This window comes from Lampetra fluviatilis, chromosome 25 (genome assembly GCF_964198595.1).
Source record: "Lampetra fluviatilis chromosome 25, kcLamFluv1.1, whole genome shotgun sequence".
Classification (NCBI taxonomy): Eukaryota; Metazoa; Chordata; class Hyperoartia; order Petromyzontiformes; family Petromyzontidae; genus Lampetra; species Lampetra fluviatilis.
Window position 1 is genome coordinate 9,696,948 of NC_136299.1, and position 71,189 is coordinate 9,768,136.

The window sequence follows — 71,189 nt, forward strand, 5'->3', positions numbered from 1 at the left end:
GCAGGGTGGGAGAAGAGTGGGAGCAGGGTGGGAGCAGGCTGGGAGTAGCGTTGGGGGAAGCGTGAAGACGGTGGGAGCAGGGTGGGAGCATGATTGGAGGAGGAACGAAGGATGGTGGGAGAAGAGGTGGGAGTAGGGTGATGGAGGAGTGGGAGCAGGGTGGGAGCAGGGTGTGAGCAGTGTGGGATCGGGGTGGGTAAGAGGTGGGAGCAGGGTGGGAGAAGGAGGAGGGAGGTGATATGTGTAGCCTCGGCCGCTCAATGCGCGCATCCTGACTGTAAATTAACAGGGTTCTGATGCTGCCGACGTGACGAGGGAGGGAGGGGAGGGGGAGCGGGGGGTAGAGGGGTGGGGGGGAGGGTGCGGGGGGTGAGCCCCGCCCCCCCCCCCCGAATCCCTCCTCGCCTCGCGCGCTTTGTTAATAGGGATCGAATCTGCCCTGGCGCTCACCACTGCGAGTGTCAGCTGATCATCATCATCATCATCATCCTCGATTGTCATCACCACGATTACCGCTGCTACGAATCATCATGAACATCATTATTATTAGTATTACTCGAATGCATTATCACGATCATCATCATCGCTGTCCGAGCATTATCATAATCATAACAAGAACGCGTTGCTATTGACATGCATTAATCATCACCGCCACCATCAACTCGCCTGCACCGCTAGTCGGCATCGACATCATCATTATCCCTGTAATGCATTATTATCATCACGGATTTGCATTAATGAGCCTCATCAGGAACATGCGTCACCCCCCCCCCCCCCCCAATCATCACGATCAGTATCATCATCATCATGACCTCCTCGCATTTTCACCACCACCACCGCCACCACCGCCACGTCTACCACCCCCGTCACTGCAACATCACGACAGAGGCTCCTCATTAGGGGCAAATCTGTCTCGAACACGGCTCCTCTCATAGTCCTCCCAGCATCATTCACGTGTGCACGTTGCATTACAATGATGCTTAGACACGGGGCTTAATTTATCACGGAATATTTTCACCCCCCCCCCCCACCACCACCCCCGCTCCACCTCCTCCAACAGCGAGAGGGGAGTAAGGAGGGCGGGGGTGGGACGTTATTTTCCGGAGTTCAGCCCCGGGGCAGCTCCGGCTGAAATGAATCCCTGCTTAGGCATGGGATCATCATTACAACGATGCTCAGGCATGACTGGTCGTTATTCGATTGCACACGTGATGTGATGTGTGTGTGCGTGCGTATGGCATATTGGCATGCGCGGTTTGACCGCATCGTTATATTCTAGCCCTTGTTCCGTTATTAATATCTGGCTCTCGCAAAGCAGATGAGCACATGGCAATAGATTTTTTTTATCGTCACGCTCGGTGTTGCTAAATCCACTGCTGGATGGATAGCCCTCCCCAGTCTCCTCCTCCACGTCTCCTCCTCCGCGGGCGAAAATCTCGGACGCGCTCCACTCCTTCGCCGCCGTTACGCGATGGACATCTGCGAGAAAAGAGCTTTGCGGCTCATCGGATTTATCCAGTAACAAATGTAAACAACGACAACAACAACAACAAGAAGAAGAATCTGATTCTGTGATGACTCCTCGCCGTCGTCAGTCACCCCCCGCGTTGGCGACGTGGCCCTGCCCAAGTCGAGTTTACCCTTCTCGTCCCTTATCGAATGACGTGGCGTACATTTGTCTTTGTTACAAACAAACAACAAACTCAGGAACAGAATCCGGTCGTTGGTCTGCGACGGGCAACTAAGAAGAGGGGGCTATCAATTGTCACGCTCGACTCACTGTGCTCCAGTACTCGGAGCACTAAAAGTAATCTGCCTTAAAAAATATATAATGGTATCATAATACAATGCGAAGATGATGTGTATTGCGAGGATTTCACGAATGTAAAATGTTCTCTAGGATTTATGGAATGTTCTCGCGAAGAAATTGCTTTGATAGGAGCACAAGTTGAAAAGTTTGGGCAATTGTATTCGTCACTCCCACCATTACTTCTTCTCCAGCACGTTTTAATTCAATTCCACATCTATTTGTTAGACGGAAAAATCCCGCTACAGCCAGCTACCCAGCTAGTTTCGGTGGCAACCTGCTGCAGCCCATTGACAACAACGGAGTCGCTGTTGGTGGTTGGTGGTGAGGAACCCAGCCAGAAGCCAGCCAGAAAGCTTGATGCAAAGATTTTCATAATAGTCGTATGTTGGTTTGATATGAGCATTGGCGCACTGGCTAACGCGCTAAGTAATAAACTAAAAGTATAAACTAAACTATTTTTTAGATGTAAAGCTTTCGTGACTGCAGGGATTCATATTCTTGGTTCTTTCGGTAAAGTGACGTAGAAGGGAAATAATAAAATAAAAATATAAAACAATATTATTTCCCTTCTACGTGACTTTACCGAAAGAACCAAGAATATAAACTATTTTTTTATTATACCGGGTAAGGCCCCACTGAACTATATCGCTCTTTTTCAGAATCGACCTGGCTATCACAAACGATCGCTCAATGAAGTGGCTTATCACGTGGAAATTCATAGCAGCCAAATACTCTAAACGAGTGATGTTGATTTTAAATGTGGAGCGGAAAAAAAACCGGAGGACCCTGGGAGAAAAATCCACGCGACCACGGAGAGAGAAAGATGTGACATCTCCAAATATACAGCAGCAGGCGTCAGGGACGGCATCGAACCCACGATCTCCTGTATACCAAGCGAGGTAGTTAACATCTCGCCACCGTGGCGCCCTCACCTGGTTACGAACCAGGTGACCTGAGTTCGATTCCTGAATAATCGCTGAACCCCTCCTTGCATCCCCCCCCCGCTTTGCACCAACTCGTACGAGCCGCCCTCGACCTTTGGCCCCCGTTTCCTAGTCAAGTGACGTCAGCTCTCCTCTGGCCACGTGCGCGACCTTGAGATCCGAGTGTGCAGGCGGTGCAACTGCACCGACACCCACGTGGCCAAACTGTCAAAGAGGGTGGGGGCGAGAGGGGCCACTATTGCATCCCTTGCACCACGGTCCATGCCAACCACGTGGCCCTATTGGCCTTACAGAGAGCTCCATTGCCGATGGGATCTTTTTTTTGCCGGTACAGGTGTCAAATTGATGACAAAAGAAGAAATTCCCATAGATACAACTGCTCAAGCCCAGCTAATAATGCTTTAATCTAGATTTGAAGATCTGCCGTGCTTGCGTCTTACTTGTTGCCTCCATTCCATACTTTTTGTTTTTTTCGGTAAAGTCACGTAGGTAAAAGCAAAAATTTGAAATGAAAACAACTAAATTAAATCACGATGTTTCGGAAGCAACACAAGCCTCCGTCTTCAGGTGGAACCGCCACAGCAAAATTGCTGTGGTGAATAAAGAGAGCTGTTTAGAGAATCGTGATTATACTCTCCCTACCCCACACCCCCACCCTCCCTGTCTCCTCCCCCCCCCCCTTCTCTTACCTATATAGCCTCTTGTTGCAGCAGCCCCTTTTGCCCACTTCAGCAATTGTTTCTTGCTGTGGTTGTCCCACCTGATGACGGACGCTTGTGTTGCGCTCGAAACGTCGTGATTTAATTTATTTTATTTAATACCTACGTGACTTTACCGAAATAACCACAGAGTAATAATGCTTTGCTCTGATATACGTGCGTTGACTTTGTGCTGTTCGCCGCTTAGGGGTTGTTCTCTGGTCTTAACACCGGTGGCGAGGCAAGGTCATATCAAAGCATGTCTGTTTGCACATGTTGACACAAGTACGTGTGGTTAATGCAAACTTGATGCCTTGCAATATGTATCTATTTGGTGTTTGAACATCTTAACACCTCCTGTTTTATTGCCGGAAAGGGCTAAAGCCGATTATTTTTTTCTTCACCAATTTATTTGCAGAAAAACACGTCGACCTACGCACACACCCATGAAGCTGCGCAAAGACTCGCCGACTTACAAGGTGAATCCATCGACATGCACAGACACCCATAGACCTACACAGAGCCTCATGCGCTTGCAGAGAAACACGTGTGCGCAGACACCCATTGACTTACACAGTGGCGTAACTTACTCTTAGGTTTTTTCGGTAAAGTCACGTAGGTAAAAATTAAAATTAATAAAAGTAAAATAAAAAAAATTCGATTTAAAGCTTTTGTGACTGCAGGGATTCATCTTCTTGGTTCTTTCGGTAAAGTCACGTAGAAGGGAAGTAATAAAATAATAAAATCCTTGCAGTCACGAAAGCTTCAAATCTAGAAGTAGCGTAACTGTCGAGTGTACAGGCGGTGCAACTGCGCCGGGTCTCATGCCACCGCGATACGCCACGAAGCCTCGAGTAGAGTTTGGTCTTCACGGGAATTTGAGGGAATCAGCGGCACCAAGGCCATTCGCCTGCCTTACATGCAGGGTGGCCTCTGTGACCACAGTTGGGGCATTTGGTTTGCGTTAGGCGCGTGAGTGCGTGAGTAGATGCCGGCTTGGTATGCGGAGTCGATCTCTGCGTGTGTGTCCACGTGGGGAGCGGTGGTGCAACGGTTAGCGCAACTGCGCTGCAGAACCCCGGCAACCCGAGTTCGATTCCCCGCTCGCGGCCAACACCAGCGACGATAATTATCTGAACCGGTCCTGGGCCTCGCCTAGGTCGACTCGGCCTTAAATGAGTACCCGGTGCTGTGTGGGAGACAACGGCGGTCGGGAGTGATGCTGCCCACCCACCCCCTCTTCATAGGTGCTCGCGAACAGCACCTGCCCCTACAGTCTGCTGAAGGTTATGCACGGGAGGTCTGTCTTTGTGTGAGCGTGGATATGCGGTGGTGCGGTGTTGGTGTGCTGGGGTTGGTGGGTGCGAGTGTAAGGGGAGGCGTGTAAATGTGTCTGTGCCTGATGTGAGTTGGTGTGTGTGGTGGGGGGGGGGGCGTGAGTGGGTACGGGTGCGTGCCTGTGTGTGTGTTGACGTGCACGTTTCTTCAGCGAAGAAAAAACATCACTCCGGAAAATCATGGAATTCAGACTCCAAATAGGGGTTCGTCTCAGTTGAGTTCGATGCCATGCGGGGGCATTCATTCGGGGGTCCGTGCCCCCCTCTCCATGTACCCCCCCCCCCCCCCACATCGCTCCCTATGCAGAGGCTGTTATATATCTCACGCCAGGTGTTATGAACACATTGTGGTTTATTGACCATACCTCACCACAATAGTCAGGGATGTTTAGTCATTTAACAGCCGTACGAAAGAAGGAGAATAAGTCATTTGACGCTTTCCAACACGAGGTATAAGATTGTGGTGCAATAATATGTTTCGATAAAACAACTTTGCACCACTATCGTGTTTTTGTACTGCTTGCTGTTGCAACGTTCTTGCCCCGTGCCCCCTACTGGACATCTGTGGGAAAAAAAAAGCTTTATAGCTCATCGGATTCCTTCTGCAGTATAAATAAAATAATCAGATTCTGATAAGCCTCGTCGGCCAAGGTGATGACGTCACAAGGCGATGACGTCACACGCCACACGATACACGGGGAATGGCTTTCAAAGTTGTATACTCCTGCAGATGTAGATGCCACTGGTTCTTTACGTTCTGCAGATGTAGATGCCACAGGTTCTTCGCGTTCTGCAGATGTAGATGCCACTGGTTCTTCATGTTCTGCAGATGTAGATGCCACTGGTTCTTTACGTTCTGCAGATGTAGATGCCACAGGTTCTTCGCGTTCTGCAGATGTAGATGCCACTGGTTCTTCACGTTCTGCAGATGTAGATGCCACTGGTTCTTCACGTTCTGCAGATGTAAATGCCACTGGTTCTTCACGTTCTGCAGATGTAGATGCCACTGGTTCTTCACGTTCTGCAAATGTAGATGCCACTGGTTCTTCACGTTCTGTAGATGTAGATGCCACTGGTTCTTCACGTTCTGTAGATGCCACAATCTCCATCTATTGCGCGGCGGTTGAACTTACGACTCTCGGTCCGAACAGGCAACTGGACATACGGACAAGGTTTGTTCGTATTTCTGAAAGTTCGTAAGTCGAATTGTCGTAAGTCGAGGAGTCCCTGTACAGCACCTCCGAGGACAACACGCACGTTGGGACACATTATTATGAAAGTCGTGCGCACGCAATGATATTTCTTCCTTGCTCATCGAAAATCGCCACCAACCACCACCAGAGGCGCAGTGTAGGGCAGAACCATTAATCGATTTCAAATCTAAATTTGAAACAATGCGATTATCAAATCGCAAAGGCTGCGATTTGAAAATTCATCTTACTTTCTTATTGGAGTTGTTTTATTTTTAATTATTATAACTTTATTTATGTAACTTAACCATTGTGCTATGTTTGATTGTTCTATTTAAATTAAAACTTTTTCATAAGTACATCCTTGCATTAGAATAGATAGAGCAGTTCATATTTTGAATGGTATCACGTGGTAATGCTCCATCACATGTTTAAAATCTATTACACAGTGAATATTGAACTGAAGCTTGACTTACATTTTTTTATCGCAAATCAAATCGCAATCGCAATATCTGTCAGAAACATCGCAATTAGATATTTCCCTAAATCGTTCAGCCCTAGCATAGTAGCCGCAGTGCACTTTATTGTGCTGAACCGCGTTCGATTCCCGGGCACGGCAGATAACCGTCATCAGTGTCGATGATCTGAGAGCGCTTCGCTTCGAACTCGCACTTGAACCGGCGTGGTGAAGTATGGTCAAATCTTCCCCCCCCCCCACCCCCTCCTGTGTCAACCCTTCGAGTGAGGTGGATAATTGCCTCGAGGAGGCCGTGGACAATAATAGCTACCGCTTGGGGAGGCATTCATCCAGCAGTGGTCTTGACAAAGGAGCTGTAGATTAATAATATTCATTGTTAAAATGCACGAAAAGACGACTGAAGGCCGTTGGCTTGGGGTTATGTATTTTAATTCGAACCGAAAGTGGTCGATAACGTTATTCCGTTACAGGGTTGGACGCGACTAGCAGTGCAACTGGGATGGTCCCGCAGACAAATGTCTTGGCTCGGTAATGTCCACGTTGTTTAGTTCGCTCTGTGACCGCAGAAGGCTGCCTCACCACCGATACAGTGCGGTTGGTCATGCGTGCAAGTCACATACGGAACCACGCCACCCACGCCGCCTCTGCGCCACCAGTGCTGATTCCCACCACCAGTTCCAGCACCAAAGACAAAGATAGCCCGTATAGCCTCAACAGGGCAAGTGCTGTTAGCGAGTAGCACCGATTAGGGCCGGAACGACACACGATGGGGTGGGTGGTCAGGACCACGCCCGGCCGCCTTTGTCTCCCCAGTGGCGATGTTCACACACCGCACCAGGTATTAATTTGCGGCTGAGTCGACCTAAGGGGGGACCGGGACCGGTTCAGATGTTCGTTCTAACCGCTACACTACCGCTCCCCAATCACCACCACTACCAGCACCACCACCACTGCCGCCCATATCGTTGTTATCACGTCCACACCACCATAATCATCATCATATCCTTCCATCTTCATCACCACCACCACAACCACCACCACCACCACGACTGCCCGTATAATCAAATATCACCACCACCATCATCATCATATATCACCAATAACTCTACCACCATCACCATAACCAGGACCTCCCATACATGTGCTCCACTCCATCAGCACCTCCAACATCACCACCAACACAAGCAACGCCAGGATTCCTCCGCACAACAAAGATGCCCCGTATAGCCGTTAACAGACTTGGGGCAACCACCACCACCACCACCATCAGAACGTCTACATGCACCACCACCCCTCCACCCTAACTCCACCACTAACCACACTTACTCCACCACCACCCTTACTCCACCACCACTATCACCACCCTTACTCTACCACCACCACCCTTACTCCACCACCACCCTTACTCCACCACCACCCTTACTCCACCACCACCACCACCCTTACTCCACCACCACCCTTACTCCACCACCACCACCACCACCACCCTTACTCCACCACCACCACCCTTACTCCACCACCACCCTTACTCCACCACCACCACCACCACCACCCTTACTCCACCACCACCCTTACTCTACCCTTACTCCACCACCACCACCACCACCACCCTTACTCCACCACCACCACCCTTACTCTACCACCACCCTTACTCCACCACCACCACCACCCTTACTCCACCACCACCCTTACTCCACCACCACCACCACCACCCTTACTCCACCACCACCCTTACTCTACCCTTACTCCACCACCACCACCACCACCCTTACTCCACCACCACCACCCTTACTCTACCACCACCCTTACTCCACCACCACCACCACCCTTACTCCACCACCACCACCACCCTTACTCCACCACCACCATCATCGCGCCGTCCACGCCTCCTCCTCCTCCCACGCGCCGCGTGGAATGCGCGCCCCGCACCCCCCCCCACACACACGCGCGCGCGCACCACTGACACACGGCACGCAGGACACGCTGCTGCTGCTGCCGCCGCCACCACCACCACCACTCGTGTGCTCATGTGCACGGGGCATCAACCCAGAGCTCGTGGCTGTGCTACAGCGCTGCGTGCCCGTTCGCGGGGGTCGGGGGGGGGGAAACAATTACGACCAATTACCGGGCAGAAACGAACGCGATAGCGCGAGCATCATCAACACTCCAGTGTCGAGGTTCATCTTCGCGTGATAGTGCACCCCCGTTAGTTTTGCGTTGCGCTCATCGCGCTCGCGCACTGATACAGGCGGACAGAATGAGGCGCGGATGAGGGTAGAGCGAGCGGTCGGCGGCGAGTTTTAAGGTTGGGCTGCTGCGATTCATGAGCGAGCGTGCGTGGCTGGCGGTGGTGGTGGGGAGGAGGAGGAGGATCTCCGCTGTCGCCGGGAGAGAGATCGCATCGCCCGTTCGGGGAGAGAGCTGGGACCAGGGCTCAGCCGAGCAAAGGTCTCCGTCGATTCGCCGGTGAGTTCTGAGAGCCGCAGGTGAGACGTGAAGAGAGAGAGAGAGTGGGAGAGGCGTGCCGGGGATGGAGAGAATGGTGGGATGGGGATTGAGCCGGGTGGGTTACGAGTCGCGGTGTTGAGTCCCGGTTGGAGTAAAAAAAAGTGAGCGGCTCCATTGCAGCGTGCAACACGGTTTTGTGTTTGCGTGTAAGTGTGTGTTTGGTAGGTGTGTGTGTAGGTGTGTGAGTGTAAGTGTGTCTAGGTGTGTGACGTGTGTGATGGGTGTAGGTGTGTGTGTGTGGTGTGTGTGTAGGTGTGGGTGTGTGTGTGGTGTGTTTAGGTGTGGGTGTGAGTGTAAGTGTGTGTGTGTAGGTGTGTGGTGTGTGTGTGGTGTGTGTAGGTGTGTGGTGTGTGTGTGGTGTGTGTAAGTGTGTGTGTAGGTGTGTGAGTGTAAGTGTGTGTGTAGGTGTGTGAGTGTAAGTGTGTGTGTAGGTGTGGGTGTGTGTGTTGTGTGTGTCGTGTGTGTGTGGTGTGTGTAGGTGTGGGTGTGTGAATGTTGTGTGTGTGTAGGTGTGTGTGTAGGTGTGTGTCGTGTGTGGTGTGTGTGGTGTATGTGTGGTGTGTGTGAGTGTTGTGTGTGAGTGTTGTGTGTGTGGTGTGTGTAGGTGTGGATGTGTGGTGTGTGTAGGAGTGTGTGTGTGGTGTGTATGAGTGGTGTGTGTGTGTGGTGTGTGAGTGTAGGTGTGTGTCGTGTGTGTGTGTGTGGTGTGTGTGAGTGTTGTTTGTGAGTGTTGCGTGTGTGTTGTGTGTGTCGTGTGTGTGTAGGTGTGTGTGTGGTGTGTGTGAGTGTTGTGTGTGTCGTGTGTGGTGTGTGTAGGTGTGTGTGTAGAGTGTGTGTAGGTAGTGGGTGTGTGTATGTGGTGTGTGTGAGTAGTGTGTGTGGTGTCAGCATTCATAGGAGCTCGCTAACAGCACTTTCCCTACAGTCTGTCAATATGCACGGGGGACCTTTGCCTTTATTTACATGGGTGTATGTCGAGGCGTTCGTGGACGTGAATATGAGGAACGCAGACACCCAATTTCGATTCCCGGCCACGGCTTTACAGCGCCGCGTGAAATCTGCCTGGCCCTGTGCATCCCCTAGCTCGACTCAACCTTAAATGAGTCGTACCTGGTTCGGTGTGTTAACACCAGCGCTGGGGAGACAAAGGTGTCAGGGCGTGGTGCTGACCACACGACCGACTGATGCACCGTCCCGGCGTGCATTGTACACAGGGCTGTGTACACAGGGCTGTGTACACGTGTGAGTCGTGTACCCCGTGTACCTCTTGTGTCCATTGTTCTCTACGCGACTGCTACGTTGCCAACACGATGGCCAAACACTCAATTCGGCGTACACACGCACAAGCGTGCGTTTGTCTATCGTCTAGATGCGTGTATGTACTTACCCCCCCTTACACGTGCTAGCCTACGCGTAAACACTCATTACCACGGGTCCGCTCGCACGTGTCACCCTTTGTACGCAACTGACGTGTGAAGCCAACGTTGTGGTGGCGTGTGCCTGCAATCATTGGGTCCGACGTAGTGGCACTGCATCTCGCTTTTGGCTGCCACTCCGCCGTTAGTCGCGGCCGCTGGCAATCGTCCCTTCCGAGTTTGCGTGACGTGCCCGAGCACGAGCTCCTACTCTTCTCGAACACGCGGTCGATGTGACGATGTCTGTGACTCGCGTGCACGCGCTCTTCCAATCCACGTCGCTCATCTCCCTCCTGTCTGTCTGTCTGTCGAAGTAAATCCCAAGTTACGCCTTCGAGAGATGCGCGGCCCTTCTCACATTTGCATTTCGTGGTGGAAATGTTTCTGCTGAGACATGTCATCATTTAAAATTGAATGCGTTACAGGCCACTTTCGGACCCCGCTGCTGGATGAATGAGGGCCCTCCCACGCAGGGCGAGTTGTGTTGGGGTGGTGGGGTGGGGTTTGACCATATTTCACCACGCTGATCAGTGCGGGTTGGTGAAAGCGGGGAGCATAGAGAGTAGAGCACAACAACGACTGATTGGCTTCCGAGATCTGTTTGCATTCTGGTTGATTCGGTCACGGGCGTGTATAGTACAGTACTATGTTGTGCAATATTGAAAAATGCAGGTACTAGTATTTTTTTTCAAATGAAGGTCCCAACTTTTAAGTGTGACAGAGTGCTTAATTTGATTGCACGGCCTCCAAACACACCGGATGCAACATTTTGGCAGCTGATGAACACCTTCACACGGTGTGTAACGTGAAGTGCATATACTAGATGCTGTGGTGGGTATCATCTGAGTGAGAGCGATGTGGGTCGTGGCAGCGCAGTGCAATGCTAACCTAAGCGAGCCGAGTTTGATTCCCGGCCGCGGCTAGCATCAGTACCGAGTGGCATCTGTACCGGTCCTGACACTCAGTCCACCTTCCCTTCACCTACCTACATTGACCGTTGCGGTGAAGTATGGTCAAACAACTCCCCATCAGTGACAAGGCACAGGGAAGCCGTCTCCAGCAGGGGATTGAGAGAGGGCTGTAACTTCCCTATCAGTAAATTATAACTCTCCAATAATATTCTAAAGTGCAATCGTATAACACGGTGTATAGCCAATTATTGTTTTTGCATATTTGGTGTAGCGTTTCTGGCATTAGATAATTGATTTGGGATTACATTCGCTGGACAGCATAGTTATGGGATGGCTCAAAGTATTATTCCAGTATAGAAAATAGGTTGGTGACAGGCTGACTCTGCCGAGTGTGAGTCTTGCTGTCCTCGTATTTGTGGGGCTACTCTCTAGGCACTCCGCTCTCGAGATAAATAAAATACATCTGAAAAGCAAAAAAAAAGAGTCTAATTTTCCGTTGATCAGCTATGGAAGTTCCATATCGCTATGGCAGGTGGTGTAATTTTACTGATTACAGAGCCAATGACATCAACAACCGTTGGAGGTACTTTCGTTGCACGATCAATAATTATGATTTATAAGCGGTTTGTTTGGGAGAGACCGCGAAGGGTACAATGTCAATGTTTTTTTTTTAACTCTCACCCTTCACTTATCCGACAACTTGATTTGATTGGCCGTGTTGGGTGCTGGAGGATTATAATTAAAGCGCATAAATATTATACTTACACAATCTAACGCCAAAAAAACTGATGGAAATTATAGTAATCACTAATAGTATCCCTAATAGAGGTTTTTTTGGGTTAGATCGCGTAAACATAAATGTGTCGTTAAACACGCCACCACCCAACGCAACCAATTGGTAACAGAACGTGGCAATTCGTCACTAGTACAGCACTAACCGGTGTGTTGGAGAGCAAATCCACAACATTTACAATCTGAGTACGACGTTTCGCCAGTAATTACAACCGGCATCATCAGGCGGCAGCCATATTTTCTGGAGAAATCCTCCTGTTCAGTTCCTTAAATAGAGGGATACATGTGACTACGTCACGTGTGATGATGACGTCATTAAACCTGCCAATAGTATCGTCGTCATCATCATCATCGTGATAAATGTATCACGTGTAATTCACACACTCACGTGCCAATGCGAATCATCCAGCAACACGTCCACAGTTGTGTTCTAGGAGTGGTGGCGCAACAGTTTGCGGGTTTGCACACGGATGCCGTGAGCCTAACCAATTCGAAGCCTGGCAACCCGGGTTCGATTACCGGCCGTGGCTGAACGTGAGTGGCGTGGTATCTAAACCGGTTCTCGCCTCCACTGCGTGGTGAAGTTTGCTCGTACAACCTTCCTTCAATGGCATGGGGAGGCCATCATCCAGCAGTTGATTTTTAGTATCCTGATACGTTATCGCACTCGATAGGAGCCAATCTAAAGCGGTGAGGGTGACTAAAACTAAACTGCTCAAACGAAACAACTTGTTTTATTTTACCGGGTAAGGCCCCACTGAGCTATGTAGCTCTTTTTAAGAAGCGACCTGGCTCTCAATAATGACAGCTCAACGAAAGTGGCTGACCACGTGGCAATTTATAGCAGACAATTAACTGAGCACACGTTGGCTCTCAATTTGGAGGGATAAACCGGAGGGCACGGAGAAAAATCCAGGCGTCAGGGTCGGGATCGAATCGACGACCTCCTGTATACCAGACGAGGTAGTTAACATCTCCTAGCCACCGTGGCGCGTCTGATGATCCAGCACTCCCTAATTCGCTCCAATCACCCACTCATCGGTGGTTAGTTGCCCTCCTTATCACTCATCTATTGCTACGGCCATGTGAAGTTCGCTCATTAATTAATCCACTCACTGTGTGCAACCACCATCGCCACCACCACACTGCAGGTCACAACAACGCACTTCCTCATGCACTCACTCGCCCACTCACTCATCCACTCACCCAGTCACTCGCCCACTAACCCACTCATTCACTCACCCACCTACTCACTCACTCACTCACCCATCCACTCATTCGCTCACCCACTCACTCACTACACCGCAGGTCACAACGCCTCTCTTTCTGTTGCTTCACTCGCACAGCTCCACTTTGCAATTTCCCTGCAATCATTGTCTCTTTTCCTAATGTCTTAAAGCCTTGCGCAATTAAAAGAAGCGAGTGACACTGCTATCTATTGCGACTTCTTTAACAGTGCTGTTTGTGGCTAACCGATGGGCGTTTTGGGCCTGTGCTCAATCATCGCCCTGTTTTTTTTTAAGGGCTGTGAATTTTCATTATTAGAATTTTTACGAACAAATGGAACGACGTTATTTTTTACTGTAAACCCGCTGCAAGCTATTTCTTTAAAATGTATCGAATATAACTCGTTTAAAGTGAAGCCACGTTAAACATAATGCGTTAGACCACGACTAATACAATTGATAGACCCATGATGATAATAACTTTTAACGTATAGAAACAGCTACAAAAATACTTAAAGCACAGGAAATTCATCTTAAATAATGATTAACAAATATTTTTCCAGCCTGGTTTTTAAGGCAGGCACTGAGTTCGTTTCACTGTCTCCCTTCCAACAGAACATTGTTCCACAGAAGACACGACAAGCGCTAACATACACATATATATAACAACATCATTTACCTCCAGCCCTTTGCAAATCTACTGCTAGTGAAATGGCTCCACACGCCATCATCACGATCTTTTGACCATACTTCACCACACTGGTGAGCGCCGTTAGTGGTCAGCAGTCGCTCGCCGTTGATGCGAACCATGGCCAGGTCGCTGGGGTCATAGTGCAGGCCGCCGGGGTCATAGTGCAGGTCGTTGGGGTTATAGTTCAGGTCGCCGGGGTCATAGTGCAGATCGTTGGGGTCATAGTTCAGATCACTGGGGTCATAGTGCAGGTCGTTGGGGTCATAGTTCAGATCGCCGGGGTCATAGTGCAGATCGCCGGGGTCATAGTGCAGATCGCCGGGGTCATAGTGCAGGTCGCCAGGGTCATAGTGCAGGTCGTTGGGGTCATAGTTCAGATCGCCGGGGTCATAGTGCAGATCGCCGGGGTCATAGTGCAGGTCGCCAGGGTCATATTGCAGTGCCATAATCATTGGCCCCCGCCTCTTTGCGCAATTCTCAATTTAAAAAAATGGCCATACATAGCTTTGCCGCACTTTTGTGAAGAGTCTTGAGGTTTTGTGAGGTTTTCCTGTATAAGTCGGGGATGGGGTGGAGGAGGTGGGGTGCATGCATGCAGGATCCGTTCAGCAGTTACTCGGCCACTGATGTTATCCGTGGCTGGATATTGCACTCAGGTCGCCGTGTCAAGAATGTATTGCGCTCACCGCTGTGCTCGTCTAACAACAACAATACGAATTTGATTAGCATTCACAATGCCGATGCTAAGTACTAATTCTTAAGGCTCATCATTGCCGCCGCTGCTGCTGTTGTTGTTTGTTTTTTGTCGTCCTTCGCAGCTCAAAGCGGGACAAAGGAATCTCGACTTCTTGCTGCCCCGGGCAAGAGACACCAACCCAACCGGCCGCTTGAACCACCACCACCACTCCAACCTCGTGGTCTCCCTACCCCCACACCCTTCCACGCCGTGCCCTCGGGGGTGCGCCCCTAAACCGATGAGGAATGACCCTCGTGCTGCCTGTGAGCGGGGTCGGGGGACTGCCCGCAGAGCCGGCCCCCGCCTGGGAGGCCCCCTCGGAGTTCGGACAGCAGCCGTGCGAGCGAACGTACCCCGACGGCCACACTCCCGGTATGGCCACGTACGGCGCGAATGAAGTTCACCACGCGTACACACATACACACGTGAGTCACCTTCTCATCACCTCCCCCTCCCCAACCCCCGACCCTGTAACCCGTGAGTCACACAGGATGTGCGATTTGCGTGCGCGATGATGAGTGCGGTCATTGGGGGGGGTGGTGGTGAGGAATGTGTGGGGGAGCTCGCGTAAGCCGTTGGTGCGCCTACGTATGGTGCGAAAGAAGTTCGACACATATACACACAACATACATACACTGTACTACAATGAACTATGGCAAACCGGGTGACCTCCTTGGTTTGATTGCCAAAGACAAGGCGACACGAATTATTTAACACACCGCATTGGGTATTATTAAATGACTGAGTCGAGCTAGGGGAGGCCTAGGACGGGGTCAGATATCACTCGCCACTAAGGTCAACTGTGCTGGATTTGTAGAGCAGGGCACCAACCATGATGCACACGTGGACACACACACCAAATAATTATATTGTTAAACCAGGGTTTGAAATCCCATTGAGATTAAATAAATATTAGGGTTGAGTTTCATATCTAAATATTTCAGGTGTAAAACATTTTTAGCAAAATTGGATATATTCTCCGAATTGTGGATGGTTTACATCGCATAACAATTTAACGTGGCAACAAAAGTGACGTCATCCGATGCCACGTGGCACCACTTTTGGAGGGAAAAGTGTGGACGCGACACACCATGTTAGTGATGTCATTTCCTGCGACGTTCCGTTATCGGATCATTCCGAGAAAAAAAGAAAATAAATTCCAGATAATCCAAAATGTTGGATCTAGGTCTGATTTTCAAATTATTGTTTTTATAAATCCAAAACTTTAAATATTATCACGAATGCAAGGCTTGCACTATAGTAATTTCTTCTTTGATAATGCATCACATCTACCACTAAATCTCTTAGATTCGTTCAGGATGTTTCTTCTTTTCAAAGTAAAGCAGAGTGCCAGGGGAAAGCCCCACACGTCTAAGGGGACAACATTCTCTATATATTAATAAATGTAACCTGCACACATACACATACATATATAGACCACTGATACTTGTAGGAACATCTGGTTACACCAGCCCACAGTGGATTATTGTGTCTGTCCGTCCGTCGTGCAGGGAGGGGCTGGGTGGGGAGGGAAGGGCTGGGTGGGGAGGGGCTGGGTGGGGAGGGGCTGGGTGGGGAGGGTGGGGCTGGGTGGGGAGGGGCTGGTAACCCCGTGGTGCCCTTATAAAACTCAACGTTTAACCTACTCACGCCGGCTTGTGCCCGCCCTCACAGTCGGGCATATTTGCGGAATACACCACGCCGCCGTTGACCCTGGCCACTGACCGAGCAACCCAACGTTCCTACCAGCTCCCTCCGCAGGAATGTGTTTTAACGTTGCAGTGCGAACTCACTGCACTATGAACCCGGCTACCTGCATTTGATCGTTAACCATGGCTAGCATCAGTGGAGAATGATATCTGAACCAGTCCTGGGCCTCCCCTTGGCCGACTCAGCCTTAAAATAGTACCTCTTGCGGTGTCAAAATATCAGCACTGGGGAGAGAAAGGCGGTTGGGCGTGATGCTAACCACACCACTCCCTCATGTGCTGATGTTGACCTCAATAGATTAACAGCACTTGCCCCAACGGTCTAAAGGTAATAGGGGATTTGTTTGGATGTGTGCCTGTGTGTGTATGTAATCTGCTTGAATTGTGGGCAGCGGTGGTGTGAACCCGGTGTCCCGCTCACGGCCAACACCAAAATGAGTAGCTGGTGCGGTGTGTAAACATCGCTACTGGGGAGACAAAGGCGGCCGGGCGTGGTGCTGGCCACCCACCCACCTCGTGTGCCGTGCTGGCCTTCATAGGTGCTCGCTCACCGCACTTGTCCCAATAGTGTGTTCAGGCTATATGGGGATTTTTTGCCTTTTTTATGTACGCATATCTATGTGCATGTACGAATTGTGTGATGACCCTGTGTATGTGTGTATGTGTGTATCCACGTCTATGCATGCGTACGTATTGTATGATGACCGTGTGTGTGTGTGTGCACGCATCATTATCCATGCGCGTGTCCACGTCTATGCGTGTGTACGTGTTGTATGATGACCGTGTATGTGTGTATCCATGTGTACATGTGTGTACATGCGTGTGTACGTATTGTATTATGACCGTGTGTGTGTGTGTACGCATAATTATCCACACGCGTGTCCACGTCTCTGCGTGCGTACGTGTTGTATGATGACCGTGTATGTGTGTATCCATGTCTACGTGTGTGTACATGCGTGTGTACGTATTGTATGATGACCGCGTGCGTGTGTGTACGCACAATTATCCACGCGCGTGTCCACGTCCATGCGTGTGTGTACGTATTTGTACGATGACCCCCCGTCGTGTGCGGTGTTGGCTGCCCTCTCCGCAGAGTCGGCGTGCGGTGAGCGCGTGGCCGTGCCGCTTCAGGGCGCCACCGAGATCACGACACTCAAGCGGAAGCACCGAGACTGTGCCCACCACGAGGGACACATGCCGAGCTGGTTGCACGGGGTGCGTGCGCTACACAAAAAATAACACTGGTCAACAAGAAAAAAAAACTTTTTTTCTGGCCTGGACTTTTTCAGGGTGCTGATTCCAGATCTGATCTCAGATTTGCTGGATCACATCTCATTTTTATGCTATCGGCATACCCCATTTTCATTGATTTTACCCGAAATTAACTCTGTCACTTATGATTGCAAGTTGTTGCGAGTCAGTGACTGCTTTAGTGTTAAAATATGGTGCTGTATTTTTAGGATAGTGTGTTTATAATAACATTTTATGTAGATATCCACATTTATTTAATATTTTTCTTCTGCAGTTTTTATTGAAAATGCAATATTTTATATCTCAAAAACCTGATGTGATAGACAAAAACTGATGCCAGATTTGGAATCAGCACCCCAAAATTACCTTAAAACCGTTGGAATACCTTATGCCAGAAAAAGTGTGTTGACCAGTGTAATTTATATGATTTTTTTTCTATATATGCATATACGAATATGCATGAATGTATGCACGGTACGCCATAGGGCGCTATGATGGCGAGATGTTGACTACCTCGCCTGGTACGCAGGAGGTCGTGGGGTCGATCCCAACCCTGACGCCTGCAGCAGCAAGAAAAACAACTTTTTTCTAATTTTCTTGCTGTGGATTTCACACCTGATGATGATTGCTTGTGTTGCAGTCGAAACGTCGTGAGAATTTTTATTGTTTTATATTTTCATTATTTTATTATTTCCCTTCTACGTGACTTTACCGAAAAAACCAAGAATATACATAACATACATTTTTACACGTAGGCTTTCACGACCAATATTATTTATAATGAAGGTTTTTGGGTTACATCGCGTAAGAATAAATGTTTTTGGCTTGATGCTGGATGTAATTACCAGCGAAACGTCAAACTCAAATTGTAAATGTTGTGTATTTACTCGGCAACACACCGGTGGGCTGAAGTAGTAACTAATTGTCTGTGTCGGGTGGTGGAGGGTTACGACACATATTATACTTACGCGATCTAACCCAAAAACATTTATTATGCATAACATACATGCTCACATACCTGGACCCAAGCTGTGACGCTGATCCCACGTGCATGGGAGAATCTACTGCCCCCACAAATTAATATCCAATCACAGGCCAATATTTTCATCCAATCACAGCTCTTTACTTGGTTGCACGTCCCCGTCTCATCCAATCACAGGCGCTCCGTTGGGTCCTTTACAATTCTCACTTCCCCAACCGACCAGTTGATGAAATGTGAAATGAACGCCACTACATTTAGATGTCGTGTAAGCTCAAGAGGTTATAAAGGCTTAAGCGTTACGGTTTAAAGGGTTACGCCAAGGGTTAAGGGTTTGGAGGTTTAAGGTTAGGGTTAAGGTTGGGATTTAGGGTTAGAGGATAGGCTTAGGGTTAAGTGTTAGGATGAGAAGTTTGGGGTTTAGGGGTTATGATGATGGCATGGTATTAGTGTTTAGGGGTCAGGATGATGGGTTAGCGGTTTAGGAGTTAGATGTATGGTTGTGGACATTGTACCTAAGACTGACTGACTTACCATACATCTGTGGGGACGCAAGTCTCCGTCGAAGTAAATAGTGGTACACACACACACACACCATGTACATAGTGCAGACATGTACGTACATGCACGTACACACAATTACACCACAATACATACCTGCACAAAGACACATTCCCCGCGTAGCCTACATAGACAATTGGCGTAAGTGCTATTAGCGTCCAACCTATAAAAGCTGGCACGGCACACACGAGGGGTAGTGTGGCCATAACTACGGGCATCCGCGTTTGTCTCCCCCGTGCTGCTGTATTACACACTGCACCAGTCACTCCGTTAAAGGGGAGGCCCAGCACAGTTCAGACAATCACCACTGATGTTGTTCGCCTTGGCCGGGATTTGAAGCCGGGTCTGGTGAGTTTGTCACGCAGTGCGACGAACTCACCAGCTAAACACGCGCATACTTACAGACATCCATGCACATGCATATACACATATATGTAGCGTACAAGCTCCCCTGTATAGCCAGACAGACCGTCGGTGTCAGGGCTGTTAGCCGGCACCTATTAATGCTGCCAAGTCGCACGAGGTGGAGAGGGGGGTGATCAGACCCACGCCCCTCCATCTTTGTCTCCCCAGTGTTCATTTTTCCGTACTGCACCGGGCACTCATTTTCAACCGAGTCGACCTATACATACATTAAAGACACACACACACACGCGGTGCAGTGCCTACAAAGACAGACACGCGCACATAGGGGTAACCAAAATAACCCACTTCCTCGTATTCAAGCGAATATTTTTCACCAGTTAACGGCGGGCAGGGGAGAATTGAGGGTGGGGTGGGGGGCTTCATTTATTTAAATCTGTCCGCCTGTCTACGGTCCCACCGCCGTCGTGTCTCGTACACGAGGTATCCACAATGCACCGCGACACCGAGGGACGAAATTACGCGCACACAGAAGTTAACCGTGCGGAGCATCGCACCGTGGGGGGTTCGCAATTTTCTCGGGGGTGGGCTAGAACACCCCCCCCCCCGTCCGCTGAATGGCCAGGGATAGGATTGCGTGCGTTATCGGGGTAGTGGTGGAGGCACCCATCTCTCTCCGACGCGTCCGTCTCCCAAACCCACCCCCCCTCCTCCCCGCCTGTCTGTCCTCCGCCGGCTCTTAAGAAAATAAATGCGCGTTGCATGGTAATGCCTCCGTGGTGCCACGCGTGTCGCGTTAAGCAGATGCCTATGCAGAATTCCGTTTTTGGGGCCTTCCTTCCTTCCATTCACCCTCCTCCTCCCTCCTCCTCTTACCGCACCACTTTTAATTTTAAACTCCTAGTGAGATGACAGAAGGGATGTCGACGATGTCGTGCGGATGAGAGAGAGTGAGAGAGGGAGAGAGACGTCGATGAGAGGTGTGCGGTGAGATGAGAGAAGGGATGTGCGGACGAGATAGAGATGACAGAGACTAATTGGCTTTTTATGTTAATTAGCGCGCGTTAATTTATTTATTGAGGATTTGCATTTGAGCCGATGTTTGGGTCACCCGTATTTTCTTCACCAATTCCCGGGGCCCCTTGAGCTGCTAGGGGCCCTGAGCTCTCGCGTGCCTGGTTGGTTTATACCGAAGACAAAGATTCCCCCCACTCCCGTATAGCCTGTGTACACTGTTGGGTCAAGTGCTGTTTCCCTGCGTGGTGTGACCCGCACCTCTCTCCACCTTTGTCTCCCCGGTGCCGGCGTTCGCAACCGATAACAGCTCTTTAATTTATCTGATTTAACAACCGTGTTTAATTCATGCAGTGTTTTCTATTTCGCACGTAACGTGGCCCGCTCAGCTCTCAATTTAGATTGTCTTTTTTTTCCTTGCCGTGTTTAGTCTTGAATCCTTTCTTTTCAATTTGGTGACCCAGGAGGTCACACAGCTGAGACTGTCCTGGTCTCAGCATGACATCGACGATGGTGTTGATGATAATAATAACGAGCATCCTTATTTGCGATCACGATTGATGATGATGATCACACCGCTAAGATGAAGATGATGATGATGACAGCTCTCATTGTTGATACTCGAGATGATAATGACGGGGGTGATTGTAATATTAATAATAAAGATAACGTCAACAAGTAGGGTGTTGGTGTTGCTGATGATTTCCGTTCCGCTTGGTCACCCAGTAAATCTCCACCAAGTCCACGACTCGAGTTTTCAGGAGATTCCTGCCAAGTGTTCGGGGCACGAAGCTTTGCCGTGTCGAGATTCCAACCCAGAAAATTTGCCGGCAATTAATGAGACGACTACGCAAACAGTTGCCTGCAATGCAGAGGTCGCAAACGGGTTTTGTTTCCTTACCCGTACCTGTACCCGGCCGCACCAGGGTCGCAAACGGCTACCCGTACCCGGCCGGGTACGGGTAGCCGGGTATCGGGTAGGGTACAGGTATCGGGTACCCGGTTGCGACCTCTGCTGCAATGACGACCGCCAAACTAACAACGATGCCTTCGACTCTACCCCCCCCCCCCCATCCAGGGCCTGTGCGTGCCTGAGGAGCGCCTGCGCCTGCACAACCTCTCCATGCGCAAGCTGCAGCTGCTCGATGACCCCGAGGCGCTGCTCCGCCGCTCCGTTCTCATCAACAACCTCGTGAGACGTCTCCGCCTGGGCGCCGCCGCCGCCGCCGCCGCCGCCACCGCCGCCGCCTCCTGCTTCCCGCCTCCCTCGCCGGCCCAGGGCTGGCCGGCGCCCGCCGCTGGGCCCTTTGCCGGCGGCTGGGAGTCGGCCTGCCTGGGGCCCTGGGGGCCCGGTCCCTGGACGTCGCAGGTGCCCGAGGCCCACTACCACTACCCCGAGGCCCCGGGGGGTCTCGCCGTGTCGAGCAAGAGGCCCCGCGTGGAGGACGGGCCGGACGTGGCGGTCGGCGGCGGCGACGGGGAGGAAGACGCAGAAGAGGACGAGGAAGAGGAGGAGGTAGAAGAGGAAGAGGATGAGGAGGAGGATGAGGAGGAGGAGGAGGATGAGGAGGAGGAGGATGAGGAGGAGGAGGGCGGGGAAGGCGGTAGCATTTCGACATCCCGAGCGCAGCACCACCAACAACACCCACAGCATCAGCATCATCAACCTCATCAGCATCACCATCCTCCGCACATGCGCTTTTATCCGGTGCTCAATGCGTGCGGAGGCGGAGGAGGTGGAGGCGGACACTGCCCGGCTGCCAATCAGAACCACTACCATTACCATCACCACCATCACCACCACCATCACCACCACCATTACCAGCAGCAGCAGCAGCAAGGGCGAGGCAGCCTCGCGGACACGGCGCTGGAGGACGGAGCGGGAGATTACAGCGGCGCGAGCGTCGTTCCCGTGACGAATCACGGCTACGGGACGTGCGCTCCCTACACGGGGTGCGGATTCCCACTCATGTCCACACAACAGCAGCAGCAGCATCATCATCAGCAACATCATCACCAGCAGCAGCAACATCATCATCAGCAGCATCACCAGCAGCAACAGCATCATCATCATCAGCAGCAGCTGCCGCAACAGCAGGATGAACTTCGACTACAGGGTTTAGAGCATCAGTCCCGAGATAACCATCCGCATCATCATCACCACCATCCGGATCATCATCATCATCATCAGCAGCAGCAGCAGCAGAATAACAACAATCATCATCAGCACCACCATCATCAAGATGTCCGCAGGCACCTCCGTGCTTACGCACAGCCGTCGACGCGGTGCGCTCAGGAACAGCACAGCGATGTGTGGCGCCGCGATTGCGTCCTTGACTGCTCCCGTGACGGGCAGGCGGCGGCGGCGGCGGTGGCGGCGGTGGCGGAGGAGGAGGAGGAGCCGCGCCGCTCGTTGGCGCAAGCTCCCGACCCGCGCCAGTGACGTGCAGGGCGACGGTCACGGAACGACGTCCGCGTCCGTTGCCCCTTGCACGCCGCGCGGCGCTGCGAGCCGAGGTAGAGGATCGCGAGTTTGATTCCCGGCCACGTGGCCACGTGTCATCGTCACATGACGTCGTCGAGGAATGAGCGGCGCCGGCGGCGGCGCAGCGGGGTTTTTTGCACACTGCTCCGCTGCTGCTGCTGCGAACACGGCGACCGGAGACTGATTGCGGGTCACAGGGTGACGTCGGTGGCGGCGATGCCTGCACTGGTTCCTGCGCAGCGCCACCCCTGCACTGACCAGCGTGGGGAAGTATGGTCAAGTAACCCCCACGACCGACGCGGTGTGAGGAGGCCTTCGTCCAGCAGTGGATTGAGAAAAGGGCTCTTAATCAGTCCGTGTTTTCTATCGTTCACAGGGGACACATCACCAGCAATGGTTAAGGGATCATGTTAGTTGGCGGTCCTGAGCATAGCGGGCGGGTAATTCCACGTTCCCATGGCGGGCCTCGGTCTCTCCGTGAGACGACCACCGTTTACATCCTGCAAAGTGGTACTCGTTTTATCAACCCCTACGGAATGATAGGCTGAGTCGACCCCTCGACTGGTCAATTGAAGTGGCAGCTTTCTGAACGCTGTGTCCAAACTGCATTTCTATGCTAATTCCATTTACATATTGCATACGTGTACATACTGTACAGACACATCAGTATAGACACATCAGTATAGACACATCAGAATAAATATCCGTTGATGGTGTCACGGCCGAATATCGCACCGGACTTGCAATCCAGAGGCCACCGTTTGAACTCGATCTCCAGGCGCGGCAGCTGCAACGATGTTGCAAGTTTCTTACATCCCCTTTCCCCGCCTCTGTCCACCCATCAGTATGGGGCGGGTCGGACCGCACCGAGTCGACCGATGGGTCGCTTGTGGTGGGGTGAAGTGTGGGTTCTCGTGCCAATGTCGAGACGGTCTGGCCAGCGTGGAAGAGAAGACCAAGTGACCCTCTTGATTGGAGCACCGGCTCTTCTTGCCAGCGGTGTGACGCGAGCAGGCAGTTGCGGGGCTGCGCCTTCATCTGTAGACACCCGGTGTCACGTGCGCGGTTTAGCACCACGCGAATGGCACTGCGGCAGAGGCAGGGGGTGGACTACCCCCAGACCGCAGAGGGTACCTTGAACAGGGTTGGGTTGGGGGGGGGTGCGGGGGGTGGGGGAGTATCCTGCCCCCGTACGTATCCAAGGCACGTGGCACTCGAAGTGGCGAGCGGTGACCGTCCACTGCACGTGCTCGCCGTCGTCCTCTGCCTACGGGGGTGGGGGGGGGACGTGGGTCACGTGGCGGCCGAGGCTGTTCCCTGTGGACGTCACCGTCCGTGGCAGAGGTCGCAAACGGGTTTTGATTCCTTACCCGTACCCGTACCCGGCCGCACCAGGGTCGCAAACGGGTACCCGTACCCGGCCGTACCCGTACTCTACCGGTACCTGGTAAGCAAGTCACTCGGGTACAGGTAGGGTACGGGTATCGGGTACCTGATTGCGACCTCTGGGATGAAGCCATGTTGCAGGCACGGGTGGGTTGATTCTAGGAACTTGAATTGTGAGAAGAGACAAGACGTTGAGAAATGAGTGACAAACGGTGACTCAGCAGTGACTCACGGTCTACCCGTACCCGGCCGCACCAGGGTCGCAAACGGGTACCCGTACCCGCTCCGGGTACGGGTAGCCGGGTATCGGGTAGGGTACGAGTATCGGGTACCCGGTTGCGACCTCTGGTCCGTGGGCAGAATCGCCGTCGGTCACGGCGGGCTCCACGGTGCAGAGTCACGTGCCCTTGACGCGCGCACATTCTAACGGCTGCTTTGATTGAGTTCGACGTCAATGCAGAATGGGGGAAATCTTTGTTTTTGGACCGGAGGAAAAATCCGATGAGCTAAGAAGCTATTTTCTTTTGTTTGTTCCAAGCCCACGCGTCCAGTATGGGGCAGGTCAGCGGGTTATAGAACGGTTAAACAATGGTAAGCAAGTCACTCAATATAAATAAGTGATACATAATTTCATTGCGGTAGTGGTATCGATGGAATTGTGACTTCGATTCATTAAAAAAAAAACTTTTTTTTTCTTTGTTAAATATATCAAAAAATAATTCAGGTGCATTGTAGCGCCTCTAGTGGCTGCAGGGTTCACGCAAACGTGCAAGGGATATGCATGGTGGCCCAAAAGTTAGGTTACGTAGGGCTATTATATTTAATGAAACAAATCACGTAGGGTTATTGAATGTATTGTAATACATGTTCAAACTGACTTCCATTAACATGAATACACCATGCATGAATTCACGTTTGAAATTCATTTAGGATTTTTTTTTTTAAGATTACAAGTTGTAATCTTTAACTTGTAATCTTTGAGCATTCGTCAATTCTGTTTCGTCTCAATTAATTCAGGGTTCTTGGTTCAGTTTTGTAAATGTCATCTGAAAAGTAGGAACAAAAATGGATATTAATGGTGCGAAAAAATAAAATATTAGCTTACAGAAGAGACAATTGAAATGTTTTAATGCTCGCGTTAAAATAAATGAGATAACCCTATGTGTCCTGACTTTTGGGCCATCCCGTATTAAAACGCGCCTCGAGAATGATCGATTCATGTGGTGGATCGATTAATCTTAAATGCGTTAGATGCTCGGTCCGTGGGGTCTATGTGCACAACTTATTCAGCCGAAATGTTTACGATTTTTTTTATTTCATTATCATCAGCAGAATTTCTGTCAATAGCTTTTCATATTTTGATGAGAATCTCGAGACACGAAAAATAACAACAATATTGTTATTATTGTTTTAATATTGGAAAATTTTAAATTGTTATATAAATGGGGAATTAAAAACAAAAACAAGTAGGTCGTTTTTGACCTCAAAAGTTTCGAGAATTTTTTTTAAATATTCCGCGTGTGTCTGTACTGGGGGAGACAAAAACGGCCGGGCGTGGTACTGGCTACACCACCCCTCCATCTGCCGTGCTGGACCTTAATAGGTGCTCGCTAACAGGCACTTGCCTCAACAGGCTGTTAAAGGCTATGTTGGAGGAGAGGGGGGGGAATCTGTGTCTTTGAAGCACTGCGCTATGAATCGGGCCGCCTGAGTTCGATTCTCGCCCATGACGAGATGTCGCATCTCGTTTGGCAACGCTGTGTCGTACGTACATTCTTGCGGTGTGCTAACATATCCACTGGGGAGACAAAGGCGGCCGGGCGTGTTGCTGGCTACACCACCCTCGGCCCACACAAGTCCCCGTCTCCTCGTGTGCCGTAGCCGTGTCACGTGGTAGATCTTCCCCGTCCCGGCCTTAATGGGTGCTCGCTAACGGCACTTGCCCCAACAGTCTAAAAGGCTACCCGGGGTATCTTTGTTTAGTGTGTGTGTGTAGCGGTATTGTGGTGGTTCCCTTGCTGCACTGCAAACTCGAAAACCAGGGTTCGATTCCTGGCCACGCATATACCCCAGACGTAGCCCGTGCCTCAACTAGGTCTACTCAGCCTAAAAATGAGCGGTGGCCAATATCAGCACAGGGAAGACAAAGGCGGCCGGGCATGCATGGTCCTGGCCACACCATCCCCTTCAGAAACGTGACCGTGGCCGGCCTTAATGGGTGCTCGCAAACAGCACTTGCCCCGATAGTCTAAAAGACTACCTTGGGTGTCTTTGTAATACGCAGGCTACAGTGCATACTATACAATGCAGATAAGCCGAATGCTTCATGTAGCTGCATATAAATTGTATTAATAAGGTGACGTTTCGTGGCGATGACCCTTCTCCACGTTTTTTTTCCTTTTCAGCCTGAGCTTCAACAGCACTGCCCCACGCAGTGCCTGCAATTGTATACTGTATTTATCACAGTAATGTGTACAAAACGTGTATATACTGTACATAAAACAATACAAAGGGGGGAGAGGGGGGGTCGCATTTTGTAAAGACTCTACCTTGTAAGAAAGGTCATGGAACCCGAGGAGCTCTCGCGTCTTGAAATAAAAGGACGTGTATTGATACACACTCGGGTGTGCGTGCTTACTCACTCGCGGCAGATGCGGGCAGTGGATCGCTGCGCAGAGACAAACCGTGGAACGTCAAAAAACGTGTGTACGCCGTCTTTCCCCCAGCATCACCTCCTCCTCCGATGAGCACGACTGGGCAGTGTCGGGTGAAGCTAGTGCGAGGCCTGGAGCATTTGTTATAAAGGGGCCCTAAAACAAATATTAAAACACACATTTTTTTACTTGCATGGTAAAGTAATTGTATTTTTTCACTTTTTTATCCAGCCAGATAATGACAAATCGCTAAACTTAAACACCCAGCCGTTCTATAAAAGTCGAAAGCAGTATAGTACTATAGTAATAGAGCAAGTGCAGAATCACTGAACCGGAATTGATAGCTTGAAAGCATTTAGCGCGGGGCCCTTGAAAGTACAGGGCCCGTAGCTACTACACGTGTAGCTACTACACGTGTAGCTACTACACGTGTAGCTACTACACGTGTAGCTACTACACGTGTAGCTACTACACGTGTAGCTACTACACGTGTAGCTACTACACGTGTAGCTACTACACGTGTAGCTACTACACGTGTAGCTACTACACGTGTAGCTACTACACGTGTAGCTACTTGTGCTACGAGGAACTTGTGCTACGAGGATCATCCGGCACTGCGGTTGCGAAAGAAGTGAAACATGGGCACTCAACAGGCTCAATGAGCCATTCACAGATACGACGTGAATGGCGACGATTCATCGGTGCCCGCTACTCCTGGCACCATCATCTGGCTCATCAACCACCTCCGATGTAAAATCACGGCTGTGATTCTGACATCTATACAAACTCACACTGAGACCCGTAGACTCACACTGAGACCCGTAGACTCACACAGAGATCATACAGATTTACACTGAGACCCATAGACTCACACAAAGATCCATAGACTCACACTGAGACCCGTAGACTCACACAGAGATCATACAGATTTACACTGAGACCCATAGACTCACACAAAGATCCATAGACTCACACAGAGATCCATAGACTCACACAGAGACCCATAGACTCACACAGAGATCATATAGATTCACACAGAGACCCATAGACTCACAGATCTATACAATTTCACACCGAGATTCATAGACTCACACAGAGATCATACAGATTCAGACTGAGACCCATAGGCTCACACAAAGATCTATAGAGATTCAAACTGAGACTCAAAGACTCACACAAAGATCATACAGATTCACATTGAGACCCATAGACTCACAGAGAGATCTATAAAGACTCACACATAGGCCCCTAGACTCGCACAGAGGCTTATACGAAGGAGGAGGCATCATCACCGGAGCGACGGTCCACTATTCCCGCTCCTCACGACGCAATCATCTGGCTCATCACCCACCTCGATATAAAATGACAGCTGTTGCTCTCCGTCGATATCGCCCACACGATGAAGCGTGCGTGTGTTTTACAAAATCAGTGTCGGAGAAGTTGGGGGTGGGGGGAGAGAGGGGTTTAGGGGGTGACATTACTGGAACAAAGAAACAGAAACATAGGGCGCGCAGAGTACGCACATCCACACGTGTACCCGGGGCAATTATTCGCGAAGGTGGATACGGGATGGACGTGAATTATTATCAAATAAAGCAGGCGACAGCAGGACAGGAAGGCTTGACTTGCGTGCTCCTGTCCAACCGACTTGAATCGATCACATCAAAAAAGCACGTTTTCAATCGGTACACAGTCTCTCCCGGCCGTGGCAAATACAGAAGGCGAGGCGACTGGCAAAAGTAAACACGGAGGGGGGCAATCGAAAGAGGCGCGCGGGGAGAGAGGCGACGGGGAGGAGTGCGGCACGCGTGGGATGCCACTGGGCGACACGGACGGCGAACTCACGGATCGGGGGACAAAGACAAAGACCCCCCGTGTAGCCTTAGCAGGCTGTTGGGGCAAGTGCAGTTCGCGAGCACCTACGAAGGCCGGCACTGTGGCACGCGAGGGGGTGGGTGGCCAGCACCACGCCCGGCCGCCTTTGTCTCCCTCGCGGCAATGTTTCCACACCGCACCAAGTAGCCGACTCGTTGAAGGATGAGGCGACTGTCCCCCGCCCACACCTCCGATTAGCACGGTTGGCTACGTACGGTGTGAAAGAAGTTCAACATACACACACAACATACGTACACACACACAACATACGTACGCACCAAACGAACAATCACACAACATACATGCGCCCCGATCGGACGACCAACCGGATGAGATGGAGCGACTGAGATGGAGCGGCTGAGATTGGTTCTTTCGGTAAAGTCACGTAGGTAAAAAATGCATTTTAAATTAATAAAACAATTAAATGATTTTCAAATTAATAAAAATATAATAATAATAAAATATAACTTTTTTATTATTTTACTTTTATTAATTTAAAATTTATTTTTTACCTACGTGACTTTACCGAAAAAACGACGAGTATGAATCCTTGCAGTCACGAAAGCTTCAAATCTAGAATTGGTTCTTGTGTGTGTGATAGGTCGTGGCACGGCAAGTCTGTTTAAAAGACGCCTTCATCCAGCAGGGGATAGATCACGGCTGCTGCGGCTGCTGATGATGATTCTGATGGTTTGAGTTTATTTAATTTCACGGAAAATCACGCCGCTCCATTCACACCCCCCCCCCCCCGCTTATTTTACAAGGGGGGATAAGTGCTGCCGCGTAAACGCAGCAGCAGCAGTAGCAACAACAAAAAAACAACAACAACAACAACAAAACAAGCGACAAAACAAGAATCAGTTGTGCAGAGAACTGCAGCGTGGTCCTTAATGAGTATTGCACAACTAGCAAGCAAGGTGCAGGTAGTTAACGGTCGTGAACTAAACACGCGCCAATTAACAAACGAAACACTGAGTGCGAGTTTAATGAGAGCTAGAGGCGTCAGATTGACAACAAAAATCGAGGTTACAGGTCTAAGTAAGCGCTTTGTTTTAGTGGAACAGTCACGGAAACACGTGTGATTACAAACATCATATAACACACACACACACAGTGTGATTACAAACATCATATAACACACACACACACAGTGTGACTACATACATCATATAACACACACACACACGTGTGGCAACAAGAGGCGTGCCAGAATGTCTTTAGAAGTTCTTATTTACGTAGGTTGCGCATGTACACGTGTGTGTGTGTATACACGTGTGTGTGTGTATATACACGTGTGTGTGTGTTTGTGTATAAACATGTGTATACACGTGTGTGTGTATACACGTGTGTATACGCGTGTGTGTGTGTGTGTATACACACGTGTGTGTGTGTATACACGCGTGTGTGTGTATACACGTGTATACACACACTGTGTGTGTGTGTATACGCGTGTGTGTGTGTGTGTATACACGTGTGTGTGTACAAACGTGTGTGTGTATACACGCGTGTGTGTATACACGTGTGTGTGTATACACGCGTGTGTGTATGTGTGTATATATGCGCGCGTGTGTGTGTATATAAATACGTGCGTGCGCGCGTGCCCACACTGAGTGAGTGAAACTGGAGATATTTTGGCCCGTAATGGGTTTCCGTTAATCTGTTCGCTCCGAGGAGGAACCCCTCGCCCCCAGTGCGCGCGTGATAAGGGCCGGTCACGATTTACAGCCAAACCGAAACGCGTAGAGAATGACGTGTTGCGTGCACGATGTGTGTGTGTGTGCGCGCGTCTGTGTGTGCGTGTCTGCGTGTATGTATTCATAGATACGGGTAATTGTGTGTAGGTGTCTGTGTGTCTCTTTGTGGATGTGTGTGTATTTGCATAAATGTTATTATGGGTGTGTATATTTGCATCTGTGTGTGTGTATTTGTGCTGTGCATAGTTCATTGTGTGTAGGTGTGTGTGTGTGTGCTCGCTGGTGTAGCACTACGAACCTGGCGACCCGGGTTCGATTCCCGCTCACGATTATCTGAACCGGTCCTGGGCCTCCGCTAGGTCGACTCAGCCTCAAATTAGTACCTGGCGCGGTGTGCAAACATCGCCACTATGGGGAGAGAGGCGGCCGTGCGTGGTTCTGGCCACCCACCCCCTCGTGTGCCGTGCCGGCCTTCCAAAGTGCTCGCTGACAGCACTTGCTCCGACAGTCTGTTAAGGCTTTTTTGCATTCAGGTGAGGCGGTAATGTAGTGGTTAGCGCACTGCACAACAAACCCGGCAACCCGAGTTCGAAAAAAAAAATTAGTATTCGTCAATGACACAATCCCTGAACCAATACTGGGCCTCCCCTAGGTCGACTCGGCCTGAAATGAATACCTGGCGTGTATTGGGGACAGAAAGGCGTCCAGAAAACGAGGAACAAATAGCAGGCTTCACTCCTCGCTCTGATCACACTGGTCAACACACTTTTTTGGCATAAGGTATTCCAACGGTGTTAATGTAATTTTGGGGTGCTGATTCCAAATCTGGCATCAGTTTTTGTCTATCACATCAGGTTTTTGAGATATCAAATATTGCATTTTCAATAAAAACTGCAGAAGAAAAATATTCAATAAATGTGGATATCTACATAAAATGATATTATAAACACACTATCCTCAAAATACAGCACCATATTTGAACACTAAAGCAGTCACTGACTCGCAACAACTTGCAATCATAAGTGACAGAGTTAATTTCGGGTAAAATCAATGAAAATGGGGTATGCCGTTAGCATAAAAATTAGATGTGATCGAGCAAATCTGAGATCAGATTTGGAATCAGGACCCTGAAATTAGTCTAAAACAGCTGCAAAAGTCCAGGCTGACCAGTGTCATCCTTAGACCAAGCTTAATGATCATCATCATCAGCCAAGGTCAATCCACTGCTGGATGAAGGCCTCCCCAAGTCGTCGCCGCCTCACGCGATCCTGCGATGTGAACCACCTCTCTCAAGTGGCGGGTACTCATTCGAGGCTGAGTCGACCTAGGGGAAGCCCAGGCCCGTTATTAGCCGTGAGACGATGCTCGCCCAATGGTGATAGATGCTCCAAGCACGTAGCGTCTGCATCACGGTTTGGCCATGTTTGTTTGTTGTAGTACGGAGTTAAGACTGATTGCCGTAATCTAAGTTGTCTTGTGGTTGTTGTTGTTGTTTGACTTGCATCCCACTGGGATTTTTGCACACAGCGTTGGTGTACGGTGCTTTTTCTGCAACATTTCGCTGTCTTTTCTTGGATTTTCTGTTTACACATATTCACTTTAAGATGTTTTCTTGTTCATGTTTTTGTTTTTTGTTTGTTGCGGTTGCACCCGATTCAAGAGCCGAATGGCTCACAGGGCTATACCTAATAAATGAAACTGAAACTGAGTGAGAGATGGCAGGGGGAGGCCTTCATCCAGCAGTGGATTGCTAATTGCTTATTGCTGTCTGCTTGGTTCTTTCGGTAAAGTCACGTAGAATGGAAATAATAAAATAATAAAAATAAAACATAATACAATTATTCTCTCGACGTTTCGGCCACAACGCAAGCAGCCGTCCTCAGGTGAAGAACAGGTCTGTCGGGAAGACAGCGTCTGAATGACGTCTGAATGACGCTGTCTTCCCGACAGACCTGTTCTTCACCTGAGGACGGCTGCTTGCGTTGTGGCCGAAACGTCGTGAGAATTATTTTATTATGTTTTATTTTTATTATTTTATTATTTCCATTCTACGTGACTTTACCGAAAGAACCAAGAAGATGAATCCCTGCAGTCACGAAAGCTTTAAATCGAAAAATGCTTATTGCTGATGATGATGGTGGTGGTGGTGATTTCTCGCACGAATGAATGGACTCGATAGGCGGAGTACGAATGCCACGCGCCAACACGTGCCAGACTCATCACCCCGCGACAACATGCGCGCACCATTATGGGAGACGTGACATAACGGGTTTCTATCATAACAAATATCCACACCACCCTCTTACATACTGTGTAAAGCTTGATTATGATGCGCCGTATAACTCAACTATACTTTTAGCCAAATTTCAGATTTCTAAGCCCTTCCAGAACAATATCAAAATTCACACAAATTGACGTAAGCCACAGCATGTGACGGTCACGTGACGCTTCTTGCAGAGGTTCGCGGTTCAAACCCCGCAGGCCGCCCTGGATAACACCGCAGGTGTATTAATCGTACCAAATGCATCGCCTACTTCACAATGAACGTTAAAATATCCCCGGCGTCATGGCCCAAAGTTGACAGGAAACAATTGGGTTGGATAATAATCGCACCTCCGATTCGCACGGTTGGCTACGTACGGTGCAAAAGAAGTCCGACATACACACATACAATCGTCGTCCCCCCGTCGACTGAAACAACTTAGCAGGACCCTCTTGAATAAGAGGCTTAAGATTCAGACTTTCTAAGGTAAGCAAGCGTAATTACAGTCTAATGATGATTTTAAAAATAACGTATTAAACAGCAATATCCCGATCCCGATATCACCCTCCACTGATATTTTCCGTGGCCAGGAATCGAACTCAAGTCACCGGTTTGATGATTACATTTTTCAATCCCCCCCCCCATGGAAAGAGAAGGGGGTGCGGGAGCGAGTGTGTGGGAGGGAACGGGCCGGGCTTGTGAGCTCAGATTATAAGCACGTGTTCCAGGATGATTGATTACAGATGCATGGCGCCGATCCGGGGGGGGAGGGGGCGGTTAAGGGAGTCGGGGGGGGGGGTAAGAGAGTTGGTGGGGGGGGGTGAAAGGGGCGGGTAGGGGGAGCGGGGGCAGAACATGTGGCGGAGGCCCAGCGGAAGGGATATTGCAGGAGCAGCACGTGGCTAGCAGTCGATAGAACCTGGAAGCCCTCGGTGGGTGGGTGGGCGGTAGGCAGTGGGGCGAAAAAATTTACTAAAAAAGTTCTCCGATGTTTGTGCCTCGCGTTGTTCCCCGCGATGTCCGACGTTTTGCAGCACGTGCCGGGAACTACTTCGGGAACTGAAGTGAAACAAGAAGCCACTCGTTCACGACCGCGACAACCGACATCGTCGCGAACAAAAGTTGGTTCGGAGGTTTTTTTTTCTGCGGCCCCCCCCTAAAAGTCGACCAGGAGACTCGGCGAGATTTTACTTGAACATTTTGCACGGGACACGGACGAGCGTTTCATCACAATTCACGATGTGTCAATTAGTGAGCCCCGCTCATTCATCAATTAGTCGGCCGCTTTATCGGCAAAGTGGAATAAAACAAAACTCATCGCTGAAAGAAAACCCCGTAAATGACTCGACAGCGAGGACAAATGTCAACATTTTGCACCCCTCCGTCACATTTGGCAGGACGCTCCTGCAAAGGAGTCTTGAGACTCAGAGAGCCTTTCCTGGGTTGGCACAGTTGGCTACGTACGGCGCGAAAGAAGTTCAACATACACGCATACAAAAACATAATCGATCCTTCCATGCTCGAATCGCGAGCTAAATGACGGAAAATTAATCGATAAATCATGCCTTTCTGGCAAGTTATCTATAATAGAGGCTGTGTCGGGTGGTGGCGGGTTTAACGACACATTTATATTTACGCGATCTCACTAAATCTGGCCTGGCAATCGACGAGGATGACCCGGTATGCATTGTACCTGGTGTTGCCTTGTGCCAGAGTGCAAACTCTTCCTTCAGGGTGACTCTCATTTCACGCGTCCAGCCCGAAGACAGTGGTGGAAACTCCACATTCCTATGCCGGTGGCTGTGTGTAATCGTAAGACAACCGCGACCGACTTGACTCGGAAGTGATACTCAATTTCTCGACCCCGGAGGGATGATGGTCCCAGTCGATATCCGTAGCAGGGAACTGAACTGGTAACCTAAACAATCAGATGTTGTGTGAACATTATTTGCCTGTAAGTGACCTTGTGTCTCTATGCCTTTATTCACTAAGCTTCGTCATGTATAAATGCTGCATTATTTTACTCGGTGCAATATTGTGATTGTTGCAATTATCATCGTAAATTTAAATGTGATGTTTCTCAGGGAAACTATTTTTTTGTCATTTGCGTTTTTGTGCCTTATTTGCAACATCTTGTTGCATCGTAATCCTCAATTTAGTTAAATGTTTAAACCATACGTTTTTAATATACTCTACATTATGTGTTTTGTTGCCATTTTTTCTTCATTATGCATTTATTTTTTTACGTATTTATATTGTTCCTGCGACCTGTTATGTATGTTATGTTTGCCAGGGAATCGATGCTTTGTGTTGATGCAACCCAGATTCAAGAGCTTCTTCTTAGCTCTGAGGGTTCTTCAAAATAAAATGAAACTACATCTAATGGTGCAGAGGATGTTCCAACCGCAAACTGGGATTTTGCGTAAAATGTTCCAGTTTCAGATGCGAAGATTCAATCGTCACTTCCCAACAACATTTTGTTTCAGTAGCAGACTCCAGACGAGTTTCAACTTCTCTGGGTCTCATCAGCCGCGTGTGTTGGCGACTCGACAATGATTTAAAGCTTTCGTTACTGCAGGGATTCATCTTCTTGGTTCTTTCGGTAAAGTCACGTAGAAGGGAAATAATGAAATAATAAAAATAAAACATAATCAAATACAATTCTCACGACGTTTCGGCCACAACGCAGGACGGCTGCTTGCGTTGTGGCCGAAACATCGTGAGAATTGTATTTTATTATATTTGTATTTTTATTATTTTATTATTTCCCTTCTACGTGACTTTACCGAAAGAACTAAGAAGATGAGTCGACTGATTGTTTTGCACCGTGTTGTAGCTGCTGCTGCTGCTTGCTGTACTGCACAGAACGGGGACCCCACGGTGATCATGTTAGGCGCTTACATGCATCACGATTGTCAGCCATTGTCTATCCACTGCTGGATGAAAGTTCCGCTGGCCGGACTGTCGGTTCGTGTCCCCCCCCCCCCCCCCCCCTTTGGCTGCGATTGAACTCCAGATGTTAACATTTTAAAACGCGATCGCAGCGTTGGCAATGACGACGCAAATCACTCACAACACAATCTGCGCACGTTCCTCAATAGCGGCTGCCTTTAAATACCGAACAAGATACAAGAGACGACTTTCTGCACAACGGTAGGAAGCAGAGACAGGAAGGGCCCTTACTCGAAACGTCGCCTATTGAATTGTTTTTTATATGGTAAGGTTATTGACGAATGTGTCGAGTTTTTAATTAATTTGCGCACAAATAGTTGTCCTTAAGGATGCATTCATATGAGATGATTATTAGGCCCATGTGTGCTGCACAAGAACACAAAGATCCCCCGTATAGCCTGAACAGACTGTAGGGGCAAGTCCTGTTAGCGAGCACCTATGAAGGCCGGCACGGCACACGAGGGGGTGGGGTGGCCAACACCACGCCCGGCCGCCTTTGTCTCCCCAGTGGCGATGTTTACACACTGCACCAGGGACTGAGTCGAACTCGGGGAGGCCCAGGACCGGTTCAGATAATCGTCACTGCTGTTGGACCGTGAGCGGGAATCGAACTCGGGTCGCCGGGTTCGTAGCGCAGCGCGCTAACCTCTCCATCACCACATACAAAGATAAAGATCCCCCGTATAACCTGAACAGACTGTTGGGGCAAGTGCTGTTAGCGAGCATCTGTGAAGGCCGGCACGGCACGCGAGCGAGTGGCCAGCACCACGCCCGACCGCCTTTGTCTCCCCAGTGGCGATGTTTACACACCGCAACATGTACCCATTTGGGGCTGAGTCGACGTAGGGCAGGCCCAAGACCGGTTAAAATAATCGTCCGCGGATTGTTGGACCGTAAGCGGGAATCGAACCCGGGTCGCCGGGTTCGTAGCGCAAACCGCTGCACCACCGCTCCCCACACACGCGTTCGCTCGCTCCTCCAAGTCCAGAGCTGACGCAGGTGGGCGCCCGCATTCCAGACGGCGGCCCGGTTATTTTAATCGTTCCCGGCGGGGGGGGGGGCCTCGTGTCGGCCGGTGGAGATGGGGGGGGGTAGCGACCGACAGCTCGGGCCAAAGGAAACCAAGCATCGGTTTACACCAATTACTGTTGAGCCGAGATGCTGCTGCTGCTTGCTGTTGCTGCTGCTTGCTGCTGCCCGGGTTATTAATGGATAGCACAAAAGGGATATTTTTTTGTTTGCATTCCACATCCGCAAGATCCGCCGATTCGACTCGATCTCTCGGAGCGGCAGTTTCAACCAGGACAGGGTTTCATAAGAATGAATTTAAGTGAATAAATAAAACGTATATTCGTTTGATATCCAAATGAATGTAAATGACGTGAAATCGTCCACTTGGGTTTTTTTTTCCTCTTCTCCCAATGCAACCCGGCTCAGGGTTTATCACTCGATATATTTACTCTTTGGTTCTTTCGGTAAAGTCACGTGGAAGAAGAAAACAAATAATAGATCACGACTTTACCGAAAGAGCCAAAGAGTATGGATTCCTGCAGTCACGAAAGCTTCAAATCAAGATTGAACTCCACATATAATTGCTGATGTTTTTATTGAACGCACGAGTTTTTCGCAAAGGACAAGTTTAAGGCACACACATACCAAAGACACGCTCACACACACGCAAAATGTAAAGTTCCCCTGTTTGGCCTTACAGAATCAGAAAATGAATACTGCAGGAACCCGGTGAACTTTCCATCTCTTTTTTCACAGATGTCATTGAGCACCGATGCAAATCGGAAGCGGTGTAACACACCCGGCCGTTTTTGTCTTTTCACAGTGCCGATGCGGTTTTCGCAACGCACCAGGTACCAGGACAGACCCAGAACGTGTGACGCAAACACGAACTCACAAAGCAAAGCTTTATTCTCCTAATATTGCGTAGACTGTTGGCGCAAGTGCTGATAGCGAGCACCCCTTAAGGCCGGAACGGCGTACGCAACACGCCCGGCCGCCTTTGTCTTTCCACTGTGCTGATGTGATTTTTATTTTCAGTCAACGGTGTTTGTTTTGTTTTGTTTCAGTCAACCTCGTGGATGCCCATAACCAGTTACTCGCAAATACTGACTAGAGGGGGGGTGGAAGTTATGTCGGAATGTTTTGACGGCATAACTTTTATGAGCCGACAAAAAGCCCCTTCGAGCAAGGGCTTGGCGTTCAGATTCCTCTGTTGACATTTAGGAAGTGACATTTCTGCGAGGTCACAACGTACACGTGACCTTGAAGTCACAGACAGAATAAAAATAAAAATAATCACGCGTCTCCACCCCCCTCCCTCCCAGCGCCGCGCGCTCATCTCTGCTTAGCGGTCAACGAGCCAGAGGTGGAAATTCCACGTTTCCACGCCGAGGCCCAGTAGATTAACGTACGGCCGGGAAAATGCTGATTTCTCCAGACGAGCTCAAATGTTCGTTTTGAGAACGTGATTCCATTTTTGGACTCGCCATCCCCCTAAATAAATAATAATAATGAATGCAACGTGTGTGCTAAATAGACGAAGACTGAGTATGGTCCTACCGAAGAGTCTCACTTAATATGTTTTTAGTTCGGGTTAAAGACATCCCCTAGCTTACACCTGGCTGTCCTCCAATTATATTGAACATAAATTAATTATAAGTCATCGCGCGGCTGATTGGCGCGCTGGGAATGCGACTCGATCAACGCTTTGTTGGGTCTGTAGAGCGCCTTAGCGCCTTGTGAATTGCCCTCGGACAATCAGGCGGAATTTAACGGCTTTCACCAAATCATCAGGAATGTGGCCCAATCTCGCCAGATCTCGGAAGCTAAGCTGGCTTGAGCCTGGATAGCGCTTGAACGTGCGACCACCAACATAACGAAACATTCTTTTTTTTATTTCACCAGGTAAGGCTCCACTGAACTATTTAGCTTTTTTTCAGAAGCGACCTGGCGACAAATGATAGCTCAATGAAGTGGACATTTATAGCAGCCAAATACTCGAAATGAATGTGTCTAAATGTGGAGGGGAAAAAAACCGGAGGACCCGGAGAAAAATCCACGCGGCCACGGGGAGAGAGACACGCAAACTCCAAATATACAGCAGCAGGCGTCAGGGTCGGGATCGAATTCACGACCTCCTGTATACCAGGCGAGGTAGTTAGCATCTCGCCACCGTGGTGCAAACAACATCAGGTGTTATAGGCTTCTGTGTGGCTACGTTGCCATCAGAGGGCAACGCAGCAAACTCCAATGGCAATGCTCCCCGCCTTCACCAACCCACCCTGACCAGCGTGGTGAAGTATGGTCAAATAATCTCCCCTCGAGCCTCACGACCGTGGGAATTTCCCTCATCCAGCAGTGGATTTGACAGGCCGTGTACGTGTTCAGCTCCATTTATCTCTGCAGAAATTCCATTGGAAAAAAAACAAGGAAATCGTTATTTTTGCGATCCACTGGAGCGGCGTATAGGCTTCCGCGGATTTCGTCAGCGCTGCCGCAGATTTCTATCGGCGCTGCCCACGTGTGATTCATTTGGCTGAGTCGAGTTCCGCGCCAGTTTCCAAAGTGAACTCGCAGCGAGGGAGAGGTGGCGCACTGTATAGCCTCTCTTGGAACCTCCCCAAATCCATCCCGAGTCTGCGCGTGGAGGCGGGGGTGCTGTGGGCCCCCCAAACCCCCTCCCTTAAGTCTGCCCCCCCCCACACACACAGCCCCACTCCTCCTAACCCCTTCCCTTAACCACCCCCCCCATAACCCCCCGCCCCTCTCCGATTCCCTCCCACGCACTCCATCGCTTCCTTTGGCTCCATTCCCCAACAAACCTCACGCGCTCTCACCCTCGTCTCCCTCCCACCATCCTCTCTCCGACCCCCCACCTCTATTCTCCCCCTTTCACCCTCCCTCCATCGCCCACCTCCATCCTCCCCCTCCCCCCCTCCATCCTCCCACCCCCTCTATCCTCCATCCCCCCACTCCTTACATCTCACCTCTATTCACCCTCCAACCTCGCCCCCCCCTCCATCCTCCGTCCTCCCTCCATCCTCCATCTCACCTCCACCCCCCTGACGCACAACTTCATCCTCTGCCCCCCTTCACAATCCTCTCCGAGGTGGCTGCCCTTGATGGGGGGGGGTGGGGTGGTGGGGGGTTCTCTATTTCAAAATTAGAATCGCCCACGTGACACCGAATCGTGGCAATTCATCGATTCCCTCGAGTGAGGCTGCATTTACAAGTGCAATGCAATGGGAGTCTATGCAGAGTTTAGACGCATTCCGCATCTCAAGAGGCCGTGTAGTAGAGGCAGTGGGGACACATTCATTTTCGGAGAAAGAGACAGTCAGCAAGAGGAGAATTGAAAATGTAAAAATTTTTGAGTCTGAATAAGAACAGTGGTCGGCAGCCGACAGCGCGGATGGCTGGGGGCAGAGATGAACAAGATCGAAGGTTGACAGGAGGCTTAGACAGAAATCCTTGGTTTTCTGAATCGAAGAGTGCGTGGAGGGGAGTAGAATGAGATGAGAAGGGAGAGGGAGGAGAGTGCGTGAAGAGGAGTTGAGTGAGATGGGAGGGGAGAGGCAGGAGAGTGCGTGGAGGGGAGTAGAGTGAGATGAGAGGGGAGAGGCAAGAGAGTGCGTGGAGGGGAGTAGAGTGAGATGAGAGGGGAGAGGCAGGAGAGTGCGTGGAGGGGAGTAGAGTGAGATGAGAGGGGAGGGGTAGGAGAGTGCGTGGAGGGGAGTAGAGTGAGACGAGAAGGGAGAGGAAGGAGAGCGCGTGAAGGGGAGTAGAGTGAGACGAGAAGGGAGAGGAAGGAGAGCGCGTGGAGTGGAGTAAAGTGAGATGAGAGGGGAGAGGCAGGAGAGTGCGTGGAGGGGAGTAAAGTGAGATGAGAGGGGAGAGGCAGGAGAGTGCGTGGAGGGGAGTAGAGTGAGATGAGAGGGGAGGGGTAGGAGAGTGCGTGGAGGGGAGTAGAGTGAGACGAGAAGGGAGAGGAAGGAGAGCGCGTGAAGGGGAGTAGAGTGAGACGAGAAGGGAGAGGAAGGAGAGCGCGTGGAGGGGAGTAGAGTGAGATGAGAGGGGAGAGGCAGGAGAGTGCGTGGAGGGGAGTAGAGTGAGATGAGAGGGGAGAGGCAGGAGAGTGCGTGGAGGGGAGTAGAGTGAGACGAGAAGGGAGAGGAAGGAGAGCGCGTGGAGGGGAGTAGAGTGAGATGAGAGGGGAGAGGCAGGAGAGTGCGTGGAGGGGAGTAGAGTGAGATGAGAGGGGAGAGGCAGGAGAGTGTGTGGAGGGGAGTAGAGTGAGATGAGAGGGGAGAGGCAGGAGAGTGCGTGGAGGGGATTAGAGTGAGATGAGAGGGGACAGCTAGGAAAGCGCGTGGAGGGGAATAGAGTGAGTTGAGAGTCTAGAGGTAGGAGAGTGCGTGGAGGGGAGTAGAGTGAGATGACAGGGGAGATGTAGGAGAACGCGTGGAGGGGAGTAGAGTGAGATGAGAGGGGAGAGGCAGGAGAGTGCGTGGAGGGGAGTAGAGTGAGATGAGAGGGGAGAGGCAGGAGAGTGCGTGGAGGGGAGTAGAGTGAGGAGAGAGGTAGGAGAGTGCGTGGAGGGGAGTAGAGTGAGATGAGAGGGGAGAGGCAAGAGAGTGCGTGGAGGGGAGTAGAGTGAGATGAGAGGGGAGAGGCAGGAGAGTGCGTGGAGGGGAGTAGAGTGAGATGAGAGGGGAGGGGTAGGAGAGTGCGTGGAGGGGAGTAGAGTGAGAAGAGAGGGGAGGGGTAGGAGAGCGCGTGAAGGGGAGTAGAGTGAGACGAGAAGGGAGAGGAAGGAGAGCGCGTGGAGGGGAGTAAAGTGAGATGAGAGGGGAGAGGCAGGAGAGTGCGTGGAGGGGAGTAAAGTGAGATGAGAGGGGAGAGGCAGGAGAGTGCGTGGAGGGGAGTAGAGTGAGATGAGAGGGGAGGGGTAGGAGAGTGCGTGGAGGGGAGTAGAGTGAGACGAGAAGGGAGAGGAAGGAGAGCGCGTGAAGGGGAGTAGAGTGAGACGAGAAGGGAGAGGAAGGAGAGCGCGTGGAGGGGAGTAGAGTGAGATGAGAGGGGAGAGGCAGGAGAGTGCGTGGAGGGGAGTAGAGTGAGATGAGAGGGGAGAGGCAGGAGAGTGCGTGGAGGGGAGTAGAGTGAGACGAGAAGGGAGAGGAAGGAGAGCGCGTGGAGGGGAGTAGAGTGAGATGAGAGGGGAGAGGCAGGAGAGTGCGTGGAGGGGAGTAGAGTGAGATGAGAGGGGAGAGGCAGGAGAGTGTGTGGAGGGGAGTAGAGTGAAATGAGAGGGGAGAGGCAGGAGAGTGCGTGGAGGGGATTAGAGTGAGATGAGAGGGGACAGCTAGGAAAGCGCGTGGAGGGGAATAGAGTGAGTTGAGAGTCTAGAGGTAGGAGAGTGCGTGGAGGGGAGTAGAGTGAGATGACAGGGGAGATGTAGGAGAACGCGTGGAGGGGAGTAGAGTGAGATGAGAGGGGAGAGGCAGGAGAGTGCGTGGAGGGGAGTAGAGTGAGATGAGAGGGGAGAGGCAGGAGAGTGCGTGGAGGGGAGTAGAGTGAGGGGAGAGGTAGGAGAGTGCGTGGAGGGGAGTAGAGTGAGATGAGAGGGGAGAGGCAAGAGAGTGCGTGGAGGGGAGTAGAGTGAGATGAGAGGGGAGAGGCAGGAGAGTGCGTGGAGGGGAGTAGAGTGAGATGAGAGGGGAGGGTAGGAGAGTGCGTGGAGGGGAGTAGAGTGAGATGAGAGGGGAGGGGTAGGAGAGCGCGTGAAGGGGAGTAGAGTGAGACGAGAAGGGAGAGGAAGGAGAGCGCGTGGAGGGGAGTAAAGTGAGATGAGAGGGGAGAGGTAGGAGAGTGCGTGGAGGGGAGTAGAGTGAGATGAGAGGGGAGAGGCAAGAGAGTGCGTGGAGGGGAGTAGAGTGAGATGAGAGGGGAGAGGCAGGAGAGTGCGTGGAGGGGAGTAGAGTGAGATGAGAGGGGAGGGGTAGGAGAGTGCGTGGAGGGGAGTAGAGTGAGATGAGAGGGGAGGGGTAGGAGAGCGCGTGAAGGGGAGTAGAGTGAGACGAGAAGGGAGAGGTAGGAGAGTGCGTGGAGGGGAGTAGAGTGAGATGAGAGGGGAGAGGCAAGAGAGTGCGTGGAGGGGAGTAGAGTGAGATGAGAGGGGAGAGGCAGGAGAGTGCGTGGAGGGGAGTAGAGTGAGATGAGAGGGGAGGGGTAGGAGAGTGCGTGGAGGGGAGTAGAGTGAGATGAGAGGGGAGAGGCAGGAGAGTGCGTGGAGGGGAGTAGAGTGAGATGAGAGGGGAGAGGCAGGAGAGTGCGTGGAGGGGAGTAGAGTGAGATGAGAGGGGAGGGGTAGGAGAGTGCGTGAAGGGGAGTAGAGTGAGATGAGAGGGGAGAGGCAGGAGAGTGCGTGGAGGGGAGTAGAGTGAGATGAGAGGGGAGGGGTAGGAGAGTGCGTGGAGGGGAGTAGAGTGAAACGAGAGGGGTAGATAGGGACAAGTCAATGAAGGGTCTTTATTGTTCGGTACTCAAATGTTTTATAGTCCCACGACCACCACCAGCACCACATTCCTGCATCGAGACCGAGACCGAGCAGCAGCAGCAGCAGTTGTTACCTTCTCCACGCTGTGGGGTTCGTGTCAATCAAGGCCAGACCCTGGCCACCCCAACCCCCTCGTCCCAAAGGGGGCCTCCTTCTCTTCGGTGAAATTCCAGAGGAGGTCGGTGGAGCTTAGAGCACACACACACACTCATTACATCCACTCACAAAAGACAAAGATGTCCCGTATAGCCTTTAACAGACTGTTGGGGCAAGTGCTATTAGCGAGCACCTATTAAGGCCGACACGGCACACGTCGGGGGGCAGTGTGGCAATAACCACGCCAATCCGCCTTTGTCTCCCCAGTGCTGCTGTTTTACACACTGCACAAGGCACTCATTTGAGGCTGAGTCGACCTAGGAGAGGCCCAAGACCGGTTCATGTACAGTAATTATCACTGTTATTAGTCGTGATCGGGAATCGAACTTGGGTACCCAGGTTCGTAGCGCAGTGCACTACCGCTTCCCCCCAACACACACACACACCCCGTGTAGCCTTTAGCAGACTGTTGGTGGCAAGTGTTGTTAGCGAGCACCTATTAAGGCCGGCATGGCGCACGAGGTTTAGAAGCGTGGCTAGAACCACGCCGGACACCGCTTGTGTCTACAGTACGTAACTTTATGCCTCTTTTAATTGTTATTGTGGTTTTTTTTTATCCCTCTCTCTTGGAATTAATTAGTTTTGTTTTACTATAATTACAGCCTCGTGTCAACCGACACGGTGCGGTTATGGGGATTGTTTGGCCATACTTTAGCAAGCTGGTCAGTGCCGGGAAGGAAGAGCAAGATCTGTCCAGTTACCATCACTGGCCATTCATATTCGCCTGAGGTTGAAATCGAACCCTGGTTGCTGCGTTGACAATGCAGTGCTCTAACCGCAGTCCCACTATTCCCCGACAGAAGCACACGTGCACTGTATCACCAATTATTTCTTCTATTGTAGTGTTTGAGTCAGGTCATGTGGGAAAGTGCCAATTTGGAATTCAGCTAATTGTGATCACTAATTGGAAGAGCGCGGTGCAGTGGATTAAATGTTTATGCTAATTATATGCAATTGAAAGAGAGATACAAAATCAGTAAGTCGACAAGGAAATCGATCCTCTCCTAATGGTTAGAGAGCGGGACGCAGATTCAGCCAATTTTCTTTTCGGGGCCGAGAAAATATGTACCACTTGGTGGGAAGTGTGCAGTGTTTGTGCTGTGGATGACTCGCCTCTCACCATAGGAATGTGGAATTTCCACCACTGGTTCAGGAATGGTGAGTTGCTCGCCACGCTCATATGGGCTAGAAATCACTTTTTTTTACTTTAAAAAGTATTTAACTCGCGTATATGCAGCTTAGGGATAGGGCAGTGGCACAGTGGATACAGTGCCGGATTAAGCTAGTGCGGGGCCTGTAGCATATGTTACAAAGGGGCCCTAATAAGAGAAAAATACTTAAATATTAAAACACAATTTTTTTACTTGCATTTTTTAATTGAATTTGTTTCAATTGCTATACAGCCAGATCATACGACAAATCGCTAACCTTAAACACCCGGTCGTTCGTAAAAGTTGAAGGCAGTATAGTACTATAGTAATAGAGCAGGGTTTAGAATCACTGAACCGGAATTGATAGCTTGAAAGCATTTAGCGCGGGGCCCCTGAAAGTGCAGGGCCCGTAACATATGCCACTGTTGCTAGCAGGATAATCCGGCACTGAGTGGATATAGCGCATTGCCACCCGGCCACCCGAGTTCGATTCCCAGCCACGGCTAACATTAGTGGCGTGTGAAATGATAGCACCCACCCATTTCACCAAGCACTATAGCGAAGTAGGGCACTGCACATCCAAGAAAAATGCCACGATCGACGTGACGTTGCGAGTCCTCCATCCATTGGTGGATTGAGAGTGGCTGGAATATATTTCACTGCAAAAACAATTTCACCTCTTTTGCAGTTAAATTTCGCCGATTAAAATACAACAAAATCAAAATCGTAAGAGGAGTCAGACACGGGGGGGGGGGGGCATCTCTTGTTGGCTTCTCACACACCGGGGCGTAGTGGCTGGCGCTAGGCGCGGTGCAGACGAAGCTTCTTCCCACGTGCAGAGGAATGCGCATTGCGAGCGAGGGGCCCTCGGTTTGCGTTAGAGACCTCGGCTCTGAGACAAGGTGGTGGGGGGGTGGGAGGGGGACCTCAAAGTCTGCCCCCTCTTGCTGCTCTGCCAGGAATGCGGGCAGGCCGGTGCCGGCCCTGGGACAAAGGAGGGCGGCTGTGAATGGATGGATGTCACAGCGGGGGTGTACGAGTTGGTCTGCCCTCTCGGCACCACTCACCTCGACAAAGACGAGGACTCAACAATTATTTAAAAAATAATAATCCCCCTACGTATAATGGGGGGATTTGATCTGTCCACTGCTGGATGAAGGTCTATCTCGCGCCGTCGACCACCTCTCAACATCTCCTGCTACAACCATCAAGCCATCGAGTGCCTTCACACGAACTGATTTGTTTTCGACTTCATGTATAGAAAGGTAAAGTTGCGGTCAGAAGCACGACGCACTACCACGCACGCCCGGCCGCCTTTGTCTCTCCCCCCAGTGCTGATGCTTACACATCGCACCTGCTACTCATTAAGGTTGAGGCGACCTAGGGGAGGCCCACGAATAGTTCTGCTATCACTCGCCACTGATTTTGAGCCGTGAGTGTCCATCAAACCATAGTTGGCGGTGTTGACGGTGCGGTGTGCCAACCACCGCGCCATCGCTCCTCCAGCTGGAATATTGGTCATACATATTAATGCCGATTAATACATACGACACACGAGATCCACGTAGCATCTCAACGGGATCTCAATATTGTACCTGGTTAAATAAAGGTACGGTAATGCTTTGGCGCGTGCGTGTGTGTGTGTCTGCGTGTTCACGAAACGGTGGCACAGTGGTTAGCGCACTGTTTGACGATTCCTGGACACAGCTAATGTAGGTGGCAAGCGATATCTCAACCAGACCCGGGTCTCCCCTAGGTCGACTCAGCATCAACACCGGGGAGACGAACGTGGTCGGATGCCTCTTTGGCCACGCCACCCTCATCGAGCGCTGTGCCAGCCTCAGAAAAAAAGAATGTGCTCGCTAACGAGCGCTTTGCTCCCAAGGTGCCGTAGCCTACACGGGGGATCTTTGTCTTTGTTAGAAGCACTGGGAGTCGATAGTCGGCGTGTTGTAATTGACCAAAGCGGCGCTCTGTGCTTTGTCGCCACCGTGTGGCTCCAAGTGCGGTCGTCAAGACGTCGTGAACGTCTCAACAATTTCCCCCCTTCCGAGGAACGGACGGTGGACACGAAATCAGAACCTCACCGCTACTCCGATTTCTCACAACGTCGAGTGTCTCACGGCCGTGCAATGAATTCGCGCGTGTGTTGGCGTCTTACCCCGTGTTGTAAATATCTCACTCGGCCCCGATGTTCTGCAGTGCACTGGCAGCTGCCGCTTACCGATGATGGTTCGGGTCTTTGTGCAAGGGTCGGGTTCCGCAAAACGTTACGAATCCATCTGCATGGCCTTTGAGACACGAAACATGAAGAAAAGTCGTGGGTCTCAAGGATATTCAAGGGCTAATCCTTGAGAACTTGACGCGTGTGGGTGGGTGGAAGGGGGGGCGGAGGGAGAGGAGGGGAGTGGTGCTGGCCCCCTCGTGTGCCGTGCCAACCTTCATAGGTGCTTTTCGATTCAAAGCTTTCGTGACTGCAGGGATTCATCTTCTTGGTTCTTTCGGTAAAGTCACGTAGAATGGAAATAATAAAATAATAAAAATAAAACATAAAACATTATTTTATTATATTATTTTCTTTTATTATGTTGTATTTTTATTATTTTATTATTTCCATTCTACGTGACTTTACCGAAAGAACCAAGAAGATTCATAGGTGCTCCTCGCTAACTGCACTTGCCCCCAAGAGCATGTTGAGGCTATACGGGTGATCTTTGCCTTTGGTGGTCGTGGTCGTACCACGATCCCTCTTCGACACAATGCAGTTACTGGTCTCTGTCTGAGACCACCAACTCTCCTGTAGTCCATGGGCCCAGGTCACGTATCAGTGCCGCCTGAGAGGGCATGGCAACAGTCGTGTCCAGTTCCTTAATGTGGCCAATAAGAGGGCGAGATGTTAACTACCTCGCCTGGTATACAGGAGGTCGTGGGTTCGATCTCGACCCTGACGCTTGCTGCTGCTGCTGCTGTATATTTGGAGGTTGTCTCGCTCTCCGTGGTCTCGTGGATTTTTTCTCCGGGTCTGCCGGTTTTTCCCTCCACATTTTAGAAACGTGCGTTTAGAGTATTTTGATGTAGATTTGAAGTTTTCGTGACTGCAGGGATCCATACTCGTTGGTTCTTTCGGTAAAGTCACGTAGGTATAAAATAAAATTCAATCACGACGTTTCGGGCGCAACACGAGCGAGTCCGTTATCAGGTGGGACAACCACAGCCAGAAACAATTGTTTCATTGTTTCTTGCTGAAGTAATTGTTTCTTTATGAATTCATTGTTTCTTGCTGAAGTAATTGTTTCTTTATGAATTCATTGTTTCTTGCTGAAGTAATTGTTTCTTTATGAATTCATTGTTTCTTGCTGAAGTAATTGTTTCTTTATGAATTCATTGTTTCTTGCTGAAGTAATTGTTTCTTTATGAATTCATTGTTTCTTGCTGAAGTAATTGTTTCTTTATGAATTCATTGTTTCTCGCTGAAGTAATTGTTTCTTAATGAATTCATTGTTTCTTGCTGTGGTTGTCCCACCTGATGACGGACGCTTGTGTTGCGCCCGAAACGTGGTGATTTAATTTTATTTTATACCTACGTGACTTTACCGAAAGAGCCAAAGAGTAGTATTTGGATGCTATACATTTCCACATGATAAGCCACTTCGTAGAGCTGTTATTTGTGATTGGCAGGTCGCTTCTAAAAAAAAAAGCTATATAGCTCAGTGGGCATTACCTGATCAAATAAAAAAAAGTCATAGTTTTAGCTTAATTAGAAATTAGTGGGTTATCAATTAAATTAAACTCTCAGCCATACAAATAACGCGGTAAAACTAAAGTTGTGTAAACTTAGGTGGTCCCACCAGAGGTCGCAAACGGGTCTTGATTCCTTACCCGTACCCGGCCGCACCAGGGTCGCAATCGGGTACCCGATTGGGTACCCGATTGCGACCTCTGGGATGAAGCCATGTTGCAGGCGCGGGTGGGTTGATTCTAGGAACTTGAATTGTGAGAAGAGACAAGACGTTGGGAAACGAGTGACAAACGGTGACTCACCAGTGACTCACGGTCTACCCGTACCCGTACCCGGCCGCACCAGGGTCGCAAACGGGTACCTGTACCCGTACCCGACCGGGTACGGGTAGCCGGGTATCGGGTAGGGTACGGGTATCGGGTACCCGGTTGCGACCTCTGGGTCCCACGGAGGACTACACTGGGAGACCAGGCTTAGTAGCAGCTGCCTGGACTCGAACCCAGGTTCCTCTCAGTGGCCTGACCTCTGAGCCAGCGTCCGGCCACCTACTAAGCCGTCTGCTGTCTCTCGCTGTCATTAAACATTGCGTTACTCTGAACATGGTAACGTCGTCATCACCATGGGATTTTCATCACCACCGACCATCCCATTCCCTCCCTATCTCACTAAACTATCCTATCCCAACAAACGATCTCAAAGTTTGTTGTCCTTCCCCCGCACATCCTGCGTACGGTGCAAAAGAAGTTCAACATACAGTACATGTCCTCCCTACATCTCATCCTCCTTGCCTCCTTGTCATCCCCCCCTCCCCTACATCTTATCCCCTCCATCCCTCCCTCAATCACATCCCCTAGCCTCCTTCTCATCCCCCCCTCTCCATCTTACCCCCCCCCCTACTCCTGTCATCCATCGCATTCCCTGCCACCACCCCCCAGCCCTCTCCCCTCTCTCTCTCTCCCGTCACGTCCCCGTGTCCCCCCTCCAATCCCTCAACCTCCCCATCCTCTTCCCCGTCTCGTGTCCGCGTCCTCCCCCTCCCGCGTGCGCTCCACGCGATGATCCGATCCGCGCGATGATTTGATCCGAGGCGCGCGCATCGCACCATGACGCCACTGCGCGTCCTGCGGTTTGCCGGACATCGCGACCACCAGCAGCAGCAGCAGCATCGTCTCCAGCTGCCACCACAGATGGGAGGATATCTCGAGCGGTGAAGACAACAGGCTCGACGAGTGCGCTGGCCACGATGTTAATGACAAAGGGGCCGTGGCGTGGACACGAAGGCGAGTTTCATGCAATGTCAACGAACGCCCCCGTGTGTGTGTGTCTGTCTCGTGGCGGTGTTGCGGGGTTAATTTAGTTTAGCGCGATTGTAGAGAACAAAACAGCGCGATTCGCATGGGAGGGGGGGAGGGGGGGAGTGATGAGTGGATCGGTGGTGGTGGTGGTGGGGGGAGCGGTGGCGCTGTAGTTAGCGCAGCGGGCGGTCACGGACCCAGCCAGCAGAGGCCGCCTCGAGGTCTCCGTCCGTGAAAGCGGGGATCTCTTCCGAGGGACAACTGGCAGCGACCAGCGTGGTGAAGTATGGTCAAACGACCTCTTGCGTGACGGACGCGGCGTGGGGAACAGTTTGATTGACAACACAAAACGGGTGGGTGGGTGGGGGTGTTTAAAAGTGTGCGCTACTGACAATGAAACAGTTGCACGGCTGAATACCAAAGTAAATCAATCTCCGTGTGTAACAACTAAGAGGAGTTTGTGGTTTGTAAAGCCGCCTCGAGGTGCACCAGGCACAGGAAGAGGTACAGTACACGCGGGGCTACTACTTGTTGAGGTTCGTGTTCGTTTGACGTAGCGGCAACGTTGCAGCAACGTTCGCCCGTGGAGTAGTGGAGACACCCTGTGGCTGCAACTCGTAATAGCGACACAATTACATTTCGATTTAAAGCTTTCGTGACTGCAGGGATTCATCTTCTAGGTTCTTTCGGTAAAGTCACGTAGAAGGGAAGTAATACAATAATAAAAATAAAAATAATGAAATAAAATTATATATATAAATAAAATTATTTTATTATGTTTTATGTTTATTATTTTATTACTTCCCTTCTACGTGACTTTACCGAAAGAACCTAGAAGAGCGACACAATTCTTAGGTTTTTTCGGTAAAGTCACGTAGGTAAAAAATTAGAATTAATAAAGTAAAATAAAAATATGTAACATTTTTATTTTATTTTAATGTAACTTTTATTTATTTTAATTTTTTACCTACGTGACTTTACCGAAAAAACCTAAGAGTATGAATCCTTGCAGTCACGAAAGCTTCAAATCTAGAATTAGCGACACAATGGTGGGACCTCTGTTGTTGTTGTTTGCCGATATCAAATGTTGGGAGCTGAGCTATGGAATGAATTCTCAGGATACGCGTGGCATTGCCCCTGTACTGTTCGCCTTTCGGAGTTGTTCTCTGGCCTGACGCTGCTAGTGAGACTCGGCCATGAAGAGCGAGGCTGTGTCCGGTGTGTAGGACAGTCTCAAAGACAATGCCAAATATTCCAGTGTTCCTGGGTACTAAGTGTTATTTTCTAAATGCTTATGCCTCAAAAGTACAGAAACTGGCTATTGTTCCCCACGAACTTTGCTTTTGTGACCAGGACAGTGCTATTTAGAAATTTACCAATTTTCAATGAGAAAACGTGGTGTGCTTTTGTGTCATTCCTTCACATAAAGTCCTGGTCACAAAAGCAACGTTTGTGGGGAATAATAGCCATTTTTTGTAGTTTTGAGGCATAAGCATTTAGAAAATAACACTTACTACCCAGGGACAAAAATCGTGTTGCGTCGTGTTATCAGAGCATGTTATTTGCTTGTATGATCACCACCAAGTACTGTGTGTGGTTAATGCAGACTTGATTACTTTAAAGTGGTTTCTATTTGGTGTTTGAACATCTTGACACCTCCTGTTTTATTATTTCCAGAAAGGGTAAAACCTGTTCTTGTTTTTTTCATAGGTCGAGTGGGGAGAGGCGTCTTATCAACCGGTGTGTGTGTGTGCGTGCTCAGGTCTAGGTCGACTCAACCTCAAACGAGTTACCTGGGGTGCGTGTTACTTTCCGCAGCCTCTTATAATCTGGAAAATTCGCTGTTTTTTTTTGTTCGCCAGCGTCACAAGGTCGTACGTGTCGTGGATTCTCTCTTTCTCTCGTTATCACACTCTTGTTTGTATTTCTCGTTTCGTATTAATTTTTTTTCAAGCATGTCACGTTAGCGTAACATCTTTGCAGAGTTGGACTTGAGATAAGTACGCGGAAAGTAAAAAAAAGATGTGCCACAAGTTTGGCAAAATAAATAATAACAGCAACGACCATTGAAGGGGCCACAATTTGAATGCCGCTATGGAAATCAAGTTCATGTTGTTATTTCTCAGAGCTGGAATATTTGCCAATTAAGTGCAGAACCAACTTGCCAGCTCAGCACTGTGACCTCTTGAGCCACCGGGCCCTCCTTCCCTCTGCTCATTTTTTCCCTCCAACTTACATTTTCGCAGGGAAGCTTCCACTCGGGGAATGTCCGTCGCACATTTTTGTCAAATATTCTTGGCCGAGCAAACACCGCCACGGATATTGAGCCTGTACCGGTGAAGGACACAGATTCAGACGCCCTCACATTCCGTTCCCGACACCCAGGGCTGATTTTCTCACTGGAACACGCTGGTCGACTAGAGAAAGCGGCACGTATGTAGTATGTTTGTATGTAAGTTGAACTTCTTTCGCACCATATGTAGCCAACCATACTAATCGGAGGCACGTGAGTAGACATACTGGACGTGTTGCGCTTGGCATGGAAATATCCCAGTCACCGACCGTGCAAATATTAAATCACCCACTGTGCGGTGTGGTGAGCAGCGTGAGCAGCGAGATGCCAAGCACGGGGTCACAAGGTCACGGCGGCTGTGATGGTCTCGGGGGCAGCACTGGGGGCAGCACCGGAGGCAGCAGTGGGAGTGAGCGGGCCCCCCGGAGCCGTCGCAGGACGGCCCACCGGGGATCGGATCCCCTCGCCCGGGGACCCTCGGCGTCCCCTGTCGTGGTGCAGGGGTCCCTGCGCCACTCGGTGACCCCGCTGCCGGCCCCGGAGCGCGCCCTGTGCCTGCTGATCGCCATCGCTGGGCACGCGTACGCCTTCTACATCGTCCACCTGGTGTCTCGTGGTGACTTACGTCGGCGGCGTTGGCGTCTTCGTCGTTGATCATCTTCATGATCCGTCGTTGTGATTGTCGTCGTTACAGCAGTCATTATACATCCACCGGCATAATTTTCAGCAGCTTTGGCATCGTCGTTAACAGTATTCAAATCCCAATGGTTGAGTGGTGATGCAGTGACTGCAGGGATTCATCTTCTTGGTTCTTTCGGTAAAGTCACGTAGAAGGGAAATAATAAAATAATAAAAATAAAACATAATTAAATAATTCTCACGACGGTTCGGCGACAACGCTGTCTTCCCGACAGACCTGTTCTTCACCTGAGGACGGCTGCTTGCGTTTTGGCCGAAACGTCGTGAGAATTAATTTATAATGTTGTATTTTTATTATTTTATTATTTCCCTTCTACGTGACTTTACCGAAAGAACCAAGAAGATGATGATGCAGTGGTTCGCGGACTGTCCTATGAGCTCGGCGACCTGAGTTTGATTCCCAGCCACGGCTGACATCAGTGACGTGTGTTACCTGCCATAACCGACACGGGCTGGGGGTGGCCTTCGGTCGACAGTGTTTTGACACAGGGATGTCAATTATTTGCGCGTCATTTTTAAACAACGAATACAACCAAAATTCTCAACGAGACTTGTCATTCCGTTTCAGAGCACGAGGAGGAATTGCACGCCGAGTTTGAGCTGGAGAAGGGATTTTTCGTGTGGGGATTCAAGAAGGCAAGTGCGTGCGTGCGTGCGTGTGCGAGTGCAACCCATGGCTATGTACTTGCATGCACGTACGTCCTGCCTTTTAGGCCCGGGGTGAACTACAACAACAATAATACCATTCATCTCGAAAAAACCTCACTGTACTATGCTAACCCTGCTGACCACCCTTGCCATGTCGCCGTTGTTGGCCCAGGACCCCACGGACTTTGAGTGGACCTTCTGGTCTCACTGGGCCTCGTCGAGGCTGCTCTGGATGCTGCTGGGCCACGTGCTGCTCTCTCAGCTCTTCTCACACTCAGCCCCGCAGGTTCCCTCAACAGCTCTGCCTCGTTGTGCTGCTGCTGCAGTTGCTGCTGCAGCTGTAGCTGCTGCAGCTGCTGCTGCTGCTGTAGTTGCTGCTTCTGCAGTTGCTGCTGCTGCAGCTGCTGCAGTTGCTGCTTCTGCAGTTGCTGCTTCTGTAGTTGCTGCTGCTGCAGTTGCTGCTGCTGCTGAGGTTGCTGTACGTACGTGTACTTTTACACCCCCCCCCCCCCACCTGCGTACATACGCCTGACGCAACCCCCCCCCCCCCCGAATCCTATAGAACGGCCGATATTAAGCAAACAGTCCACCGCCGGCTGCATTAATGAATTAAGTTGCGTACCTTGGCCACTTGTTTTTGCCGAGCTGCGTGATAGCTGCAGTCAGGGGCACGGTGACACACGAGTGACACCTCTCCCACAGTCCTACCTCTCCCGGCAGGACTTGTTGTCTGACAGCTGAAGACACTGAACTGTGGTTCATTTGAAGGCCAATGTAGACAAATTATTATCGAGGCTTCACCCCCCCCCCACTCCCGTTTCCTATGCATACATCAGAGGTCGCAAACGGGTTTTGATTCCTTACCCGTACCCGTACCCGGCCGGGTACGGGTAGGGTACGGGTATCGGGTACCTGATTGCGACTTCTGGGATGAAGCCATGTTGCAGGCGCGGGTGGGTTGATTCTAGGAACTTGAATTGTGAGAAGAGACAAGACGTTGGGAAATGAGTGACAAACAGTTACTCACCAGTGACTCACGGCCTACCCGTACCCGTACCCGGCCGGGTACGGGTAGCCGGGTATCGGGTAGGGTACGGGTATCGGGTACCCGGTTGCGACCTCTGACATACGTACATTGTCAGTAGACCCCCCATACGCAAGCGTACGCATTTGTGTTAACCTCCCCCTACTCCCCCCTCCACGCGCACGCACTGAATGGATGGCCCCCTAAAGCTGCTCGTGTCTCTGCCATGCGCTTGCCGCACAGCTGCGCCCGTGGGGCTGGCTGGCGTACGGGCTGGCGTGCTGCGCCGCGCTGCTGGGCACTGGGGGAGCGGCCGTGGTGCTGGCGCACGCGCTCGCCTCGTACGCAGCGGCACAACTTCGCCGGCCGTCGCTCTGCTGGCTCACGAGCCTGGGCCTCCTCGCCGGCCTGCAGGCCGCTCACTGGAGCCACACGCAGGTGGGGCGGAGGAGGAGGAGGTGGAGGTGGAGTAGGGGGGGAGGTGGGACGAGTCGTCGATGAGGTTGATTGATTGGCTACAAGTTGTGATCGCTCACTGGAGCCACACGCAGGTGAGGAGGAGGAGGAGGTGGAGGAGTAGGGGGGGGGGAGGTATTGTCTTAGAATGATCGCCAGAGCTGGGACGAGTCGTCGATGAGGTTGATTGATTGGCTGCAAGTTGTGATCGACCCCTCTCTTTTTTTGTGGTCGATCACTCAGGGCTTTCTGAAAATGGCGGCCGCCATGTCACATTCCTGTCAACCCCTGACCAATTCAGACCTTATTGGTCACCACGTGCCCTTATAAATCTCAATGTTCATCCTACACAATCCCATCACAAGGGAGAAACACAAACAAATAGACAAAAGTTATGTTACTAAAATTGTGTTTTTTTGCCCGTATTGAAACGGCTGTACGGCATACGAACCTGAAAACTCACTTTCCCTGTACAAGAATACGGGTGAATTGTATGGGTTGACAGCTATGGGTTGACAGGTATGCCATGACATCCTTCCTCCTGAAGGAAAGAAACCCCCTTGGCGAGCCATGCCCATTCTATCGGCTGCAGTCGCTCCACTGAGCAAAGTTGTTTTTAATGTAAGTAATCCATTTATCTATCACGTATGGCGTGGTTAATGGTGGAAATGGTGATGATATAGTTTCTGATGCAAACATTGAAAGATGACGATGTGGTACTTGTTATTGGAGACTAGAATAACGATGTGCTTGCTGGTGCCCCGATGGGAACAGCTAGGACAATTGGAGCTTAATTTCATCTGGGTTCTGTCTGAGTCCGTGACCCGGAAATTATTTCTGTGTCGAGCACAGCACATCATTGACATGCTAATTTCTCTGCTCCAGCAGACCCACCTCTCTCTCTCTCTCTGCCCCACACCCCCTCTCTCTCTATTTAAAGCCACGACAAAGAGGCATTGGGTCTCTGTGTGTTTATGTTGTGTGTCTCTCTCTGTGTGTCTCTGTGTTGTCTCTCTCTGATTGTGTGTCTGTCTGTGTGTCTATGTTGTGTCTCTTTCTGTGTGTCTCTGTGTTGTTTCTCTCTGCTTGTGTGTCTGTCTGTGTGTCTATGTTGTGTTGTCTCTCTCTGTGTGTCTCTGTGTTGTCTCTCTCTGCTTGTTTGTCTGTCTGTGTGTCTATGTTGTGTTGTCTCTCTCTGCTTGTGTGTCTGTCTGTGTGTCTCCGTGTCTGTGTTTTGTCTCTCTCTCAAATTTAGTTCTACCTGATGACGACTGCTTGTGTTGCAATCGAAACGTCGTACTCTATTTAATTTATTTTCTTTCTACGTGACTTTACCGAAAGAACCAAAGAGCACAGCACATCCATTGTGGTTCCAGCATGCCACGTCCCCATTTGTGATGTTGCACACCACATCCAGTATTCTTCCATGTCTGCATTTGGAAATGTGGCACACCATATGAGATTCAGAATCTTTCTTCGGAATCTGTATTTATCCTGGAGAAATCCGATGATCTATGAAGCTCTATTTCACAGATGCCCAGTGGGTTTTCACACATGTCGAGTAGATGCGTCCATCACAAACGGAGACATGCTTAAAATACGACCGACGATGGAGCCTGCACCAACGTCTCCCCCCCCCCCCCGCACCCCAATCAGGGCTGGTACGAGTCCGAGAACGAGTACTTCCTCCTGCTCTTCACGCTCGCCATGACCAACCTGCGCTGCACCAGCTTCAGCCTTGAGCTGTGCCGCCAGGCGGATCCCCCGTGCCCGTCCGTGCCGCACCAGCCCCGTCCACCAGCGCCTGCGGAGCAGACGGACCCCTCGCCCCTTACGCAGACCGCTCACCCAGCCACTGGCTCCTCGCTCTTTTGGCCACTGGTCTACACTTTCTACTATCCACCGCTCCACAACGGCCCGATCATGAGCTACTGCGACTTTGTAGCTCGGGTGAGCTGTGTGTGTGTGTGCGTGCACGCACGCGTCTCTTTGTCATTCATCTCACTTCACGTGGCCAGCGGCGAGACGTTGACACTCCACGTGGCCGCAACGTGCACCTAGCCTGGCACAAGTGCTGTTGTGATGTTATCGTCGCTGAGTGGCGAATGGCGGATGTTCTTGTTTTGTCTCTTTGAGTGTGCTACGCACACACACACAGATACGGCTGGTGAGTTGCCTGGGTCATATGGCCGGCATGCCCAGCATGCCTTAGTAAATTTAGTTTGGCAATAGAGAGGCATGCTTTGGGCTTAAAAAGGCATGGCTTGGGCTTATATGGTACAGAAGGATGTGGAGCTGAGTGGACTTGCCGAAGACGGGTACCAGTGGTATCAATATTGGCCACTGTGGAGGAGGCTCGTGAAGGTTTCGGCGGGGCTGCAGTCGAGTGATTCAAGCACTGTGCTAAGCACCTGGCCACCTGAGTTTGATTCCCTGCCATGGATAACATCAGCAGCCAGTGATTTCCGAATCTATCCTGGCCCTCCACAGGGTCCGCTCAGCTTTAAATGAGTACCTGTTGCAATGTTCCAACATCAGTACTCGGAAGACAAGGTTGACCTGGTAACGTCCCGGTCACACCAGCTCCCATCATGCTCCACGCTGGCCTCAATAGCTGCTCTCGAACAGCATTTGTCCCAACATGCTGCATTGCTATCGCTGCATCTCTGTCATTCTTGTCTCAGTGTGAGCGGCCAGTGTCTCAGCCGGGCGACGTACGAAGCGGAGGCCCTCAGATGCCCCGACTGCCCCTGCTGCCCCTGCTGCCCCGGCTGCCCCGGCTGCCGTGGCTGGCCGTGCGCGTGGCCGCCTGGTGGGCGCTGGCGGAGCTCATGCTGCACCTCGGCTACTTCTCGGTGCTGCACCAGCACGAGGAGCTGCTCGAGTCCCTGCCCAGCGCCACGCTCGGTACGGACGGCGCCGCGTGGCGGGAGGTGGGAGGCTGTTGTTCAATCTCATTACGACGGCCTACCGTCACGGGATCTCTCACGTCCACTGCGAAGCAGACCGCGCAGTTGTGTTTTTGGACGGTCAACGGACACGCGGTATTAACCAGGGCGGCCGCTGGATTTGAACCGTGAGCCACCGCGACAAACGGCGAAGGCGCTACCGCCGGGCCTCCTCGCCGTGGGGGTGGAGGCTCGTGCCCCAGGGCGCACGGTGCTCGCCGCGCCCACTCGGCGCAAGCGAACGGCGGCCGATAAGATCGTCGCGTGAGGCTCGTTCAAAAGAATCGATTAAATTATCGCCAATGTGCGATGCCTCGGTTGTATTTTGAGGCAAGGATGAGCTTCGCGTGAGGTGGCCAGGAGATGGCAGCACCAGCGGTGGTTCACGGCTTGCACTGTTACCGCTTCATGCATGGTGGGTCTTCTTCCCCGTTCTCCGTTGTCCTCCGACATGAAAGCCGAACGCCCGCAAGTTAGGGTTGACCCAACGTCCCACTGGAGCGAGACCCTCCTGTAGACGTGCGCGTCGCTCAGCCCGGCGGCCCGTGTGGTTTGTTGCGTGCGTGCAGCCTGCCTGGCCATCGCCCACGTCAGCTTCTTCTACGTGAAGTACCTGGTGCTGTTCGGGGTGCCCAGCCTCGCCATGCACCTAGACGGCGTCCAGCCTCCTCCCCTACCGCGCTGCGTGAGCATCACACACGGCTTCTCCGACATGTGGAGGTGGGACCCGAGCCACCGTCATCAACACCAAGTCCTCAGCCCGAACCATAACCACACCACCATCAAGCCCCTTTCCATAACCATGCCCACACCTGCACTGCAACTGCCACAACAGAAGCCTATTTGTTATTCCACTGCTGGGCGAGGGCCTCCCCCCACACCGTGAGGGTTATGTACTTTGACGTGGGTTTGGTCGAAGGCAGAGGGCACAGACGTGGAAGCATGAGCTGGTGGTTGCGGGGTTAGAGCGCTGAGTCGGCACTGCTGAGGTCCTGGATTCGAAACCGGGCTGCCACCCATGATGAATGAGGGTTCACAAGCATCGTGAGTTAATGGTCTCAGCCCGGTCACAAAAGACCGCACAAAATAAACCACGATATTAAATTTAATTTTGAACTTTCGTTGGCTAAATGCCACCACTGCCTCTGATAATGTAAAATACCAGTTTGACTGTCGTGCAACAAACAATATTTCATAATAATATGATAATTGGCAACAAAACTGACACCTTTTTTACAAGGAGTCATGTTTGCATTGACCACAATACCTGCAGTCGGAATGCAAACAAAAAACACAACTCTGATAATGTATGCACTGTCCTTGAAATTGATTGGTTCACACCCGAGAGACAGCTTTTCTTAGAGCCTAGTCTCACATGGTGTAAAAAAGGTGTCAGTTTTGTTTCCAGATAAAAGGGTAAAAAACCAATTATCATATTTTGCTTGTTTTGTTCAATAGAATTTAAAAAGGCCACGTGAAGACATTTTATGTAGACGTCATGTAACAAATCTCTTCACCGAACTCACAGCCACAACTTGGTTTTAATATATTTTTGTTAAACCTTATAGAACAGTTAATTTTTACGTTTAATGTTGTGATGGTGCTTTGGATTGGCATATTTGTGCCAGAAATGTGCCACACGTTAACCAAAAATAAATTCACTTGACTCTTCTCCGACACGCACGGGGGATTTGGGACACGATGCGCTGCTCTGTGAGATTTCCAAATGGATTCCTCTTCTCGTCCCATGCCACCGATAGCGCAACGGGGATAAACCTGGGGTGGGAAGGCAATTTTTTTTAAACAATCGTCTATTCGGCGTTTCGTTTTCACTTGGCATGCACCGATATCAGCTTCGGAATAAATTGCGGGGGGGGGGGGGGTGAGGAGAAAGACAAAATTATAATAGTAATTAAATAAAATGCGCACATTCATCAAAACACACCGCACTACACTCGCAGAAGTTTACACGCTCAATAAAGTTTACTCTTCGCTGCGTGGTGACGAGCAAGTTGCGAGCAAACGCGTGTGTGTGAGTGTGTGTGAGTGTGTATGTGTGTGTGAGTGTGTGTGAGTGTGTGTGAGTGTGTGTGAGTGTGTGTGAGTGTGTGTGAGTGTGTGAGTGAGTGTGTGTGTGTGAGTGTGTGTGTGTGAATGTGTGTGAGTGTGTGTGTGTGAGTGTGTCTGTGCGTGTGTGTGTGTGAGTGTGTGTGTGAGTGTGTATGTGTGTGTGTGAGTGTGTGTGAGTGTGTGTGAGTGTGTGTGTGTGTGTGAATGTGTGTGAGTGTGTATGTGTGTGTGTGAGTGTGTGTGAGTGTGTGTGAGTGTGTGTGTGCGTGTGTGTGTGTGAGTGTGTGTGAGTGTGTGTGTGTGAGTGTGTCTGTGCGTGTGTGTGTGTGAGTGTGTGTGAGTGTGTGTGTGCGTGTGTGTGTGTGAGTGTGTGTGAGTGTGTGTGAGTGTGTCTGTGCGTGTGTGTGTGTGAGTGTGTGTGAGTGTGTGTGAGTGTGTCTGTGCGTGTGTGTGTGTGAGTGTGTGTGAGTGTGTCTGTGCGTGTGTGTATGTGTGTGTGTGAGTGTGTGTGAGTGTGTGTGAGTGTGTCTGTGCGTGTGTGTGTGTGAGTGTGTGTGAGTGTGTCTGTGCGTGTGTGTATGTGTGTGTGTGAGTGTGTGTGAGTGTGTGTGAGTGTGTCTGTGCGTGTGTGTGTGTGAGTGTGTGTGAGTGTGTATGTGCGTGTGTGTGTGTGAGTGTGTGTGAGTGTGTCTGTGCGTGTGTGTGTGTGAATGTGTGTGAGTGTGTATGTGTGTCTGTGAGTGTGTGTAGGGGAGCGGTAGTGTAGCGGTTAGCGCGCTGCGCTATGAACCCAGCGACACGGGTTCGATTCCCGCTCACGGCCAACACCAGTGACGCTTATCTGAACCGGTCCCGGGCCTCCCCTAGGTCGACTCAGCCTCAAATGAGTACCTGGTGCGGTGTGTAAACATTGCCACTAGGGAGACAAAGGCGGTCGGGCGTGGTGCTGGCCACCCACCCCCTCGTGTACCGTTCCGGCCTTCATAGGTGCTCGCTAACAGCACTTGCCCCTACAGTCTGTTAAGGCTATATGGGGGATCTTTGTCTTTGTCTTTGTTGTGTGTGAGTGTGTGTGTGGGGGGCGGTAGTGTAGCGGTTAGCGCACTGCGCTACTAACCCCGCGACCCGGGTTCGATTCCCGCTCACGGCCAACACCGGTGACGATTATTTGAACTGGTCCTGGGCCACCCCTGGGTCGACTCAGCCTCAAATGAGTACCTGGTGCTGTGTGTAAACATTGCCACTGGGGAGACAAAGGCGGTCGGGCGTGGTGCTGGCCACCCACCCCCTCGTGTGCCGTGCCGGCCTTCATAGGTGCTCGCTAACAGCACTTGCCCCTACAGTCTGTTAAGGCTACACGGGGGATCTTTGTTTGAACCTCGATGTCCTTTTCTTCCGTTGTTAAATCCCCCCCCAGGAACTTTGATGTCGGTCTTCACAGGTGGCTGCTCAGGTAAGGGGAGCAAGGACGTCGGGACCCTTCCCCTCGGAGCAATTTGAAGTTGTCACCCCAGACGGTCATCCACATTAATCCTCGCCCGCCCACGGACAGATGGATTAAAGCGTGACCATCGGTCTGACCATTAATCACAAACATTCTGTTTACGTTTCCGCTTATGTCTAATAAGACGTTGATTTATGCATCGCTTGCACCGATAGTATTGTCATCACCATCGTCGCTTTTTTGTTTTCTTCATTGAATGCTTTGTTTGGTCATTTAAATCTGGCTTTGCTTTTCGTGGTAATTAATTTGTTAACTTTCTTTATGAATGGTTTTGTTTCCCTAATTCCTTTGTCTTTATTTGTCTTGAACTAAATTATTTCTCAATTGAAGTAATTAATTAGTAATGGAAACTTGTGTTCTTTGACTAATTGCTGTTCCCATGCTCTCGACTGATTCATTGTTTGCATTTTAAATGTGCTCGTTTAAGGAATGCTGTTTGTTTAAAGCGTTGCTTTCACTCTTCGGGCTTCTGTAAGTGATCTCAAATCCACAGTTTGTGTCGATGTATCCGAAGTGATGATTCATGTTAGCCGTGGCTGTTTTCGTGTCTGTGTATGTCTTGTGCTAGTGTCTCTAGTGTATGTCTGCGTCTGACAATAGCGTCTCCTTATATTCGTGTGTGTGTAGAGAGAGAGAGAGGCGTGCCAATATTACTTGTGTCCGTATGTCTCACTCTTTGCCATGTTGGTGTCTTTTTAAAAAATGTTGTGCAGCTTCGTCTGAATCGCTGTCTCTCTCTCTATCTCGTGTCTGAGTTTTTCTCTCTTCGTATCTTTGCAGCAATAGTGTCAACGACTACATTGCTTTGTTTGGTGTCTGTCTCAATGTTAACGTCCGTCTCTTTATATATATCTATGCATTTTTGGTGTTATTGTCTGCGCTTCTGCGTCTCTGCGTCTTTATCTCTATGTTGTCTGTTATTGTCTGTGCCTCTGGAGTTTATCTGCGTCCCATCTCCGTATCTTTCTCACATATGGGGCGGTGACATGGCCCAATGGGAGCGCTTTTGCTGATTGTTTCTATCACTGCCGGTGCAATATCCACACAACACCCGCCCATCTGCGTCAGGGTTTACATTAAAGATCCCCTGGCCTCATTTGAAACGAGGAGGCCGTCGCGTGCCGGCGTCATGGCCCAAATTTTCTCCACGTTCCAAAAATGACCCACGAATTGCTCAATTTGGATTTTCACAGAGCAATCATCGCCCCCCCCCCCTTTCTGTGAAGCCACTGCAGACCCGTGCGCAACACAGCAGCACCTTCCCTCCGCGATAGCCTTGAGCCGTAAGATTTGCACGAACACCGAACGCGTTCAATTATGAATGATCGCGTTCCCCCCCCACCGCTCTTCCCCACCTCGCGTCCACCGTACCTCTCCACCAGTATTCCACAAGCCTCTCGCATCTCGCGCCCGTAGCCCAGATGTCGCAAACGGGTTTTGATTCCTTACCCGTACCCGGCCGCACCAGGGTCGCAAACGGGTACCCCTACCCGGTCGGGTATGGGTACCCGTACGCTACCCGTACCCTACCCGAAATGAGTGACAAACGGTTACTCACCGGTGACTCACGGCCTACCCGTACCCATACCCGGCCGCACCAGGGTCGCAAACGGGTACCCGTACCCAGCCGGGTATGGGTAGCCGTACGCTACCCGTACCCGTACCTGGCCGGGTACGGGTAGCCGGGTATCGGGTAGGGTACGGGTATCGGGCACCCGGTTGCGACCTCTGCCATAGCCCACGTTTCTGTCCATCAACCGCTTTTCGCTCACAAAGTTGCGTGCGCCCAGGTACGTGTACGTGCCGCTGGGAGGCTCGCAGGGTGGTGCGCTCCGACAGGCTATCTCGTGCGGCGCCGTCTTCCTCTACGTCTTCTTCTGGCACGGCGCCCAGGCCTACCTGCTGTTCTGGGCCACGCTCAACTGGCTCGGTGTCACCGTGGAGACGGGCCTGGGTCGTGCCCTTTCCTCCACTCCCGCAGAGCGACTCTCCCTGGTAGGCTCGCTCTCTCGGCGGCTTGCGGTTGTGTAGGTTGGCAGTGACATTTCACATTTAGCCCGATAAATACGCCATCCCCCCCCCACCATCCTGGCAAAAATACCACCCGTGGTTCCAGTAAACACGCAACGGCCCAACGCTTCACGTTTACTGGGCTCCCAGCTTCCACTTATAAATCCCAGTTTTTGAGCTAAGGGAGTGGCAGTTTTTTTTTAAATCTTTTTCTATCCCCATCTTTAGGGACCTCCGCCAAAAAAGACCCGGTTATTCCTGGGACACGGTAAATCGGCTCGCGCGAGAGATGGCGATGGCTTTATGGGGGGGAAAGAGGCCTTCATTCGAACATGGATAGAACGTGGCTGATGGTGACGATGGGCCATAGCTTGCGCGTGTTTGCGTCCGCGTGCGTGCGTGTGTGCGTGTGTGTGTGTGCGTGCGTGTGTGTGTGTGCGTCACAAGGGTGGCCGCCTCTCCCCGCTGGGCCAGCGTCGGCTCCTCGGCGTCATTGCCGGCGCCTCCACGGCGATGGTCATCCTGTCGAACCTCGTGTTCCTGGGCGGCACGGCCGTCGGAGCCGTTTACTGGGACAGGGTTTTCCTCCAAGGTACTGAAATGGGCTGCGATGTCTCCCTCCCCCACTCCTTACCCCACCTACCGCCCCCCCAGCCCCCCCCCCACAGAATATTGCAGATGTGTCAAAAGTCAACCGCTGTGACTGGGGTTGTGGAAAGATTTACACGTCTCGTTTTGACCCACTCCATGTCCGTGTGCCTCTCTCCATGCCTCTGTGTTTGTCTCTTCATCAGTATTCATATTTCCATGTCTGTTTCTCTGTATTCATCTCTCTTTCTCTCTGCGTTTCTCGATCTGTCCGTGTGTTTTGTGTTTATCTCTATCCATGTATCTGGCCTCTCTCCCTGTCTGTGTCTGTTGCTCGATTTCAATTTTCCTGTGTTTCTTTGTCTCTCTGTGTTTGTGTCTGTTCCTGGGTTCGCCTTTGTCCATATCTCTTTGTCTTTGTGTTTCTCTCCGTTGGTCTCTGTCGCTGAATTTGTTTGTCTAGGTTACGTGATTCTGACATGCTTTAATGACTATGCCTTTTGTGTACTTGCACGGCACGTGCATTTGATATAGATTTTTGTTTTCGCAGGCTGGCCATGGACAACCCTTGGGGTGCTCTCGTTCCTGTATTGCTGCGCCCAGTTTGGGATGGACTGGGACCAAGCGAAGGTCCCTTAGGGTGGCTCAACTATTCGCCCCATAAATGTGCACGACTTTACGCACGTAGTGAGTCTTCGATTCGCATCGATTCTTACGCTCGCGGTACGTGCATCGATTCGTGCAAGTAGCAATTGGTCATTTTCGATTTTAAGTTCGTTTTATGTCACCAGTTAACGCGCATCCTGCAGCCACGAAAGATAACCGATTGTTAAAATCGAATCACAATCCATGACTTAGGTCAATTAATCTGATCACGAGGCAGGGGAATATTTATATGCCTGACCAACACCCAGAAAACCTCTGCTCAGTTAGACTAAACTATTTAACACTTCTATTTTTTTATTTTACCAGATAAGGGCCCACTGAGCTATCTTTTTCAGAAGCGACCTGGCCACAAATGGCAGCTCAACAAAGTGACTTATCGTGTGGACATTTATAGCAGTCAAATTCTCCGAACGCACGATTCTAAATGTGGAGGGAAAAAACAGAGGACCTGGAGAGAAATCCACACGACCAAGGGAAGAACGTGCATACTCCAAATATACAGCAGGCGTCAGGGTCGGGATAGAATCCACGACCTCCTGTATACCAGGCGAGGTAGTTAACATCTCCTAGCCACCGTGATGATGATGAGAGAGAGAGACACCGCAAACTCCAAATATACAGCAGGTGTCAGGGTCGGGATAGAATCCACGACCTCCTGTATACCAGGCGAGGTAGTTAACATCTCGCCACCGTGGCACCCACCAAGAGATCAAGACGGAGCCGCTCCGGTTAGCCGCCTCTCTCAACGGCTTTCCTCACGTCACCAGCGTGCGGGCCTGGTCTCCCCTTTGGCGGTCACCGATTCCTGTGGCTTGGCTTCCGCCACTGTGGTCCTCTTGGGCTCCGTCATCTGCGCTGGCCATCTCCAAGCCTCCGCCGTCAGCCTCGTGGTTCTATACCAACGGCGTGGGCCCCACCTGGGCCTCCACAGCCAGGGGTCGCCTCGTGCACTTTGGGGCTGCGGACGCTGCACCTGGGCTCCCGTGGCGAGCCTGGGGCTACCCCTGCCTGCTCCCGGTGGCGCTCCGTGGCCTCCGGTTGCCGGCGCCGCCTCTGCCTGGCCTGCGGTCGCGGCAACTCGCACCTGTGCCCAGTGTGCACGACCCCGGCTGGGCCCCCGTGGCCTCTGCTGTTTGTGTCCGCCCCAGGATGGAGCTGCCCCTGCTCTGGAAGCCTCCTTAGCCTGGTGCCTGCCATCGCCCTTCGCTGGCCTGCTGAGGCCTGCCTTCCAGCATGCGCCCAGTTTCTTCGGCTCCGTTCCATTTTGGAGCCCCCCTGCATTGAACATCGGGCAGCTGAACTCGCGCTCTATCACCAAGAAAGCTGCCCTCCTTCGCAACCCCATCATTGACTTCTCGCTTTTGAGCTGCTGATCCTGCGAGTATTGAACTAGGCCCGACTACCGTGATGCCGTGTCGTCCATTGTCGCCCCAAATGTGGCTTAAATTTCATACGTGTACGGCGATCATCAGAGCCTCATAGAGGAGGCCTCGTCGGAGTCCATAGCGCCGGCATTGCAATTAAGCCTTGCTCTCTTCCGTCCCGGCCAACATCCTTCGACCTTCAGTGCGACTGTCCAAATGCGGGCAAACCCTTTTCTCCGTTCTCGTCTGGTACTGTCCACCCGAGGGCAACATGGACCGCTCTCTCAACCTCTTGCTGAAGTTGACCATCTATTGAAGTCGACCATCTATTGAAGTAGACCCATTGCCGAGACTCGATCCTATCCTGCTACAAGCTGGACGTTAATGGCGGCCCAACCTCGACGTCTGGTGCAGACTTCGTAAATCGTAAAAATATCATTCAAATCGTCAATCTGCGGCTCGAGGAAAAGTGTAACTGCTATAATCAGTTCCCGAAGAAGCTGCCGGCATGTGGGGTGAAACGTCGGACATCGTTCGCGAACACAACACGCGGCGCAACCCTCAAGCGCATCGGAGAGAAACATGCCAAGATGCAAAAATGGGCGAAAAGAGGGAAAATATACACTTTTATTGAAAATGGATGAACCCGAAAACACAGTTCACATTAAAATTCTGACGCCGGTTAGGTAGCGGCCGATTTCAGATGCCGTACCATACCGTGTCCGGCTTTCATGATAAAACGCCTGGGTTTGATTCACGATTTTGAAGTGTTTTTACAGCCGCAAGTGCTGGCCGTACCACTGGGCTGTTCAGAGGTTGTAAAACATTCTGGGAAAATGCTACGATCTGTTTGACAGCAGACGCATAGCAACCAAGCTCATAAACCTCAAGACTTGAGAGTAACTCACGCCGCGTACACTTTGTTAAAGCACCGTTCGTATTTGAGCATTTCAAAACTTCGGTTCGTTTGTTAATTTTGTATAATTTTTTAGAAGTGTTTTCGTTTTATGTTTTCGTTCTGCACGAAACACGATTGTGGTGGTGAGGACATTTGTCGCTTACAAAAAAAACTTGTAAATTTCTAACAATGTTTTTAAAATCTCTACAATGTACAAGATTGTTTTAGAAATGGAAGGCATGGCGCAGAACACCAACACACTTTGCGGCAGTCGCAAATTTCTTAGAATTGTTTCACAAGACACATTTCTGTGTGATAGTACGGTATGTGTGTGCGCGTGTGTTCAAGCTGTGGGGAGCGGTAGTGTAGTGGTTAGCGCCACGCTGCACTACGAACAAGGCAACCCAGGTTTCATTCCCACTCACAACCAACACCAGTGACGATTATCTGAAATGGTCCTGGGTCTCCCCTAGCTCGACTCAGCCTCAAATTAGTACCTGGTGCGGTGTGTAAACATCGCCACTGGGGAGACAAAGGCGGTCGGGCGTGGTGTTGGCCACACCACCCCCTTGTGTGCCGTGCCGGCCTTCATAGGTGCTCGCTCATAGCACTTGCCCCAATTGTCTCGTAAGGCTATACGGGGGGTCTTTGTATTTGTGTTCAAGCTGGAGGGTGGAGTGGTCGCGCTGTGGTTAGCGCAATGCGCTACGAACACGGCGACCCGAGTCTCGATTCCTGGCCACAGCTAACATCAGTAGCAGGCTATCCCTGGATCTCCCTTCGGTTGACTCGCCCTCATATTCGTATCTGATACGATGCGTAAACTATCAGTGCTCAAAGGCAGAGTGTTGCCAGCCACATCACCCGTCCGCCCACCCACAGCACCGTGACAGCCTTAATAGGTGCTCGCTAACATCACTTGTGCCAATAGTCTGTACGACTATATTTTGACAAGCTGGTGGTGGGGAGCGGTGGAGTAGTGGTTAATGCACTGCGCGACAAACCGGGCGGACCTGAGTTTTGCTTCCCAGCCACGATTGACATTGGCAGCAAGTGGTGTCTGAACTGGTCCTGGTCATCCCCTTTACTGGACCCCAGCCTTAAATGAGTACCTGGTGCGATGTGTAAACATCACCACTGGGAAGACAGAGGCAGCCGGGCGTGGTGTCCTGTCCACACCAACCATCTCTTGCGCCGTGCCGGCTTTAACAGGTGCTCGCTAACAGCATTTGCCCCAAGAGACGATGCAGGCAACCTTTGTCTTTCTTGGATATGCCGGTATATACAAGGTGCTTGTGGCCAGGCCCACTGGGTTTATGCTGTTGAAGCTGCTCACAAAGGTGAATTTGGACGTCTGTGTAAAAGATGCCCATCAGATTCCTCCAGTATCAATAAATATTCCGATTATGGATGAAATTTAGAAACCCAGAGCACGTTTCAATTGCGTGCACAAGTTTTGTACAACGTTGCATTTTTTTTATATCATATTCAGAAAAAAAGTGAATGATCTATTTTTTTATTAAGAGCTCATTGAAAAAAAAAGTGAAAATAAACTTTAAGATAAAATCAAGTAATCTCGTGAATGCTTACTAACGCGCGGGTTTTTCCCCACTCCAAGACGCTCACTTTGATTTCCTGATGCACGGTAACAACAGCAACAAGAATATACACACATTTGTTATTTACACAGGTTTATGAAAAGCTTATAAATACTGCAGGTTTTTTTTGGTAATTTACACTTTGCACAGGCCTCGCCGCTTTATGAGTCACATTTGTAACATTTCCACGGTGCATTGACTTGTCATTCGATGTTGAGAGTCAATCCCCTCATTTGCCGACCCGAAGCATTTCGTCAATGTTGCCAGGTTTGAAATTCCTGGGAATTTTTAGAAGAAACATTTTTTTTTCACAACATTCCCTCAAGAGGATGGCGGTAACAAATCCCTTTTTAGTGGAGGCTCAGGCTCACATGAAGTGGGTGAAGCAATGTCCACACGTGGATCGGGGCGGCAGAGAGGACGAGAGGGGGGACACGAGAGAGAGAGAGAATGCTCCGCACGACACAGGAAGACCAGCCAGACACTAAGGAGACACGGATAGCGCCGGACATGGAGACATGGGGACACGGTACACGGACAGGGATATGGAGAGACATTTTTCTGCTCCACCAATGACAGTGCGGCTGCTCACTTATTTTTTCATCGATGTCAGTCCAAGGGGTAGCGCCCCAACTTAAAACAATTGCATCTGAACACTTGCCCAGGATTAAGTATGTATAGAACTTTCACCCTCGCTGTTAAAGCCACTACTCGCTTTTTAAATAAGTTATCGTTTAAACCAGATGAATGATATAGTATATAAAATAAAGTTGGAGGTGGCGTATCGACGCAGTGATTACCGCACCGAGCCATGAACCCACCGTCGTGAGTTCGATTCCCAGTCACGGCTAACATCAGGGGCGAGTGACGTCCGAACCGGGCCAGTGGCCAGAGCAGAGTACGGGCCAGAGAACTTCCATGACCGACGCGGCACGGTAAGGTTTCCATCCAGCAGTGGAGTTGAAAAAAGGGGTGGTAAATGATGACATGAAAAATGTGGATGGTGTGTTAAAGTACTATGCCATTTCTTGATTGCTGCACGTGAATATGTGTATGTGTGTGATGTCCCCAGTTGCTGTATTTGTAATGTAGTAATCAGGCACTGCATTTAGTAGTGAAGAGCACTGCTATTGGAGAACTGCGAGGCAGCAGGCAATCGGTGAGCACTGCCCAGAGTTGGTCAAAACTCCCGGGCAACTTTTTTAAATATTAAAAACGGCGCCGCTGTCACAGCCGTTTGTGAAATGTCCGGGGGGATATTTTAAAACGTCCTAAACATTCCAATAAATTAAATTACATAGGCAAGAAACTGTACACAACAACACCTTTTATTAAACGAGCGCTCGATGTGGGTGCTATTCTTTATCTTTTTAGTAACTAAATTCTCTGAGGTTGTTTACAAACGTCCGGGGTCGTTAACCGCAGAGTTCACGGTGGGGCGTGGGGGGCGGTGGGTGTAATGTTGAAGGCAGGCAGGTGGAAGGACGCCCTTGCGAGGATCCCGTCGATGACCCCTGTGACCCCCACACGGTGGCGGATGGAGACGCCGCCGTTAGAAAACTCCGGAATGTTTAAGGCAGCAACGTGGAAAGACGCCCTTGCGATGACCCCCCCCCCCACCCTACCGTGACCCCCACACGGTGGCGGATGGAGATGCCGCCGTCGGAAAACTCCGGAATGTTTAAGGCAGCAACCTGGAAGGACGGCCTTGCGATGACCCCCCACCCTACCGTGACCCCCACACGGTGGCGGATGGAGTCGCCGCCGTCGGAAAATTCCGGGAATACAAAGTGGAGGTACCGGCGGTGGAATCCTTCGAGTGTCATGGCTTCACCTTTTTGGTGGCTCTTAAAACGGGAAGACAAGAGACGGACCGTTAAGAAATGTATTTTTTTGCGAGTGTGGCAAGCTGGACAGAAACTATTTTTTTTTACCAGGTAAGGCCCACTGAGCTAAATAGCTCTTTTTCAAAAGCGACCTGGCTATCACGTGATAGCTCAACGAAGTCGCTTATCACGTGGAACAGATGCCAAATACTCTAAACGCGAGATGCTGATTCTAAATGTGGAGGGAAAAACCGGAGGTCCGGGAGAAAAATCCACACGGAACATGCAAACGTAAAGTACAAATATACAGCAGCAGGCGTCAGGGTCGGGATCAAACCCACGACCTCCTGTATACCAGGCGAGGTTGGTAACATCTCGCCTCCGTGGTACCCGACCGTCTAGGCCGCTGAACTAGCACGCACCTTTACATTTATACATCACGTGGTATATTCATTTGCAGATCAGCACGTACATGGTAAGCAAGTTGTTTGATGGTGCCATGTTGTCAGTGGTGCACAAGCAGAACAACAAAACTCTACATATCCATCATTCAGCACATTTGGCTACGTACGGTGCAAAAGAATTTCAACATTTTTCTATAACGCTGCGTGGACTTAAAAGAAAAAAATATATAATGGGTGACGTTTCGGGCAATGGCCCTTCCTAACAGCACGCAAAATGTGTTGAGTTTTTTTTATTTTTACATTGATGTTAGATCACCCCATATATTGTCGATCGTCAATGACCAGTAGTTGTTTTAGAAGTGG

At 50.6% G+C, this 71,189-nt stretch overlaps 3 protein-coding genes across 4 annotated transcripts in view; 2 read left to right on the forward strand and 1 right to left on the reverse strand.

The window, feature by feature from the left end:
- Positions 1–8,577: 8,577 nt before the first annotated feature.
- Positions 8,578–24,237, forward strand: LOC144941905 (uncharacterized). Its single transcript, XM_078868407.1, has 4 exons — positions 8,578–8,923; positions 14,819–15,108; positions 17,539–17,660; positions 21,692–24,237. The coding sequence occupies exons 2-4, from the start codon at positions 14,982–14,984 to the stop codon at positions 23,054–23,056; spliced, it is 1,614 nt and encodes a 537-aa protein (XP_078724533.1). The 5' UTR covers positions 8,578–8,923; positions 14,819–14,981; the 3' UTR covers positions 23,057–24,237.
- Positions 24,238–49,528: 25,291 nt separating this feature from the next.
- HHAT (hedgehog acyltransferase) lies at positions 49,529–66,718 on the forward strand. Its single transcript, XM_078868230.1, has 12 exons — positions 49,529–49,815; positions 52,435–52,739; positions 53,391–53,458; positions 53,643–53,756; positions 54,738–54,932; positions 56,607–56,900; positions 57,635–57,857; positions 58,468–58,618; positions 61,386–61,421; positions 63,263–63,467; positions 63,930–64,074; positions 64,621–66,718. The coding sequence occupies exons 2-12, from the start codon at positions 52,448–52,450 to the stop codon at positions 64,707–64,709; spliced, it is 1,812 nt and encodes a 603-aa protein (XP_078724356.1). The 5' UTR covers positions 49,529–49,815; positions 52,435–52,447; the 3' UTR covers positions 64,710–66,718.
- The window catches only part of PPP4R4 (protein phosphatase 4 regulatory subunit 4), a 60,314-nt gene continuing 55,834 nt past the window's right edge, over positions 66,710–71,189 (reverse strand). For both annotated transcript variants that reach the window (XM_078868226.1, XM_078868227.1), the window contains one exon: positions 66,710–70,443. In XM_078868226.1, the coding sequence (XP_078724352.1) occupies positions 70,419–70,443 (25 nt within the window). In that variant the 3' untranslated portion in view covers positions 66,710–70,418. The remainder of the gene's footprint in view (positions 70,444–71,189) is intronic.

What these genes read in the sequence shown, in the direction of transcription:
- LOC144941905 (XM_078868407.1), top strand. Translation starts at nt 14,982, where the DNA reads ATGACCCTCGTGCTGCCTGTGAGCGGGGTCGGGGGACTGCCCGCAGAG. An exon ending in CCCCGACGGCCACACTCCCG is followed by an intron (nt 15,109 to 17,538) that starts GTATGGCCACGT and finishes CCCTCTCCGCAG; the next exon opens with AGTCGGCGTGCGGTGAGCGC. An exon ending in TGCCGAGCTGGTTGCACGGG is followed by an intron (nt 17,661 to 21,691) that starts GTGCGTGCGCTA and finishes CCCCCCATCCAG; the next exon opens with GGCCTGTGCGTGCCTGAGGA.
- HHAT (XM_078868230.1), top strand. Translation starts at nt 52,448, where the DNA reads ATGCCAAGCACGGGGTCACAAGGTCACGGCGGCTGTGATGGTCTCGGG. An exon ending in TCGTGTGGGGATTCAAGAAG is followed by an intron (nt 53,459 to 53,642) that starts GCAAGTGCGTGC and finishes TTGTTGGCCCAG; the next exon opens with GACCCCACGGACTTTGAGTG. An exon ending in CTTCACAGGTGGCTGCTCAG is followed by an intron (nt 61,422 to 63,262) that starts GTAAGGGGAGCA and finishes GCGTGCGCCCAG; the next exon opens with GTACGTGTACGTGCCGCTGG.